Source organism: Oryctolagus cuniculus, chromosome 2, assembly GCF_051225735.1.
Source record: "Oryctolagus cuniculus isolate XC-2025 breed Fujian yellow rabbit chromosome 2, ASM5122573v1, whole genome shotgun sequence".
Lineage (NCBI taxonomy): Eukaryota > Metazoa > Chordata > Mammalia > Lagomorpha > Leporidae > Oryctolagus > Oryctolagus cuniculus.
Genome location: NC_142868.1, coordinates 94,153,837 through 94,222,701, shown reverse-complemented (window position 1 = coordinate 94,222,701; position 68,865 = coordinate 94,153,837). Strand labels below are relative to the sequence as shown.

The 68,865-nt window shown below is 57.4% G+C and overlaps 1 protein-coding gene across 2 annotated transcripts; it reads left to right on the top strand.

Annotated features, from left to right (window-relative positions):
- Window positions 1–22,969: 22,969 nt before the first annotated feature.
- On the top strand, window positions 22,970–56,455 carry SFRP1 (secreted frizzled related protein 1). 2 transcript variants are annotated; one of them, XM_089327367.1, is made up of 3 exons: window positions 22,970–23,844; window positions 27,915–28,055; window positions 53,402–56,455. In XM_089327367.1, exons 1-3 carry the CDS (start codon window positions 23,319–23,321, stop codon window positions 53,722–53,724), a joined length of 990 nt encoding a protein of 329 aa, XP_089183493.1. In that variant the 5' UTR covers window positions 22,970–23,318; the 3' UTR covers window positions 53,725–56,455. The 2 variants fall into 2 exon arrangements, with proteins under 2 accessions (XP_089183493.1, XP_008272148.3); XM_008273926.5 differs by having other exon boundaries at window positions 22,977–23,844; window positions 27,915–27,992.
- The last annotated feature ends 12,410 nt before the right edge of the window (window positions 56,456–68,865 follow it).

The window sequence follows — 68,865 nt, the reverse complement described above, 5'->3', positions numbered from 1 at the left end:
ATCCAAGTGTCCCATGTAGGTACAGGGGCCCTTGGGCCATCCTCTGCTGCTTTCCCATGTGTTTGAGCCAGCATTTGCTGTCTCCCAAGGGTCTCCGTTAGCAGGGGGCTGGACTCAGGAGTGTAGCCGGGATCCCCCGGCCCTCCCATGTGGGGCACAGGTGTACCAGCCACACGCAGTCACGTGTCTGGTGCTCTCCAGTTGTTTCTATGCTGGTCACTTTTCTGGGTCAAAATCCACTATGATCAGTCCAGAATTGGCCTTACGAAGAAAGTTACAACCCCTTGGGGTATTAAGAAGGGAGACCCTGAGTTTGAGGGGAGGAGAACAGAGGTAGCCTAGGGTCAGTGCTGTGGTGTAGTAGGGAAAGCCATCTCCTGTGGTGCCAGCATCCCACGTGGGCACCAGCTCGAGTCCTGGCTGCTCCACTTCCCATCCAGCTCCCTGCTAATGTGCCTGGGAAAGCAGTAGAAGACGGCCCAAGTACTTGGGCACCTGTCACTCATGTGGGAGAACTGGAAGAATCTCCTGGCTCCTGGCTTTGGATAAGCCCAGCTCCAGCCATTGCAGCCAGCGGATGAAGGATCTCTCTCTCTCTCTCTCTCTCTCCTCCTCCTCCTCCTCCTCCTCCTCCTTGTAATTTTGCCTTTCAAATAAATAAATAAATACATATTAAAAAGTGCTTTGAAGTACCAGGGAAAAGTCTCCATTTCTTCTCTCTGTTTACCAAAAGGGTGCTTTTCCTCACACACCAGGTCCTCAGCGCTCCTCGTGGCAGGAGTGCCTTGTCCCTTCTTCGTTTGGGGGATGGAGCACCAGCAGGTCTGAAGGGACGAGAGGATCGGGCATTCGTGGAGCGTGGGGTGGGGTGAGGAGCCTCTAAGGAGGTTTTTATGGGCAGAGCTCTGGGAGCGAAGCTGGAGACCCTGGCAGAAACCCAAGGTCACCAGGCAGACAAGCTGGGGACCCGGTGGCTCTGTCACTGGGCTTTGAATGGAACTGGCCCAACACAGAGCGAGATATGGGAACAAGGAAAGCCAGCAGCCTGCAGGGCCGTCCTCGTCTCGGGGTTCCAATCTCTAATGCCCAGTGGGCTGCATATTTCCTGTACTCTTTCCCGGCTGCTCCGTCCCATGGCATCCCATTGCGTAAACCTCCCATGCAACTCAGTGGCCTCTGGGGGACCGGTCACCTCGGCTCTTCCTCTTTTACTTTTGCAACTGGGCTCCCATGTGGAGCCCCTTATAAGTCGATTCTAGCAGGGACACAAACCACCCTCTCCCCACCCCCAGCCCAGGGACCTTGGCCCTGGTCTCTACTGGTGCATCTGAGGAGGGGTACTGCACACAACCCCACCCACCACTGAGCGTCTTTCTGGAAAGAAGAACCCAGAAACCATTGAGCAAACCATAGGAGAGACAGACTGGACAGGTAGGTGAGTCAGAGTGGCTTCCTTGCCTGAGATTGTCTGTGGCTGTTCACCGGTGCTTTTCAATACCATTAAGAAGATGGCCAAGGTGCTCCTTCCCTGGGCCTATTTATCTTGCAAAGTGAGGCACTTTTCTACCTTCTGAATTAAAACCAAACAGCAAGAGAAGTGAACAGACCAGGGTGTCTGCGTTCAATTCAGGTTATCGAGTCTTTTTAAAAGCCCGTGTGTGCCTAGGTGGGATGTGGCAATGAAGGGTTTGAAATGAACAGAGCAGTCTAGGGAAAGAGTCGTTTTTCAAGACAGTCACATGCTGATATGCGTTTTTTATTTAAAGATTAGTTATTTAAGAGTGAGGGATGGGGCTGGCGCTGTGATGCAGCAGGTTAAAGCCCTGGCCTGCAACTCCGGCATCCCGTATGAGCGCTGGTTCAAGTCCCGGCTGCTTCACTTCCGCTCCAGCTCTCTGCTGTGGCCTGGGATAGTAGTACAAGATGGCCCAAGTGCTTGGGCCCCTGCACCCATGTAGGAGACCCGGAAGAAGCTCCTGGTTTTGGATCGGCCCAGCTCTAGTTGTTGTGGCCATTTGGGGAGTAAACCAGCAGATGGAAGACCTCTCTCTCTCTCTCTCTGCCTCTGCTTCTCTGTAATTCTGACTTTCAAATAAATAAGTAAATCTTAAAAAAAAAAAAAAAAAGAGGGAGGGAGGCAGGGGGAGAGAGAAAGAGAGCAATGGTTGACAGAAAGAGAGAGTGCTCCTATCCAGTGGCTCCCTTTCCACAGGCCTGCAAGAGCCCCGGGGTGAGAGCTGGAACTGGGGCCTGAAGCCCGGAGCCAGGAACTGCGTTCAGGTCTCCTACATGGATGGCAGGGCCCAGTCACTTGAGCCATCCTTGTTGCCTCCAGGAGCTAATCCAGGTGGAGCTGGAGCAGGGAATGGAACCGGCTGTTCTGATGTGGTCTGCGGCATCTTACGGGGATCTTACCCCCTGGTGTCTTTTGTTTTTATATAAAGATTTATTTATTTATTTGAAAGTCAAAATTACACACAGAGAGACGGCGAGGCAGAGAGAGAGAGAGAGGTAGAGGTCTTCCATCTGCTGGTTCAGTCCCCAGATGGCCACAACGGCCCGAGATGCGCTGATACGAAGCCAGGAACCCGGAGCCTCCCAAGGACTTGGGCCATCTTCTACTGCTTTCTCGGGCCACAGCAGAGAGCTGGATAGGAAGTGGAGCAGCTGGGATTCGAACCGGCACCCATAAGGGATGCTGGCACTGCAGGCAGCTGCTTTACCTGCTATGCAATTGCGCCAGCCCCCAACCACTGGCGTCAATGCTCGCTGTAAATGCGTGTATTTGAAAAGAGCGGGAGACGACACAGACTTCTTTCTTCCTTTATCCCGCTCCACTTCCAGCTTCGTGGACCGATAGTTTGAGGTCTCAGGCGTGGAGATTGAGCTTTGCCAGATCATCCAGGGAAAAATGCCTAGAAACATCTAGAAACATCGAAGTGAAGGGTCTGCCCCAAACACAGCTGCTCCAGGGTAAATCATCATCAAACACATCAACCAAGATAGTCAAACTCCTCAGAAAACAAGCCAAACCAAAAGGAACCACCACCAACAAAAGCGAATGATCGAGAACAAACACTTTTGAAAGATGTGTTTATTTATTTGAAGGGCAGAGCTGGGGAGGCGGGGAGGACTTCTTCCAACGCCCATTTGCTGGTTCGCTCCCCAGAGGGCAACAACGGTCAGTGCTGGGCCAGTCTGAAGCCAGGAGCCAAGAGGTCCATTCAGGTCTCCCACGTGGGTGCAGGGGCCCAAGCACTTGGGCCATCTTCTACTGCTTTCCCAGGCACATTAGCAGGGAGCTGGATGGGAAGTGGAGCATCCAGGACTCGAACCAGCACCCATATGGGATGCCGGCGACACAGGTGAGGGCTTAATCACCACAGTCCAGGCCCCAAGAGAAGAAATTCTTACAGAGTTTCTGTGGAAGGAAGTCACAGCCCGAATGGAGCAGAATCAGAGTCTGATTCGATTTGCTTCAATCCAATGTAATAAATCTCTGTTGAGTGCCTACTGCATACGGCAGAGTGTTAGATGCTGAGGACGTGGGGTGAGTGGGAGATGGTCCCTGACCCCCAAGGCCACATTTGTAGCAGGGTCTGGCCTGGTTCAGACATTCACCAAGACCCTTTGCAAACTGGCTGGGGGTCACAGGTTCAGCACGGTGCCTTGTACATGGTGGCGAGGACTCTCGCCTTGCCTGGCCGTGGGAGGGTGGGCAGGGTGGCTGGGCAGGTACAGCCTTCTCCCCTAGACCTCTGTTGGGGCTGAGATTTCATTACCATTACGCTTTTTCCTCTCCACTGTGAGCCGGTTGCCCACTATGGAAGTAAAATCCAGGCAGTGAGCGAAACCCCACAGCCCCCCCTTGAGGGAGGTGGCCGAAGCTGGATAGGACCCATAATTCAAAACAGATGACAGCGCACAGCAAATCCTCCGGGCCGCCCGACCCTTGAAGCCTGCTGAAAGTTATCCTTGAGATTCCCCAGAACGCCCGGACTCACTTCTGTAAAAGGCTTATTTATCACAAAGCCATAAATAATATTTGCTAAGCCTTGGCTGCAGCTATTTAGAAAGTGAATGAGGCCTCCCCCGGCTGCAGGGCTGCAGGGGCTGGGGGTAGGGTGGGGAGGGGCTCCAGCTCTCTGCTGTCCCCCGCGTGGGGGTGGGGTGCCCTGAGGGGCTGCTCCCGGGAATCTGGCTCTGTGCTTTCTGCAGAGGTGAGTGCAGGCAGACAGCTGCCACGGAGCTTCCTCAGTGAGGCAGGTGAGGGGGGGGAGGGGAGGACAGGTGAGGCCTCCCCCAAGTGCCTCCCCCCCCCCCCAGCAGACCCTGGGATGCTGATGGGTGGGCGGGGCCCAGTGCAGGCTGGGGAAGGCTATGTGCTTCCCTTGTACTTTCCCTGCAAGGCCCGGCATCCCACATGAGAGAGCCCTAGGAGTCCCCGCTGCTCCACTTCCCATCAGCTCCCTGCTGACGTGCCTGGGGAAGCAGTGGAAGACGGTCTGTGTGCTTGGGTCCCTGCCACCTGCGTGGGAGACCCAGAAGGAGTTCTAGGGTCTTGGCTTGGTCCTGGCCAGGGGCCTTCCACCTGCCACTCCAGAAAACCAGCTCTGGACTGAGCCTCTCTCTACCCCCTGCCTGAAGACCTCTGATGTGCGGGGAGCGGTGGGTGGGGCCTGGGTGCCTGTGGGAGGCCCCTGGGGCCATCACTCACACCCTCTGATAGGCAGGGTCACCAGTGAGTCCTCCAGAGCTTGTTATGGCTTAGCTGCTTAGAATGAGGCTGCTTCCAAAGTTTGTGAAAATGATTGCAAAACAAATTTATATTGGTGGAAAAAAATGAAAATCCACACACACAAGGGGTCTTCAAAGAGTGCACGAAAAAATGCGTATTATGAAAAAAAATCTACGCATGGATTTCAAAGTATTTTGTACTAAACTAAATTTATCTTTTGATTCCATTTTCCACAACCTTTTGAATACCCTTGTGTTTGTTGGAGTGAAAAAGTGAGGAAGTTAATTACATTGTGATGAGAGAAGGAGTGAAGTTGGAGGATTTGGGCTTTTTTTTTTTTTTTTTTTTTTTTTACAGGCAGAGTTAGACAGTGAGAGAGAGAGAGAGACAGAGAGGAAGGTCTTCTTTCTGTTGGTTCCCCTGCCAAATGGCCGCTATGACTGGTGTACTGCGCTGATCTGAAGCCAGGAGCCAGAAGCTTCCTCCTGGTCTCCCATGCGGGTGCAGGGCCCAAGCACTTGGGCCATCCTCCACTGCCTTCCCCGGCCACAGCAGAGAGCTGGACTGGAAGAGGAGGAACTGGGACAGAATCTGGGACCCCAACCGGGACTAGAACCCGGGGTGCCTGCGCTGCAGGCAGAGGGTTAGCCAAGTGAGCTGCGGCGCCGGCTGAATTTAGGCTTTTAATTCCATTCAGTTTCTCTCACCATCCCATAAGCCTTTTCTCTCCAAATTTCATGCTCCTGAATGATCTTCCTTCCTTTTCTTTTAATATTGTGTTTATTTATTTGAAAATTTGAGTTACAGAGACAGAGGGGGACACACACACACACACACACACACACACAGAGAGAGAGAGAGAGAGAGAGAGAGGGAGCGCATCTATCCACTTGTTTATTCCCCTGATAGCCATAACAGGGCTGGGCCAGGGTGAAGCCAGGAAGCCAGAAGCTTCTTCCGGATCTCCCATGTGGGTGCAGGGGCCCAAGGACTTGGGCCATCTTCTCATGGCCAGGTCATTAGCAGACAGCTGGATCAGAAGTGGAGCAGCTGGGACTCAAACTGGTGCCCATAAGAGATGCTGGCACTGCAGGTGGCGACTTTACCCACTGCGCCATAGCACTGGGCCCAGATTTTTTTTAAGAGCCTTGTGTCTTTCGAACGCTTTGTCTTAAAAAAAAAAATCCCAGTATGTTCTCCTAGCTTGAGCATCTAATATTTTGTAGTTCCTTTGAGTGTTAGTCTACATCTACCCTCCCTCTGTCTCACTCACCCCCTATGCATCAACTCACTCCTGTCTCTTGTTGATTATGTTTTTGTGCATTAAAATAAATATGCATTGTTGTGGCATAGCAGGTAAAGCAGCCGTCTGCAATGCTAGCATCCCATGTAGGGACCAGTTCATGTTCTGGCTGCTTCACTTCCAATCTGGCTCCCTGCTGATGGCCTGGGAGCAGTAGCGGGGGATGACCTTGCACCCACATGGGAGACCCAGATGAGGCTCCTGGCTCCTGGTTTCGGCCTGCCTAGTCCTGGCTATTGCAGCCATCTGGGGAGTAAACCAGTGGACGGAAGATCTCTCTTTCTTTCTGTCTCTCCCTTTATATGTAGTTCTGAGTTTCAAATAAACAAATAAATCTTTTAAAAAATATGCATTGAATTGTTAGGTTCCTGCTACCCACATGGAGACCTGGATGAAGCTCCTGGCTCTCTAAGCTTTGGCCTGGCTCAGAGGCTCATGTAACCCTTGCAAAAGCGGCCACAGATCTGCTGCATCCTGGGTCCCGCGTCCTGGGACCCAGCTCTGGCCGCTGTGGTGCAAACAGGGGCAGAGAGCACCTGTGAGGGGGCTTGTTCTGGGTTCCCATGACTGCTACCAAGTGTAGGAGCCTTGGTGCTGTGTCCCAGCCACCTCTGTCACCCAGGCCGAGAGCGGAAATCTCTTGCAAGCCCAGTAGTCCCTGGAGCTCGCGGCACGGAGAATCTTGCAGGGGACAGCGGCAGCTCTGGTTGGTCAGGGCCACAGCTTTCCACAGCTTTCTGAAATCCGCTTTGCTCTCTTACAATCTCTGGGCGTCAAGCCCACCATAGGTACTGGAGGGTGCGCCCAGGCTCAGAGCAGCGAGATTTGGGATGTGAGTGGAGTCCTGAGTCTTACGGGTGGGGCCAGTGGACGCCGGAGGTCAGCACTCACGGGGGCTCCCCCGGGAAGCACAGGGCCTGCTGGAGTCTCTGTGACTCAGTGGGTTCCTGTATCCGTGCAGGAGAGAGCTGGAGGGGAGGGGAGGGGAGCTGACCTTGACCTTGGAGAATGGAGGGGCAGTGCTGACAAGGCAGTGTGGATGATAAATCATTATTGATAAGATGAGCTAGCTTTTCGCTCCTGAGGCACCTAGCCTTGTAAAGAGGAGATGACTGCCTCATAGCTTTGCAGCTTCAAGTCCACGATTGGGGCAGCCCCACTGGGTTGGAGCCTGGAGTGGGTGGGGGGCAGCAAGGGAGGGCACGAGGCCTCTGTGTGGATCCCCAGGGCACGTCCCCAGTTATCTAAGGACCTGCCATGGGGCTCACGTCCTAAACACCACAGCCCGATGAGGTTTTCCACTGTCTCGGGACCATTGGCTGAGGACTTCGGGGTTTAGATTCTGCCTGAGTTTGGGAACCAGGTCATGCTTGGACCACAGCCATATAGTTCCCATCCTGCAGGGATAGCTCCATCACCGGCAGCCACTGGTTGCACATGCATTTCGGCTAATGGCCCCTGCCGTCTGCAGCAGGCTAGCCCAGCTAAGGAGCTCCATTGGTTGATTGGCTGCTGACCTGTCAGTTGGCTCCTAAGCCCCGCCCCAGGGCCCTCCCCTAGGAGCTCCCCACCCCACCCTCAGGCTGGAGTCTGGCTTGGACCTGAGGGGTCTCATGACCTCTCAAAAACCACTTTGAGGTGATGCAGAGAAAGCGCAGGGGCCCCAAGGCGCAGGGGGAAGGGCCTGGGCTCTGGGGCTGGCGCCATGCCGTATTTGAAGTGGGACTGCGAGAAAGTTATTTTTGTGGCCCCCAAGTTTCCTTATCCACAGGGGACAGCGATAGCCCCTCCATCACGAGTTGGTAAGAGGATTAAGGGAGATATTTCAGGCATGTGTTGGGGCTGGCACTGACCCAGGGAGAGGCCAGGCGGCACTTGGGTGAGGGCGGGAGACTTTGCGGTCTGTCCCTGGCTGCTCCGTGCCTCCTAAGCCCTCCTGAGCCCCTTCTCTCCAAGGGGTGGCATCTGGTCCACACAGCCCCTCTCCCCACGATGGGGGTGTCAGCACCCTGCCTTGCAGATGGGGTACCTGGCTGCAGCCGCGTCTGCAAGGAGATGTTGGGATCCCCAGTCGGGGGTCTGTGTGCTGCAGCAGGAGGAGCAGGGGCCCTGCTGCGGCTTCAGCCGCTGTCCTAGGCACGGTTACCAGGGAGAGTAAAACATGCGATGGAGGTTGCTGAGTACCCGGGACTCTGCAGTGGAGTTTCGTGAACTGGGTCAGTGGATCATCAAAGGCAGGCAACCTCCAGGCTGTGGACAGAGGCCCCCTGGCCACCAGGGCATGAGCGAGAGTGCTACTGTGTCTGAGGGTCAGGGGCCGGACACTCACGCTATGTATGAGCTGATCATTGCTGGGATTCCAGATGCTAAGCCCTCATCTCTGCTTCTCCGATTCTCTCCTCTGCACCTCCGGCAGCTCCAGCAGTGCTAAGGCACGGCTTCCCCCACCCCCACCCTCCAACATCAGCCTGGTCTCTGGACCTGTCTCTCTTTCCTACTGCTGGCCTCTTGTGTGTCCATGCGGCACGGAGGCAGTGCCCTGGCCGAGGGGGATTTTGTGTGTCGCCTGCTGTGTGTGGTCACGGTCAGCTTCCGGGGTGTCGGGGCCTTGGGATAAAGGGCCCAGCAGGTTGAGCTGTCCCTCGCTGATTTCCTGTGGGGGCAGTGGCCCTTGAAGAAGAGGATTTCACGGAGCAGGGCCACCCCGATCTGCCTTTGTGTGTGTTTCCCTGTGTGACGAATTCTGCTGCAGGGGGGCCCTGGTGAGGGGCGGGCAGGGGGAGGCCGTTCAGAGATTCAGAGATGGGCCTGCTCTTTCATGTCCTGTCTGCGGCCAGCCAGGTCTCTCTGGTGCTAACTAGGAAGCTGGCAGAACCTTGCTGCAAAGTGTCTTTGGTCTACTCATTTATTCCTTGTTTATTGCTCCATTTCCTACTTCTCTCGTCCTTCCTTCCCTCCTTCCACCCACCCATCCATCCATCCATCCATTCACCCATCTCTCCATCATCATCCATCCATCCATCCATCATCCATCCATCCATCTCTCCATCTCTCCATCATCATCCACCCACCCATCCATCCATCCATCCATCCATCCTTCCCTCCATCCATCCATCCATCCCTTGTTCCCTCCATCCATTTATCCATCAGTCCACCTATTTATTGATCCATCACTCTCCTTCCTTCCACCCCTCCATCCATCTCTCCATTCATCCCTCTATTGATCCATCCATTTATTGGTCCATCATTTTCCCTCCTCCCTCCCTCCCTCCCTCCCTCCTTTCCTCCTAAAGCAGGAATTCTGGCAGGATAAGGCTGTGCATCTGGAAGAGGGGGAAGCAGGGTAGAACCTGGCAGGGTGGGTCAGGGGAGAGGCACAGCGGGGGGCTGAGGCTGCTCAGGGTTGGGGGATGGTGGTTTGTTGGATTTGGCCACGGAGGAGGCAGCAGTGGGCAGGTGGGGGAGGGCGAGTTGGGAGCCAAGTTGCCCAGCACCATGATGTCAGGATGTGGAGCATCCTGGAGTGGTGGGCGGTCAAGGCCCCTCTCAGCTTCTGGTGGTGTGTCTCGGCAGGGTTTTGGGATGCCCGTGCTGGCAGAGGCTGCGGCGACAGGAGGGACACCACCGGGCTGGTCCTGGGGCCCAGGGGGTGGGTCAGTGCCCGCTCTCACTCTGGCCTCTGGAAAGCTGCTGTCCTCACTGGTCAGTCCCCCTGCCCCCTCAACCATGCACCTGGGGTGGCAGCCGCTCGGTGCACACACGTTAAGGAGGCAATCTGGTGAGCGAGCAGCCCCCAGCACGGCCTGCGGGCTAGTGATGGAGCATCGTCAGGGAAGGCAGACATCACCCAGGAGGTCTTGCAGCCTGCGATTATTGGTCTCCTCTGTCCCCGCGTCTTCAGTGGCTTCTGTTAACTATCCTTTCAGTTTGCACACGACAAAGCCTCCTGCATGCAAATGTATCTACTTTGAGTACCCTTGAGCCCTCCTCTCTTGGTGCAAATGGGTTCCTGAGGCTACCAGCTCCTGCGAGATCAGCACTCACCACTGGATGGACACGGAGACTCTACCAAGCACCTCCCAAAGGAGGAGCCGTGCCGTGTGCAAAGATCTGAGCTGCGCGCAGAGGAGGAGCCTCGGTGGCTGCTGTCCAGCATCGCCGCCGCAGCTGGCCAGTGGTTTGCACGGGATGAGCCTTGTTTGTTGAGCGTCGCTAAGCTTCTCAATGCTCGATTCCTTCCAGCGCCCGAGTCCCTCCTCGTAAGACAGCTACCGGGGTTATCTCATGCAAACGTGTACGGTAAATAGTGTTGAGTCAAGTGCAGGAGGATTTAGGGACTGGGCAGGTGTTGGAGAGGGGGCCCCATATCCGTAACTGTGGGGTTACAGCGGGGTGGGACCATGTTGCAACCGGACCCCAAGGCAGGAGATCCAGGCAGATGGGAATGGGGGCACACCCTGGGCGTGGGGTCAGAGCAGAGTGGACGGCCGTGGGAGGGAGGCACTGCATCCCTTCCCCCCAGCACCCATGTCCAGCCTGGTGCCATGTGCACGGTGGTCACTCAACATGGTTGCTAAATTTGTGCTTCTTCACTCATCGGTTAAGTCAGGGGCCAGGACCACAGGATGCTTTTGGAAACCTACGGAATCCACAGGGTTAAGTCAACCACACTCAAGCTGGGTCCCCTCCCGATGGCACCTGCCAGCTCCAGGATACAATACAAGTTCAACTTCAACCCTCCTCCCAGGGCCACTAAATGGAATCCTCCCCCCCGGGTGGGTCCTGTGCTGGTTTGTGTGCATGCGTGTGTGTGTGTGTGTGTGCGCACACACAGGCTCCCGGCAACCGAGCTCCCCCACTCCCCTGCCAACGTGGACGTCTTGCCCTGGAAGGCCCAGGGACAGCGGGCCTCCCATTCACAATCAGAGAAAGGACATTCATCTTCTTGACGTGGTAGTGGTGGGGGAGGGGCCCGGGGGCTGGAATCCATCACGCTGGGCCATCTCCGTGAGCCGAGAGGCCTTTGTCTTAACTGGTTGTGTGGGTAAGCTTTAGTCTAGAAGCCCAGGGCCCTAAATGACTCAGGTGGACTTAAAGGAGCCAGGTGGCGTCATCAGCATCCAACGCCAATGCTGTGCGTCTCCCTTTCCGTTGGGTTTGTTGGGTTCTTGCTCTGGGGGGCGGGGATCCTGAGAATGGGCACCCAGGGATGGCAGGGGTGGCAGGGCTGGTGGGGTGAGGGCAGGGCTGGCAGGGCTGGTGGGGTGAGGGCAGGGCTGGTGGGGTGAGGGGCAGCTCACGCTGCAGAGAAGGTGAACTTGGCCAGGTTTGCCCTTGGGGCCTCACGGGGGCTGCTTTGCCTGGACCTTCCTGCCTGCCTCGGTCCCTCTGTTGACCTGGGTCTTACAGGTACCGTGCAGAAAGCCAGGTGAACACGGGGTTCTTCCTGCCCCCCTGCCCCCCACTGCCCCGTCACTGGAATGGCAACAGAGGGGAGAGCTGCAGAGGGCGTGGCAGGGCCCGGTTGCATCCATGAGAGACACAGAGGACAAGCAGGTGTCACCCCCGAGCCTAGCCCTGGGCAGGCCACTTTCTCCTGCCCCTTGCCTAGGTCTAGCCTTTGGCCTGCTGGAAACACCCAGCAGCCTCCTCTTTGGCCAGCTCTGATGCAGCCAGTCTCAGACCCTGCCTGCCTCCTCCTCCGGCCTCCAGCCAAGCATGCCAAGTGTCCATTGCACAAACCTTGGTGCTGTGCGGTCCCCAGCGGCTCCGTGCACGGGCATCCCGGTCCTCGAGGGCACTGTCCCATCCGCCCTGTTCCTGTCTCCCAGTTGAAAGTCACTTCTTCAGGGAGGCCCTCCAGGTGTGCCCACCCAGCTGGGCTCCTCTCCTTCCATCTTCTTCTTCCTCTTTATGGGGCCTGGTTTCCCTTGCCTCCCTCTATCAGAAAGCCCATCCCGAAAGAGAAGTCTCCCTTGCCTCCTGCTGTGGCCCCAGGGCCAGATACAGCACTTAGCACATGCTGGACTCTCACAAATACCATGGCCCATGCAAAATAGAATTAAAAGGTACGTTGAAGGGTGGCACATCCCACATCAGAGTGCCTGGGTTTGAGTCCTGGCTCTGATTCCGGCCTCCTGATTTTTTTTAGAAGATTTATTCATTTATTTGAAAGTCAGAATTACACAGAGAGAGGAGAGGCAGAGAGAGAAAGAGAGAGAGAGAGAGAGAGAGGTCTTCCATCCACTGGTTCACTCCCCAATTGGCCGCAACAGCCTGAGCTGTGCCAATCCGAAGCCAGGAGCTTCTTCTGGGTCTCCCACGTGGATGCAGAGGCCCAAGCACTTGGGCCATCTTCTACTGCTTTCCCAGGCCATAGAAGAGAGCTGGATTGGAAGTGGAGCAGCCAGGACTCGAACTGGTGCCCACACGGGATGCTGGTGCTGCAGGTGGTGGCCTAACCAGCTATGCCTCAGTGCTGGCCCCTAATATTTTTTTTAAGACTGCTTATTTATTTGAAAATCAGAACTGCAGAGAGAGAGAGGTCTTCATCTGCTGGTTCACTCCCCAAATGGCTGCAATGTCCAGGCCAAAGCCAGGTGCCAGGAGCTCCTTCTGGGTCTCCCACGTGGGTGGTGTCAGGGTGTCCAAAAACTTGGGCCATCTTGGTTGTTCTCCCAGGCCATAGCAAGGAGCTGGAACAGAAGTGGAGCAGCCGGGATTCGAACCAGCTCCCATATGGGATGCTGGGATCATAAGCAGTGCCTTTACCTGCTGTGCCACAGCGCCGCCCCCTAAGCTCATCTTTTGATTCCATTTGCTGTGAACTTTTAGAAGCGCTCCCATACATGTTTCAAACAAAGGGATGAACAGGGAATCCTCCGTCCCCTGCACGCGGTCAGGGTGGGTTTGCTCAGGGGCTGGTTACATAGCTCCCAGGCAGCCCAGCGAGGAGAGGGAAGGGTGGGCTGTGGAGGGGGCCCAGGAGCAGATCTGGGACAGGATTTGGGATTCTCCTCTCCACCTGCTGGTTGACCTTGGGCAGGTGCTTCAGCCTTGACCCCTAAGGATGCTTGCAACCATCTCTGGTCATTTCCGGCTCTTTCTCCCACACAGCTCGGAGCCTGGAGGGGAGGATGCTGCGACGTCCCCCTAGGCAGGTGCTCTGGCTGGACCGGCTACTCAGAGTGCGGATGAGGGGCTCCGGCTGGCCCCGGGTCTGCGCTGCTCTTTGTGGGGCCACTGGAGCAGGCATCGTCAGTGAGAAGCGAGAGGGGGACAAAAAAGACCCTTCCCAGTTAATAAGACTGGAGCCCCATCCATCTTAGCGAGACAGGGCAAAGAAAGCCAGCGGCCGGGCAACCCGCACACAGTAGGGCACAGTGGAGACCTCGCCTTCGTTCTACAAAGCAGGAAAGAAGCGACAGAGCTGAGCTCAATTCCAAACGCCCACCTCTTCCCCCGCCCGAGGTGCAGCCGCAGCCCTGTGGGACACGCCCAGGGCTGCCCTGCCTCTCCGCTGGCCAGGTGTGGCTGCCTGCCGCAGGCCAAGGGTGTTGCAGCTGCAGCCACCCCAGCCGGGGCCTTTGCTTGCTGGGTGCGTGGAGGCTCATCGGCCTGTGCAATCCTCTTGCTTGGCGCTGGTGCAGGGCCTGAGACATCAGCTTGGGAGCCCGGAAAGGGTGGGTGCCTTTGGCTTAGCGGTGAGTCCCGGCTTTCTCCCGTCTCTCTCTGTGCAGCCTGCTCAGTGCCCACCCTCAGGTCCCCATTGCACCTGCCGAGACCATGTCTCTGCCGTCCCCATGCATGTAGGAAGGGCTGGAGGCAGAGTAGCTATTCTGCAAACTTTCCTGGCTCCTTCCTCAGCCCAAGGATGGCCAACGAGCACCCCTCTGGGTTTGCTTCACTCCGCTGCACCCAGCTGCAGAAATGCTGGCAGGAGAATGACTTTATAATCGTGTTGGCCACTTCCCTGAAGTTGGCCATCGTCCTCCCTTCTGGAGGCCCTGCCCGGGCTTCTTCCCTGCCCAAGGCCCAGCTGGGAGCCCCCGCCATGCCACCTGCTGTCTGGCTCCTGGCTGCCCATGTCCTCCACCTGCAGGGGAGGATACACAGGCAGGAATGGAAGAGACGTGGCACACTTGAAGGGAAGTCTCCCAATCAGAGCCACAAGGGCCGGTGCCAGAGCCCAGAGCTGCAAGGCTGCGAAGCACCCTGTGAGTTTCCAGAGGGTCGTGCTGGAGGGGCTGTCACGAGTGTTTGCCACATCACTGGGCAGGTGCTGGTGAGGGTGCGCCGGTGCCTGGGCCGAGCCAAGCTCCCAGGAAGACTCCCTGTAGCTCCCGAGCTGAGAGCCCACGTACACGTGTAAACCCTGGGGCTGTCTGCCTCTCCCTCTTTCCCCACCATCATCCTAGAACACAGGGCCCCTGGGGCTTCTGCATGGATCCCAGCCTCTCCCCACCCCTCCGGGCCTGGGACAGGGTCGTGCTCCAGTGGGAAAGGCTGTGCTCTGCACGTGCAGATTTCTGCAGAATGGATTCCTGCAGCCGGCAAAGGGCACTTGCCTTGTGCGCTCCTGGATGACAGGTCCAGATTGTCTGTGACCTTGCCAGGCTACTTCCTGGCAGGGCCGCCTGGTGGGAAGGAGTCCAGAGGGGCTCCCCCTCCCTGGGGTCCACCCTGACCTCAAACTGGCTTCTGAGCCCCGCCCCAAGCCCCCCGGGGCAGCCCTCCTTCACGTCCCTGTCCCATGAAGAACCTTGGAACTTCTTCTCTGGAGGGGGCCACGTTGTTCAATGAATGGAGGCCAGGAAGGAGGGTGGGAGGCCTTGGGGGGAAGCCAACTAGGTTGATGGTGAGAGGTGTGAGGACAGGGAGGGAAGGCACAGTGTGTCCACAAGCCTGCACACAGTAGTGGCTCCTCTGGTGTTTGTTGATTGACACTTGGCCAGAGAGCTCCCACTCACTGCCGCCTTCCCTTCTGTGTGATCTGGGAGAAATAAGTAAAATAAGCGAACAGAATCCATAGTGTGTTGGAAGATGCTAAGAAGCACGTCCGGAAATCCAGCAGGAGGTAGGGAGGAACAGGGCACGGTGCAGAGGGCAGGTGCAAGTTTAAACAGGAAAGTTCTCCCTGAGCGGCGAGTCTGAGTCAGCCCGGGCTGGGCAGTTTCTCTCCTAAGATCCTCCGTTCTCTACATCACATCCTTGTCTTCTGCCAGTGTCTTTCCTCTGTGGGAAATTCTCCTGCCCGTGAGCTGCCAGAAACGTACAAGGAGAGCGCGTGAAGCTGGCGCCCGCGACCTGGGTGAGCAGAAGCAGAGCCGAGAACCAGCGAGCGAGCGCCGGGAGAAGCCGCAGGCACCTGCTCGCCAGCTCAGCGACACTTGCCTCCGGTGAGTGTCTGCGATGAAAAGATCCACAGTCAGTGCTGGCATCGCTCTTCGCCAGAGGTCCTGAGGGTCCCTCGCGTACGCTTGGGGCTGTGTAGTCTCGCGAGTCATTTTTCTGAGTTCCTAGCGCCGTGTGGGAGGGTGCAGGCAGTACGGCCAGACTTTGCTTAGAGCAAAGAGCTTTGGAGTTTGGAGCATCCAGCTCAATCTCCCACCTGGTAAATGCCCAACGAGCATTTGGAAGCGATGGCGAAGGCGGCAGGCTGTAAGATGAGGCCCCAGAGCAGGTGCCTCCTCCTGCTGACACTGGGTCAGCCTGCTTGCCTGATCCTGCCAGAGCTCCCAACAGCACAGAATCTTCTGGACTCCACCATAGGGGGGTGGGCGCCAAGGCTCCTCCCCAGCCCCAGGACTGGCCTGGGGGTCTGCTGTCAGCTCCCAGGGCTGCTTTCGCCACACCCCTCTGAAGCCTTCCTGTGTGCACTGGGGGTGGCGGGCTCCCCTCTGCCCCGAGTGGACGGCAGCCAGTCGTTTGGCAAAAGTCAGCTCAGTGGCTGCCATTGTTCTCAAGGAGGCAGAGCTGAATGGGCTGCGGGCTAATGTATTCCGTCCTGGCTCTGGCGTGGTAGGGGAGGGCCGCATTCCACTCCTCCCCCAGCCCCCTCCAGCCCAGCACTCTGCTCTCCAGCCCTGGCCCAGCCCCTAGGGGCGCAGCTCAGGGGGAGCCCAGTGAGAATGGGGGTGGCTCCAGGACATTGCTGTGGGAAGGGGGCCCCACCTGGAGCCCCTGCGGGGGGGCAGACAAGGAGTCCAGGAGGTGGCTGGTGGCGTCCGTGGGACAGGCACCTGGCCTCTCCTCTGCCGTCCTTTTCTCGGCAGGGACATTCCTGCTCCACGGGACCCAGGTTCACCGGATTTGTCTTTTTCCTTAAAGATTTCTTTATTTATTTGAAAGGAAGAGAGAGCGAGAGCAAGAGAATCTTCCATCCCTTGGTTCACTCCCCAAATGGTCATGATGGCCAGGGCTAAGCCATGCCAAAGCCAGGAGTCAGGAGCTCCATTAGGGTCTCCCACATGGGTGCAGGGGCCCAAGGACTTGGCCATCTTCCACTGCTTTCCCAGGCCACAGCAGAGAGCTGGATCGGAAGAGGAGCAGCCGGGGGTGGGGGGTGGGGCGGGGACTCATGTGGGCAGCAGCTTAACTCTCAGCACCACAGCACCAGCGTCCAAGTACTTTTTTTCTTTTAGATTTATTTATTTTATTTGAAAGGTAGAGTTAGAGAGAGAGAGAGAGAGAGAGAGAGAAAGTCTTCCATCCGCTGGTTCACTCCTCAATTGGCCGCAATGATCAGAGCTGCCCCGATCTGGTCTCTGGATTCCAGGAACTGCGCCGATCCGAAGCCAGGAACCAGGAGCTTCCTCCAGGTCTCCCATGTGGGTGCAGGGGCCCAAACACGTGGGCCGTCCTCCACTGCTGTCCCAGGCCACAGCAGAGCGCTGGATCAGAAGAGGAGCAGCCGGGACTCGAACCGTACCCATATGGGATGCCGGCACTGCAGACAGCGGCTTTATCCGCTACGCCACAGCACCAGCAAGGGACTTGTTTTATTTGAACAGCCTGCGGATCCCTCATCCGTGGGTCCATTCTGCCATGTGAGAGAACCCTCCCAACCCTTGGCTCTGCACGCGCTGCCTGCCCTGGGCCTCCTGGCTCTGCAGCTTTCCTCACCCTTTCCTGGCCCTGACCCAGCCATGGAGCAGGTGCACCATGGACACCCAGCACACACAACACCAAGATTCGCCAGCTCCTGGAATCCGGAGACCACAGCTCAGAGAGCGCATGCCAGAGGCCAAGGTCGCATCAGGAGGACAGAGAGGATGAAATCCACCTTAATCATTGCAAGGAGGCGACTTCCTGGGACTAGGCGGGTGGAAATGACCCCTCCCCCTCCCCCTGCCCTTCCCAGAGCCAGGGCTCCGGCCGGGTTAGAACTGTGCAGGATGTAGAGCAGGTCTCCAGTGGTAAGCACGTCAAGGCCCCTGTGGTCATGGCAATAAAAGGAAACACCTGACTCATGGCAGCGAGACTCACACACCGATTTAGGATGCGGCACGTTGGATGTTTATGTCCAGGACTTGGAGTGTGCTCCCAGGCCGAGCGGCTCTGCTGGGGACATTATTCATGGGGCTTTCTACTGTGTGTTTAGCAATCTGGTGGGCTAGACGACAGCTTTGACAAATAGAGAACGAAAGCCCGCCCAAGGAGGGGCGAATCCTGCTCTGCTGTCTTGTGATGCTGTGAGTCAGGAGCACCGGACAGCAGGCAATGCTCGGGGCGTGCCAGACATCGAACGCTACGGAGGAGACGGTTGGCGCCTCCAGGCGTCTCCAGATGCAGAGCAGCTGTGTGTGTGTGTGTGTGTGTGTGTGTGTGTTTGGGGGAGGGCTCCCGGGGGTGGGGCTAGCTGCTGGCCAAGGTGTGGCAGCAGCATGTCCACCTTGCTTTGGGACCCTGGCCCTGCCGTGCCACTTCCTGGAGGAGAGTTTCCTGGCCACGGTCGTGTTTACAGAGTTGTTGGGATGCTCTGAACTCGCGTGGTTGGTGGACCCCTCTGAACACTGGGGTCCAGGGGGAAACTTCCAGGCAGGTGCGGCACAGTGGGCCCTGGGGTAATGTGAGTGTGTGAGTGTGACAAAGCTGGTGATGGAAATAGGAATTGAGAGAGCAAGGAGAGAGAGAGAGAGAGAGAGAACTTCGATCCACTGGTTCACTCCCCCACAGCAGCCAGGGCTGGGAAGGATTGAAGCCAGGAGCCAGGAACTCCATCCAGGTCTGCCACGTGGGTGCAGGGGTCCAAGCACGTGGGCCGTCTTCTACTGCTTCCCCAGGAGCATCAGCAGGGAGCTGGATGGGAAGTGGAGCAGCCAGGACTCGAATGGGTGCATGGATACGAGATGCCGATTACTTAAACCTTTTTGCCACTAAGCTGGCCCGAGAATTTTGCTACTATGCAGATTCTGAGCGTGGGGCCTGAGATCCTGCTTCAGAGGTGCCCATGCTGCTGTTCCAGGGACAATACTTTGAGTCCCAAAGTCCTAGACACAGTAAAAGTAGAATAAAACAAAGCCTGCAGCCTTTGAGTTTCTTGCCAGCTACAAGAGTCCCTCCTTCCAAATCTGTGGCGGTTTAGGTTCGGCTGTGGCTGCCAAGAAGGGAAACCCCAAGTGACTTTGGATTTAAACAGACGAAGGAGAGGAATTGTAGGTCTCGCCTAACAGGAATTCTGGGATAAGCACTGTGGGCTGATGTAGTCATTCCTCACAACCCAGCCCTTTCTTTCTGGTCCCTGTGTTTGTGACTCATGGTTGCAAGATGGCTGCTGTAGCTCCTGGTATCACATCTGGATAAGTCCTGCTTTAGAAGGCTGCTTCTGGGCACCCAGGCCATGGTGGGACAGCTACACAGGACTCCTGGGCAGCCGCCTGTACACAGTACTGTGTGTACCTCCTACTGGAACTTGGGACAGAGCCAGGCATGCTGCCTTGTGGGAGTGTCGGGCTCTGCACCCCACTCTGCTTCCCAGGACATAAGCATCAGCCCGCAGGAAGAAGCGTGGTGGGGGGAGGAGGCCTGGTCCCCTGAGTGAGCACTGCCACAGCCACAAGGACCCCTGCGCGGGAAGGGGCGAGCAGCGGGGCCTGCCCCTCCCCCAGCCGGCATCCTGCTTGTTTCCCCGGTTGCTCTGCCTCTGAGCCCTTGGCCCTGGGCTGCCCGGGAGGATTAGGGAGGGAACCATAGGATCCATCGGGAAACGGGTCCCTGCCACCGCCTGTGGGAAGAGTGCCCATGTGAGATTTCCACAAAGTTCTGTTCATCGCCTGGAACTCCCCTCCCACAGGCCCTGCAGGGCGCAGGTTTGGGACAAAGCCCTGTGCATCCGGCGGCTCTGGGGTGGGGAGAGAGGCAACAGACACACGCTGCACTCTCTAGGGAGGGACCTGGTGGGCGGCCCAGCAATTCAGATCTGGAAAAAAATTTTTTTTTGTGCCTTTCCTCAAAGGAGGAGAGCTATGCGAGCGATCCGTGCTTACTTGCCTTAGCTCTCGGGAAACAGTGCAAAATCCATGCTCAATCCATACCTGCCTTGGGCTACGGTGTGTGCAGTCACTTCTGGAGGGGAGGGGCTTCCTGAGCACCTCCATGTAGAGGTGGCACCGTGCGGGGTGCGGGGTGCTAGGCGCTGGGTGTGAGCTGGCCTGGATGTAGGATTCGAGGCAGCCCAGAAACACACACTTAGAAAATGCAGGTATGACGTGTGGGCTCTCTGCCATGGGCGGAGAGCCTGGTCGGTGTGATGGGGTGCAGGAGGGAAGTGATGGAGGAGGAGGAGGCCATACTAGCCGGGTGAGAAGGTGGGTTTGCCAGATAAAATATAGGATGACCAGTCAAAGTGGCAAATCAGATACAATGTGTTGCTTGCAATAGTTGGGCTAATACATACTTATGCTAATATGTTTCTTTTGTTCAAACACAAATGACTAATTAAGTTGAGAGAGAGAGAGAGAGAGAGATGCTGGTTCACTCTCCCTAAATATCTGTAATAGTTTGGGGCTGGGAGCAAGAACTCATTCCAGGAACAAAGAACTCATTCTAGGACTCCCACAGGAGTGGCAGGGATCCAGTCACTTGGTCACTTGCACTGCCACCCCCTGCTGCCTCCGGGGAGTTCCATTAGCAGGAAGCTGGAATCGGAGTCAGAGCTGGGGCTGAAACCTCGACCCGGCTGTGCCAAGTGGCGTCTTAATTGCTCTCTTCTGAAACTCGTAGTAAAACCCAGCCTTTGATTTCTGGTCCCCTCTTTTCTTTTTTCTTTTCTTTCTTCCTTTTTTTTTTTTTTTCTGATAGGCAGAGTTAGACAGTGAGAGAGAGAGAGACAGAGAGAAAGGTCTTCCTTTTTCCGTTGGTTCACCCCCCAAGTGGCCGCTATGGCTGGCATGTTGCAGCCGGCTCACCGCACTGATCCGAAGCCAGGAGCCAGGTGCTTCCTCCTGGTCTCCCATGTGGGTGCAGGGCCCAAGGACCTGGGCCATCCTCCACTGCCTTCCAGGGCCACAGCAGAGAGCTGGACTGGAAGAGGAGCAACCGGGACTAGAACCCGGAGTGCCAGCGCCGCAAGGTGGAGGATTAGCCTGGTGAGCCCCTCTTTTCCAGATGGTGCTGTACGAACCCACAGTTCATGTGCTTCTGAGCACACTCACATAATCAGCAATGGATAGAACCTGCCAAGCCCAGCTCACAAAGCCACTCCTGGGCCATGGTGGTGGGGTGTGCGCGGGGGCAGGTAGTGTCCATCTGAGCAGAGGAACAGTGCTGTGGCCCCAGCTGCACCCCTCAGGGTCTGCCTGCTGCATTTTCCCGGGGTGACCGATGGGCAGGAGTTGGTGCCCGTGAGTGGAAATTACCCGGAGCAGAGTTTCTTCCAAGAAGGAAGAACATTCTAGAAGGAGGAAGAACATTCTAGTGGCGTGCCTGGACGTGGAGGCTGTGTCCCAGGGAAGGGAAGGGGGCCAGCGGGGGCAGCTGCCTTACCGAGGGACCCTCACTCTGACAAGATGCTGGACTAAAAGATGCCTCAACTCCAGGTCTGGAAGATTCTTCCCTGACATTTGCAAAGCCCAGGCGGCCTGTCTCCACACTGCCCAAATCTATTGCGCAGCCGCGGTGCTGTGTCCTGGCAGGGTGGAGCAGAACGGGGACTGGGAGTGTCCCCCTAGGGTCTCAGGAGCAGCCACAAGGGGTCTGGGGTCCTACTGTTACTATCACACCCTGTTGGATCTGAAGACAATCCAGCCTCCAGCCTGGGGCCAGGAAGATTCTATCTAAAGCTGGAAGGCCACTGAGAGTCCGGTGGTGGGAAGGGGGCAAGGGGTGGCCAAAATGGAGGTGCAGTGACCAGGCATAGGCTGGGTCCTCGGGGTGCAGGGGTGGGGTGGGAGGATGGATTTCTAGGGCTGCTGGAGGTGCGGGGCCCTGGACTAACTTCCTGAACTGCAGCTGCGATCTGACCAAAGTCCCACCTGTTCCTGGGGACAACAGCAGACTGGAGGCAGCAGCGGTTTGTCCTGAGTCGGAGGTGAGAGGAGGAAGTCACTTTCCAGTGGTGCACACACACACACACACACACACACTTGTGCTTGGAACGAAGAGCCTGGGATGACCAGAACGGGACCCCCCGCAGCAACATCTTCTCTAAGTATCCCTTGGATGGAGGCACCTTTGCCTCCTGGGGTTTACTGGGGTCTCTTTTCTGTAAGGAATGTCTCCCCTGGCTCCTGGGTCTGGACATCACGGCTTGTTTCAGATTTAGCCCCTGGCCAAAGTCCCGCTCTAGCTTCTCCGTCCCTCCCCACCCTGCTGCCCCATCCACGGTGCTTCCGGAGCGTGCGCCGGACGCGTCACTGCCGCGTGGGCTCGATGGCTTTAAGAACACGGCGTCAGTGGTCTGCCTTGGATGCCGTCCTTCAAAAGAAATAGGTGTGCCAGAGCGCGAAGCTTGCGGCCCCCGAGCGTCACGAACACGCGGTCCCCTGGCCACACAGCCACGGCACTGCGCCATGCAACACTGCTTTTCAGCATCTTGGCCTCGGTCCACACACACACTGCTGCCCCCTGCCCCTGGCATCAGTCCTGCTCACCCACTCCTCCTGACGCCCCGGGAGCTGGACCCCGGAAGGCTGAGCTGGCAGCTGCGTCCCTGCCACCATCATCCTGCCTGACCGGGACCCTCGCGGTGCCTGGAGCGGGTCTGACGGCAGCATCTGTGCCCGAGCCACCGCCTCGTAATTGACGCACTCCAGGCCCGTAAGTGCACACGTGTGCTTGGAATGCTTTGGCTTTCTGCGTTGCCAACACGTCCATGCCTACCCTCCTGCACACACAGACGCGCCGGCGGCTGGGCTGGGGCTTGAGCTGGGGTGCCTACTTATGCATTTAGTTAAGCGGACACCTCGGGGAAGCGTATTTCCAGCCAGCGGCCCTGCGCGTCGCTGCGGGCCACCTGTCCCGCTATCCGACCTGGGAGGCTGTTGCGTTCTGAACGCACCTCCTGCGCGCCCTGGCCAGGAGCCCAGCAGCCCCGCCGCGGGGCGGCCCTCGCAGGTCCCCCAAGCGGCCGGGACGAGGGCAGGCTCAGCCTTTGCGGGGAGCGCAGCGCGGGCTCTCGGAGCCAGGCCAGAAGTGTGGAGGGCAGGCAGGCCCGGCTCCTCCGCCCGCGCACGAGAGCGCGCCCCGCACGTCGCTCCCGCCCGCTGCGCCTCTGCTCCCCGGGGCGCGTCCCTTGCCGCTTCTCGCACTGGCAGGGCTCGATCGTGCAGGGGGGCGGAGAGGAGGGGGCTGCCCCGCGTCCGGTCCCTGCGAACCGAGCCCTCCGGCGAGGGCAGCCATTGGCCCCTCGCGCCGCCGAGCGGCGGGGCGAGGCGCGCGGCCCGCGGCAGCCGGGAGCTGATTGGCTGCGCGCGAGGCTCCGCGGGCCCGGCCGCAGGAGCGCGGCGCACTCGGGGCCCTGCAGCCGCGGGAGTCGGTGCCGCGCCCGCCGCCCGCCGCCCGCCGCCCGCCGCGCGCGCGCCTCGGAGCCCGCAGCGGCCTCGCGTCCCCGGCGCCGCCGACTCCCGCGCCAGCTCCCGGCCGCGGCAGGCCCAGCACCGGGGCCGCCCACCTCCCCAACCCCCCCCCCCCCCCCGCCAACCCCACGCCGCACGCCGGGGCCGGGCAGCTGCGCGCGCGGCCGCTGCGCCGCCGGGCAGGGTGGGCACGGCGCCTTTTGTCCCCCGGGGCCGCTTGCAAGTTTGCGGGCGCGGCCGCCCCGACGTGGCGGGAGGCGGCATGGGCGGCGGGGCCGCCCCGGGCGCGCTGCTGCTGGCGCTGGCCGCCGGGCTGCTGCTGGCCGCGGGCTCGGCCAGCGAGTATGACTACGTGAGCTTCCAGTCGGATGTCGGCCCGTACCCGAGCGGGCGCTTCTACAGCAAGCCGCCGCAGTGCGTGGACATCCCGGCGGACCTGCGGCTGTGCCACACCGTGGGCTACAAGAAGATGGTGTTGCCCAACCTGCTGGAGCACGAGACGATGGCCGAGGTGAAGCAGCAGGCCAGCAGCTGGGTGCCGCTGCTCAACAAGAACTGCCACATAGGCACGCAGGTCTTCCTGTGCGCCCTCTTCGCGCCCGTGTGCCTCGACCGGCCCGTGCACCCGTGCCGCTGGCTCTGCGAGGCCGTGCGCGACGCGTGCGAGCCGGTCATGCAGTTCTTCGGCTTCCACTGGCCCGAGATGCTGAGGTGCGACAAGTTCCCGGAGGGGGACGTCTGCATCGCCATGACGCCGCCCAACGCCACCGAGGCCGCCAAGCCGCAAGGTGAGGCCAGCGCGGCCGGGCTGGACCGGGCTGGGCTGGACTGGGCTCCAGCGGCGGCCCCTGGACCGGGCCGGGCTGGGCCGGGCGGAGCGCGCGCGCGCTTGCCAAGCGCCCCGCGGGGCTTGCGCGCCTTGGCTCTCGGCGGGACCCAGGGTCGCGTTTTTGCGCACCTGGAACAAAGCCCCGCGCTGGCGATCGAAGCGGAGAGCTCCTCTCCTCGCGTCTCGGGCACCCCCAACCCCTAGCCCACAACGAAGGTGGTGCGGTGCGGGGCAGGGAAGGGGGTGGGAAGCCGCCGGCCCGAGCTCGGTCGAGTAGATTCGGAGGCGAGTTTTGTTCGTGACTCCTGTCTTTTTCCCGCTGACGGGACCCTGCTCCCCTAGCCGGCCGTTCAGCTAGCGGCGCGGCCCCCCGGGCCCGCCGCGGACCCGGCAGAGCGCAGGGCGGAGAGCTGGCGGGTCGCAGCCCTGGATCGCCGGCGGGATGTAAGCGGGTCGGAAACTCGCTTCTCGGGTCCTCCCGCACGGCCGCACGTCTCGCTCATGTGCGCAAACCCGCAGGTCATTAGAAATATAAAAATGTCATTAGCCGCTGGAGTAAAACTTTGCAGGCTGCCAAGCTCCCGGCTCCCCAGCCTCTCCTGTTTAAAAAAGTCACTTTTTTCGCGAGAACAAGAAGAACAGAAATCTTGGGGAGGCAGAAGAGCAAAACCAAAACTAAAACCCAGCGTGAATTCAGCCAGCCCTGCAGTTCTTGGGGAGCAGCTTCGTGGGGAGCAGTGTGTAGGCTCAGAGGCTGGGCTGGGCCAGGCCAGACTTCCCCACCCCAGGCTGGGGATGGGTGACTGGGTGGGGCTTGCATGCTCAAGGGTGAGCGTCTTTCCCCTCGGCTGCTGGTGCCAAGAAGAGGGGGTGCACAGGCGCCCCGAAATTAGGTGTAGGGCAAGGGACGCCCTGAGCTTGGAAGGCTGTTGGCTCCAAGGTGGGTGGGAGAGGCAGAGGCTGCTGGATGGTGGTGGTGGGGTCCCGGGGTCCCAGCATCTCTACCTGAGAGCACTTTGTGTGCTGTTGTGAGGTGTAACCGACCACAGCAGTGCACCGAGTTGTGGAGCTGAGCTTTCGCTTCCTCTAGCGGCTGGGAACTAGCCTGGCCCTGCCCAGGGAGGTTGAGTGGCCGCTGCTCCTCCTGCCAGGTTGGGGGTGGACCAGACTCAGCGATCTCAGTGGGGACAGCTTGCAGGGGAAGTGGCCAGTCTGAGGGAAAGCGGGGGGGGGGGGGGACACGGCTCACCAGGGGGCATCACTCCCAGCCCAGCACCCCCACAGGATGGAGTTGGTGGTGGTGGGGCTCCACCATTGCCATCTCCTGGATGCAGCTTGTGCCTCTCCCTCGTCCCTCTTGTCCCTCTTGGTTCTTTGCTGAGCAAAGCCGAAGAAGCTATGCGTGGGACTTGGGGCTGGGTCTCCCCGTGGAGGAGCCCCCTTGGGGTCGGGAGCCCCATGTAACTTTGTCCGGGGCAGCTGAGCACTGTGTGTGTGTGTGTGCACGCGTGCAGGGGCAGGTGACACTCTGATCATGGAAACCCAGCGGGTGGTGGCTCCAGGATAGGTGCGGGCACTTTGGGGTGAGAATAATCGCACCCCCAGTCTTCTACTCGGTCATTCTTGCAGTGAAAACTTTATTTCCGGAGCAATGGCCCAGCTTTGCGTACTTCACTTGATGTCTTTCGGGTTCCTGCTCGCACACGGTTGGTGCTGGGGTATTGGCTAAGCCGTGTGCTATTAAGCAGAAACCTCATCATGAGAAATGAACCTTCCCTCCCACACCCTAAGGGGGTGTCTAAGCCACATGGGCTTCTGAGTGTGTGAGAGCGAGAGAGAGCGCGTGAGAGCGAGCACTGGTGTGTGTGTGGATTTTTAAAAGTTCACTTAATCCTGCTTGCAGCCAGCGTGCAAGCTTCCGTTCAACAGTAACAAAACAAAACCTTTTGGTTTTTCGCTCACTCGCTTTCAACCCTAAAGTAGTGATTTTGTTCTACCTTTCGGTTGGATGACTGGGGGGATTTGTCCTGCTGGGTAGCTGAGGGGCCCTGCTGACCCCCGGAGGAGGAGGAGGAGGAGGAGGAGGAGGAGGAGGAGGAGGAGGAGGAGGAGCAGGCGGAGGCAGGGATGACTATCGCATTATGCACTCCTTCTCGCCTCTCTGCAGCGAGCAAGCAGCTCTGCTGGCAGCCTGGAGTGGAGCTGGGATGGAGGGAGCCCTGTTGTGGACCTGCAGGGGCTGGGGCCACTCCGCCTGCAGAGGCGCTGAGGCCCAGATGGAACTGAAGTGAGTGCAGAGCGGGCTGCCCTGGATTCATCTCAGCTCCTAAAGGAGCCTGCGCAGAGCCGACTGGAGGAGCCCTGGCCTCTGGGTTCTTGGCTGCCTGGACCTTGCTACTTGTTGTACCAGGATTATAGTCTTAGGTCCTTGTAAGGGGGTGACTTCCACACTGTGTGTGTGTTTTAAAGATTGATGTATTTCTTTGAAAGGCAGAGTTACAGAGAGGCAGAAAGAGAGAGAGAGAAAGTCTTCCATCCACTGGTTTACTCTCTAAATGGCTGCAACAGCTGGAGCTGCGCTGATCCGAAGCCAGGATCCAAGAGCTTCCTCTGGGTCTCCTCCCACGTGGGTGCAGGGGCCCAAGCACTTAGGCCATCCTCTGCTGCTTTCCCAGGCGCATTAGCAGGGAGCTGGATGGCAAGTGGGGCAGCTGGGACTGCTGTGATGTGGGATGCTGGTGTCACGGGTGGCTACCTGGCCCCTGGCGTGTGGTTCTCACTGCTGTCAATATGGACAGTGTTTGGTGCTGGCTGCAGATACTGGAGCGTGTCAGTAAGATTCATGGAAAATCGGCTGAGGAGATATGCTCATTTTGGTGCCAGAACTTTTGCAGTCCATTCACAATTTTTATTTTATTCCCCGTGATAGATGCTTTCGACACCAGAGCCTGTGCATGCGCAGATCTCAGGAACGTGTGCACCACACACAAGCACCTTTCAGTTCTGTGTTCCCTGAACTTCCTGACATTCCAATGCAGACGGGACGGGGGTGTCTGTGGGCCACTCGGCACCCTGCGTGGAGCTGGGGAGAAGATGGGGAGGGGGGAGGGCCAGCGCCCTCCTGCTCTTCCACCGTGGAAGGCTTTGCTCAGTTCCCCGTCACCCGGCGGGGTGGGAGATGCTGCCGCAAGAGGCTGGGTAGGGGTGAGGGGTGAGGACTGAGAGCAGGGGGCGCTCAGTGTACCGACCGCCCCCCCACCCCCTTCTCAACTGCACCCTCCGGCTCCAGGCTGGTCTTCGGGGGCTTCAGCTGCAGTCCAGCGAAGGTGGGTGTGGAGCCCTTGGGTTCCGCCTGGTTGTTCTCTCACCTCTCAGCCTGATGCAGGGTGAGGATGGTGACGAGCTACCTCCGCCTTGGGCGGGTTCTACCCCACAGCCGCCTCCTGGAGGCCTGGACAGCACCCCGTGGCCTGGAGAAGCCTTCCAGGGGCTTGCCGCCCCAGCCCCCTCCCCGCCCCGCCGCTCCTCTTCAAAGTGCTTCACAGTTGCTCATGAAAGAGCCTTCGCGGAGCTGTCTCCATCCTGCTCGTCCTCCCATTTGGCTGGCACTTTCCCGCCCCTTTGCAGCTGCCCCGCCAGAGACCCTGCTGTAGCCCCTGCACGGGGGAGCGGGGGGGTGCTGGGGGCGACTGAGGGCTGCTCAGCTTGATCTGTCTTCTTGGGAGTTTGCAAGTTGGAAGGGGCAGGTCTCTGGGATACACGGTGGCGTCATTTCAAGGAGGGAGGAGAAGCAGCAGGAAAGGAACAGCCAGAATGCGGATCTTTTTGGAGGGTAACCAGCCTGCCGTGTCCCCAGGGACCCGTGGCACCCTGGCCAGCCACCACTTACAGAGACGGATGCTGGGTTTGTGGGTGCCTTCACAGCCGGGTCTCTGGGGGCCGTCCTCAGGAGCCCAGCAGAGGGGCTTCCCCCCCCCAGAGGTCCCCTCCCCCGCGTCTAATGCTCTCTGTGCCCGCTTCTCTCTCCAGGCACCACGGTGTGTCCTCCGTGTGACAACGAGTTGAAATCTGAGGCCATCATCGAACATCTGTGCGCCAGCGAGTTTGGTGAGAGAATGTTCCCGGCCGCCCCCCACCCCGGGGTGGGGACTCCACAGCCTGTCCTTCCTGGTCTGTGTTCCCAGATCCTGGGCTGCATCTGCTTGGGAGTCTTGGGACCCTGCCTCCGTCCTCTCCCAGTGGCCGAGAGAGGACATGGTGGGGTGCAGAACTGGGTGGTTGTTAACGCTTCCGCCCTTCTGCCCTTCCGCACAGGGCATCCACGTGGAGGGAGGTGGACTTAGGGGCCGGATGAGGGGAGAGCAGCAAGTCCCTGGGAGCCTCCAGGAGGGAGGGTCCTCTCTCCCCTGCTCCAGGGGGAGCTTGGGCTGGGCTCCTCCTGGTCCTGCCCTTTTGACATCCACCCCTAGGTGTCAGCGCTACTCTGCCCAGAATTTAAATGGCTGGTGCCTTGTTGCAGGGGTGGAGGTGGGGGTGGGGGGGTGGGGGGTGTTCAGAGGAGGGCCCCCTCTCCTGCAGAAAGCATGCATTCTCTCCCTTCTTGTCAAATCACTCGGAGGGGAAAAGAGAATTCTGGAATCAGCACTTAGAATGGCTGGGGAGTGGCACTTAGAATGGCAGAGGAGACCTAGACTAACCCCACCCCCGCCCCAGCCTGGAGCTGGGAGAGGAGACTGAGAGAGACGCAGCTCCTCGCCTCTCCCCTGCCTGTGCGGAGGGGCGAGTGGCTCAGGCCAGGCCCCCTGCGTACTGAACAGCATGCTGCTTGTAGCTCACACGTTGGATTTCTTGCCGGGGAAAAGCATGAAGGTAGGTGATGTGAGTCAGAACCGCTGCTCCGGGTTTGCATTCACGGGGCGCAGTCAGGTGCACGGGGGTGGGGGTGGGGGGCTATTGCTGCAGCAAAGGCCACTGCTGGGCGCGTGGTGCACCAAGCAAATTACGTGTTCCGGCTAAGGTGCAGTCCTAGGGTGTGACCTGCGCGGCGTGGGGGTACGCCACGGGTCTCAGACGCTCTGCTCGGCAGCTGGGATTCGAGTCACAGCCATTTTTGCTCCTTGCCATGTTTGATGAACTCAGATGCAGCTGCATAGGAGGGCGCGCGCAGACTCAGTAGCCCCGGCGGCGTCTTCCTAGGTGGCGGCTGTTTGCTTTCTGGATATGAGCGATCCGGCTTGGGCAGAGGTGCGCCCCCCCGACCTGGGGCTCCTAAAAAAAATCTGTGGGTGCGCGCCCCCCTCCCCCCACCACTGCCCGGCAGCCAGCTCTTCATCCGGGAATCAGGTTCCTTTGCAAACATGCCTTTGGACCTAAGGGGGGACGGGACGTGAAAGCGCCATCTCAGAAACCTTGACAAAAAGCCTTTTGTTGCGTGGCCAGGGGGGCGTGTGTGCTCAGATGTGCCTGCCATCCCACCGGACCTTGGGGGGGGGGGGTGAGGGGAGGAGCGGAGGGAGCTGCCTGAGTCGCGATACTCCCTGGGCACTTGAGCAAGTCCAGGGGCCCCCTTGGCGTGTATTCCCGCGCCACGGCGAGGAGCGATGGGAAACCCTGGGACTGGACGCGTGGAGGTGACGGGCAGGCGGGGCCTTCTTGTGCATGTGTGGGGAACTGAACTCACCACTCCTGGACACAGGCGCCCTGCACCTTCGGCATGCATTGCGCATGCATTGCGCACAAAGGCACAAAGTATAGCAGTGCGCTCTGCGATCCAGAAATCCCGACATGGAATACATTAACCCTGGGTTTCAGCGTGATGATTTCGCGGAGTCACGGCCTCATTTTCTAAGGCAGAGGCTTGCGGCCCGGGGGCCCAGGTGGACACCGAGGCACTGTAAGAAGCGCATTTAGGTCTGGACGCTCAGGCTCTTTGTTGGGAAGTCACCACCAGGCCTCCTCCCTGCTGTGACCCCGTGGCTGGGCCAGATTATGCTTCCTGACCGTATCTGTGGCAGCTGGTTAAACTGGAGGTGTGGCCTCGATGTAGGGAGCCCAGGTGCTTTAGCAAGGAGCTGGATCAGAAATGGAGCAGCCGGGACTCGAACCGGCACCCACATGGGATGCGGGCACTGCAGGCCGCAGCTTAGCCCACTATGCCCAGCGCCATGCCCAGTACTTATAGGTTTAGCAAGCCACCAGGTACTGCTTGCATATAGGAGAGGGGTCTCATGTTAATATCCAATCAGGCCTCAGTGAGTCTGAGAAATTAGCCAGTTGGGCCTGTGTCCCCTTAGCCTTGAGATGGTTTTCTTCCTTTCTTTTATTTCTCTAAGATTTATTTATTCATTTGAGAGCTAGAGTTAGAGAGAAAGAGAGATAGGTCTTCCATCCGCTGGTTCACTCCTCAAATGGCCACAGTGGCCGGAGCTGGGCTGATCCAAAGCCAGGATCCAGGAGCTTCCTCCGGGTTTCCCACAGGGGTGCAGGGGCCCAAGCACTTGGGCCATCCCTCACTGCTTTCCCAGGCCACAACAGAGAGCTGGATGGGAAGTGGAGCAGCTGGGACTCGAACCGGCGCCTCTGAAATGGAAAGTCAGCACAGCAGGCGGCATCTTAGCTTGTGCGATATGGTCTGATTTTCTTTTGGGGTTCACAGAGGTTTTGAGTTCCTCCTAAACCTCGGAGGACATCTTGTTTGGTAAGGAGGGATTCCGACTTTCCCGGCCAGGGCTGGACGCTTTTGCACGCCACCGTGCTGCCCACCTCCCCCAGGAGGTGACGGACAACCTGCAGGCTGCCTGGAGCTGCTCTGACTTCCTGGGCACAGACGCGGGCTGGGCCAGGCTTCCTTGATCTGAATGCAGGAGCGCCCTATTGGTGTTTTTTGTTTTGTTTTTTTTTTTTTTTGGTAATGTTCTTAGAACACAGTAAATGGGATTTTTTTCCTGCTGTCCTCTCTCTCTGCAGGGGCTGAGCTTAACTCTGCCCTTCCTCGCACTCTGCAGAATGCAGCCTTGTTGAGAAACTTGTTTCCTAGCTCAGTTCACTTCAAGTAAGTGAGGCAGTCAGCCACGCTGATGGGATTCCGCTCGGAAACAAAGCCGCGCCACAATGCGGGCTGACATGCCACGGAGAAGAAAAGGCACGTTTGACTCCCCTACTCCAGGGATCAAACTTCGCATTCACTGGGCCTGACATCCCTGGTGGGAAGACATCGCGCTGCTTCTGGGCGCTCTGTGAGCTCCAGGGATAAGGGGTGCATTCCTTCCGGGTCAGCAGGCACGCTCGGCTCCTGCAGTGCCCCTGGGAGCTGGGCAGGGTTAGCGCTCGGCTCTGCACCCTCGGCCTCCTGCTGGTGCAGCCCTGGACCACGAAACCGATGCAGGAAACCAGAAGTTAGCTGGCACGGTGTCCCGACTCAGCACGGCGCCCAGCCTGCCTGCCACACCTGAGTGAGGATGCGGTGGTCCGCTCTGGCTGCCCTGGCCTGAGGAATCAGGCCCGCATCCTCTCGGCAGCTGCCCCACTACCAGTCTTATTGGTAACACCAGTGCCTGCAGCCCCCTTCGACCCCCCCCCCCCCAACCTCCCTCTCTGGACACTTCATCCATTCTCCAGCTTCCTCTCTGTATCTGTAAAATCCTTAAGCTCCTCTGGCATATATTTGCATGACAATATATGTGCGCTTCACAAAGTTCCTGGAAAAGGGAATTAACCTGTAAGTAAGTTCATTTTGGAGCCGAAAATTTCGAAACCTGAGAGACTTTGAGCAAAGCCTCCAGGAAGATCTTGGAGGATGCATATTAGAGATAAAAACAGGAAACGGTGCAGTGGAGGTCAAAGTTTTTTTTTTTTTTTTTTTTTTTTTTTTTTGCAACAAAGTAAACTTAACTGTTTCATTTCACAATTTCATTCCCTTTTGCCGGGAGTTTGTTGCAGTCCCCTGGGTTTGGGCTTCCTCAGCGGGTTGGGAGGTTCCTTTCCTTTTGTGCTTGCTGGTGTCCTGTGTTCCTGGTGAGATGAGCTGTTCCCATGTATGCACCTGACAAAGCGGGCAGAGTCCGTGCTGAGCTGTGTCTCAGAACACACGTCCAAGGCCCACTTGTACTCCATTGGCTCCGCGGGGTGGGGACAGCGGCTCCCACGTGGCAGGTGTAAAATACCAGCGAGTCAGGTGAGCGTGCGTGTGACAAGGGCTGGCTCCGTGGGCTCCTTGTTGATCCGGGAGGAAGCTCCTTTCTACCAGTGTGGGCAGCTTGTTTAGTAAGTTCGAGAAAAAGTGCGTGCCCTGTTTTGCGTGACCGAATGTACCCCTTAAAATATAAAATTGCCATAACATCCAGGAACCTCGTGGGGTCTCAGCTGCAGCCCTGGTCTCCTTCCGGTCTCTGCCTCTACCTGATGCCTGGGGTGGGTGGGTTGTGTGTGATGTCACCTGCTCCTCCACCCGCTGGGATTGGGGACCCCCGAGTGCTGCTAAACCCGTCCCCAGGAATTTGGGCTGAGGTTAGATGTGGAGGAAGCGTGAGGACGTGATGTTGTGAGCAAGGAGCAGCCTACCTCCATCGCTGATTCTCTGCTGGCTACACCTGCGGCCGGCTGGCGGGCCGAGACTCACGTAAAGCATACTGCCTTGGGAATCTCCTTTGCAAGCAGTGAAAGTGAGCTGAAGATTGAGGAAGGAAGCAGAAGCCAGGGTGGGGGCATTGCCTTCCAGTCCTTGATCGCCCACTGCAGGGGTGCCGGGCAGCCCCGGGTACAGCTCGAAATAGTTCTGCTCGGTGAGATGGCAGACGGTACCAGGTGCAGGTGTCGGTGTGGAGTGGTGGAATGGTGTCAGCAAGGAAGGCAGGCCCGGGCCCCCCCTGTGGGCATCCTTGGTGGGTGCTCGGCGTGGAGCTCTTTCCAGGGGTCCTCAGACGCCCTGCTGTCCTCTGCATGTGCCTGATATCTTTCCCATACCGGCTTCCCTGTCCCTTGCATCCTGCTGGTGTGGCTTAGGTCTGGTCATGATTGGGTCAGGATTGCCTGACACCTGACATCCCCCATGTGGGTGCAGGAGCCCAGGCACTTGGGCCATCCTCTGCTGCTTTCCTGGGCGCATTAGCAGGGAGCTGGATTGGAAGTGGAGCAGCTGGGACTTCAGCTGGTGCTCATAGGGAACTGATGTGTCTCAGGTGGTGGGTTACCCTGCTGCACTGCCCTTCCTTATCAATGTTTTAAAAGCTTGAAGTAATATATGTGAGGTGCCTTCGAAAAGTTCATGGAAAGTGCTTCTTACGAAAACCATGCATGGATTGAAAATCTCTGCACCTGAATAAATTTGTCTTAGCATTGCATTTTTCTAGTGACTTTTTGAAGACTCCATGTATGCATACCCTTTACCATCTTTTAAAAAGATTTATTTACTTATTTGAGAGGTAGAGTTGGGGGGGGGTCTTTAATTTGCTCATTCATTCCCCAAATGGCTGCAACGGCAGGAACTGAGCCGATCAGGAAGCCAGGAGCCAGGATCTTCTTCTGGGTCTATCACTCGGGTGCAGGGGCCCAAGCACTTGGGCCATCCTCCACTGCTTTCCCAGGTGCATCAGCAGGGAGCTGGATTGGAAGTGGAGCAGCCGGGATGTGAACTGGCGCCCCTATGGGATGCTGGTGATGCAGGCAGAGGCGGGCCCTAACCTTTACCATTTTAACCCTTTCTAAGTGTTCAGCCAGTGGCACGAATGACATCCACGTGGCCATGCGACCGTCCCCACCATGCATCTCTGGATTTCTCATCATCCAAACTGAAAATGTCTGCAGTTTAAATGTTCTCCCCACCCCGACCCTCCTGTCTGTGAACTTGGCTCCCCAGGGAGCTAGCAGAGTTTTCCTCTCTGTGTCTGGCTGGATTTACTCAGCACCCTGCCCTCCTTATCTGTGGCATGCGTAAACCCTTGGGGAGGAGGGAAGCAGGGCGAGGAGGCACCTGCTTTCTGGTTCGCCTTTATTGTGGTTAGTCCTTGTATAGACCAGGACTGCTCCCCTTGGAAATGGCGCTTTCCTTCCTGCCAGCGAGTCCCAGCCCAGAGCTCATAGCCTCGCTCGCTCTTGTCCATCTTGTGCTCTGCGCATTCCCGTGCAGGAGGCGCTCCCTGGGCTGTGGCGGTGAGGTGCGCCTTTACTCCCTCTGTGGGGTGGGACTGGGCCAGTGTCTGTGCCCAGCACACAGGAGTCAGCGATTGCTGGCTTCCTTCCTGGAGCGGCGCTCACCCTGAGCCTGGCTCCTCCTTTACCAAGTAGGGCTGGTGATGTGTATGCAATATGCGGTTTCAAGGTGCCATAGTTAACAAAAGTGAGCAAGAACGTTGGCGGGTCTAGCAGTCCGGAGAGCTGAGTTTTAGTTTCGGATGTTGTTCGAGACTGCGGGGTACACAGAGCTGGGACGTCCCACCAGAGCGCTCACTCCTCTCCCCCCCTCCCGTGTGTGTGTGTGTGTGTGTGTGTGTATGCTTTTTAGAAACGGTGCACTTACTGTGTGGTGCACATCATTTATTGAGGTTTGCCCAAGAGAGAATCAGTAGCTCTTTGGCTTTTTGGTCCAGCGGGCACTTGGCTTTTTCCTTTCCAAATAGCCTCCTTGTGATATTCCGCTCCCTTTAACCAAAAAAAACAGGGCTGATGCAGAAGCAAAGCTGTATTTAAATGTGGGTAGATTTCATCCAGTTGGGCAGAAACGAGCCAGAAGCTGCAATCTCTATTTTTTTCCCCTTAAAGGAGAACAAATGGCCAAAGAAATGTCAGACCCTTGTCCTGCCCCAGCCTGCTTAGTGCAGCCAATTAAACCTGCATTAGCGTTGGAAGGCGTCTCAAAGGCCGGTAGATCCTGCTTGCAACCTTTGTTTACTCCCTTAGGGACACTGTCGCACGGATGATTTATCAAAGCAAGTGTTTATCTGGCAGGAAAATAAACCCTGGGCCCGTTCTGATGGAGAGTGCCTGTGCGTTTCTACCAAGGTTATACACGGGTAGCTGGTAGGTTGCAAATCCCATGTGAAAGCCAGACGCACACGATAAATATTCAAATGACAGCATGGCTGCGAAAGAGACCCAGCCCGGGTGCTAGTGCTGTCCACTCACGTGCTGTGCCTGGGAGGACCTGGTTCCGAGTGGCTGGGTGACCCCGAGGAAGGACTGGGACTTGGAGCGTTGGGTTTGCGGGACCTGCCAGAGCCGGCTGCTGGGTTTCCTGGGAACCAGTTGACTCAAACAGGCAGGGGGCTGGGGCCAGGGCAGAGGGGAAGGCGAGCAGGGTTGAAGTTACCTTGTGGCTTGTACTGATTTTGAATTATTCAGGGGAGTGCTGGTGGGGGGACGCTGCCTGGGGCTTCCCTTGACCCTTGGCCAAGAGAGCTCCCACTAGGGAAGGCAGAGGAGGTGCTCACGACAGGTGCAAGGCATGGAGTGAGTGGCCATGGAGTGCAGGGCCTTCTAGATCTTTCCAGGGGAGATTCCGTGCTGGTGGTGAGAGCGGCTTTCCTGGGAGGGACGGCTGAGCTGGCACCTGCACCCCCTCACCCGGCCCCCACGCCCGGTGCTCTCGCTCTGACCTCCTGGGCTTGGGGGCCGGGCTCCTGTTGGATCTTGCTTTAGGACGGGGCTGAAGCGAGGCTGTGCCTGTTAGCTCGGGGGCAGGCCGGTGGTGGGGAAGCATCCTCCCACTCGGGTGGGGCCGGGGGCTCTCTCCCTCCGGTTCTCTCTGCCTGGCCGTCAGCTCTCCTGCAGGAAGCTCCCTTTAGGGAACACCTCCGACGCCTCCTCCTTTGTTGGCTGTTTGGACATAAACCTGGGTGTGTGTTTGTGTCTGGTGTGTGTTTGTGTTTGGTGTGTGTGCATGTCGGAGGTGTGTGTTTATGTGTGTCTGGAGTTTATGTGTATGTGTGGGGTGTGTGTGCATGTGTGGGGTGTGTGTGTATAGTATATGTGTGTGTGTGGTGTGTGTGTATGAGGGCACATTTGGTATGAGTGTGTAGTGCATATGTGCATGTCTGGGGTGTGTGTATGTGTGTGCATGTCTGGTATGTGTGTACAGTCTGTGTGCATGTCTGGTATGTGTGTACAGTCTGTGTGTGTGCATGTCTGGTGTGTGTGGTCTGTGTGTGTAGTGTATGTGTGTGCAAGTCTGAGCTGTGTGTGTGGTGTGTATATGTGTGCTCATCTGGTATGTGTGTGTAGTCTGTGTGTGTGCATGTGTGTGTGTGTGGTCTGTGTGTAGTGTATGTGTGTGCAAGTCTGGGGTGTGTGGTGTATGTGTGCACATCTGGTGTGTTTGTGGTGTGTGTGTGTGCACGTCTGGGGTGTGCGTGTGGTGTGTGGTATGTGTGATATGTGTGTGTATGTGTGTGCACATCTGGGGGGGTGTGTGTGTGCACCCATCTGGGGTGTGTGTATGTGTGCACATCTGGGGGGTGTGTGGTGTGTGTGTATGTGGGCACATTTGGTATGAGTGTGTAGTGCATATGTGCATGTCTGGGGTGTGTGTGTAGTGTGTGTATGTGTGTGCATGTCTGGTATGTGTGTATAGTCTGTGTGTGTGCATGTCTGGTGTGTGTGTGTGTGGTCTGTGTGTAGTATATGTGTGTGCAAGTCTGGGGTGTGTGGTGTGTGTGTGCACATCTGGTGTGTTTGTGGTGTGTGTGTATGTGCATGTCTGGGGTGTGCGTGTGGTGTGTGGTATGTGTGATATGTGTGTGTATGTGTGTGCACATCTGGGGTGTGTGTGTGCACCCATCTGGGGTGTGTGTGTGTGCACATCTGGGGGGTGTGTGTGGTGTGTGTATGTTTGCATGTCTGGTGTGTGTGGTGTGTGTGTGTGGGGGTGGTGTGTGTGTGTGTGTGTGTGGTATCCTCCCTTCACGGCAGGTCGTCCATGGAGGGGAAGCCGCGGCGTGTGCTTCTGTGGCTGGTGGCTGCACCCGAGAGAGGCCTGGCTGAGTTCTAGAAACCTCCCGGAGCATGTCCCGCCTCCTCAGCACCCAGCCCTGCACCTGGGCCTGGCTGAAGCTTTGGGGGTCCCGGCTCATCTCAAATGTGCCGGACGGTGCCCGCTCTCAGGCCTGAGGGAGGGTCGGCTCTTCCGTGGGGGCTGGGGAGAGTGTCCAGGCTCCAGGGTCAAGAAAGGCGGGAAAGGGGAGGCAAGACCCAAACCAGGAGGAGCAGTTCTTAAAGTGACAGCACCTGGCTCAGGTACGTAGGTACGAACAGACTTGAAAAAGCTCACAGAAGCCGGCGCCGTGGCTCACTAGGCTAATCCTCCGCCTGGCGGCGCCGGCACACCGGGTTCTAGTCCCGGTCGGGGCGCTGGATTCTGTCCCGGTTGCCCCTCTTCCAGGCCAGCCCTCTGCTGTGGCCCGGGAGTGCAGTGGAGGATGGCCCAGGTGCTTGGGCCCTGCACCCCATGGGAGACCAGGAAAAGCACCTGGCTCCTGGCTCCTCCCATCGGATCAGCGCGGTGCGCCGGCCGCAGCGCGCCGGCCGCGGCGGCCATTGGAGGGTGAACCAACGGCAAAGGAAGACCTTTCTCTCTGTCTCTCTCTCTCTCACTGTCCACTCTGCCTGTCAAAAAAAAAAAAAAAAAAAAAAAAAAAAAAAAATTAGAAAAAGCTCACAGAAGATAGAATCGCAGATGAGTTTGGGAACAAAAGAATTAGAAACTTGTGCGTGGTTCTTTTTTTCTTAATAGGTGCTGTCCAGGAAGTTTTGGAAAATCCTTTATTTATATGCACAAATTTCAAAGATGTTTTTCAGCAAAAGGAATTTATTTATTTTTTAAAATAAGATTTATTTGAAAGGCAGAGAGAGACAGAAACAGAGACAGAGACAGAAAAAGATCTTCCATTCACTATTTCACTCCCCAAATGGCCCCAGTGACCCAGGGCTGGCCCAAACCCAAGTGAAATTCCATCTGGGTCTCCCACATGGGTGCAGGGGCCCAAGCACTTAGGCCATCCTCTGCTGCTTTTCCAGGCCATAGCAGAGAGCTGGATCGGAAGTGTGGCAGCCGGGACTCGAACTGGGGCTCTGATATGGAATGCCCTCTGCACGACCTTATCTTTGCATTCCATTTTATGTGAACTTTTTAAAGTCCCCTTGTACAGATAAAGACGTCTGCCATTTGTTGGGCATTTGTCTCTGGTAGCAGCAGCCAAGGCCTGGGGCCTTGCAGGCTGATTTGCGGTGTGGCAGAAGGGAGTGGAGCTTTGGGGTCCCCTCTGTGCCCCCAGTTGTGGCACGGCAGTTGAGGTGAACAGGTGTGTTCATTCCACTGGGGGCTGAGTCTGCAGCCACTGCTCCCCAGGGGGACTGCACTGGCCGGGGAGCCTCCTGACTGTTGTGTGTGTGTGTGTGTGTGTGTGTGTGTGTGTGAGAGACGCTGGCCATGCATGGCAGGTGTACACTCCTGTAGACTGCATTCAGCAGAGAGTTCTTGGGCTTCCGCTGAGCCCTGAGTCCTGCTTGGTCCCCACAAGGCAGAGACTGACTCTGGAGTTATCCTCCTGCGAGGTTTGAGCTGCAGGCAGGGGGTTTGAAGCTTTTCTTCCCTGGGCCTGGCACGAGAGGCTGTCTATAGGAAAAGCCCAGCAAAGCAGCCAAGAAGGGGCTTTTGCTTCAGAGTTCCGCGGCCGAGCCCCTCGGCCACCTGCTGTTGGCCAGAAGGTAGCTCTGTGCTAACTTAGAGGCAGGAGGGAGAGTGTGGCTCAGGGCAGAGCTGGCTGGGGCTGGGCCAACTCAGGGCCACCCACTGGGAGCAGCCCTCGGCTTGATGAAGTTGGCTTGGCCTGGCCGTCCCAGTGGGCCGGGGGAGGGACCATGTGGTGTGGTCAGTGCCCCCAGGAAACCTCCTTCTGGGTGTGCTGAATGGGAGCCAGGGGCCTGTAATTTGCTCATGCCTGGGTCACCGCAGAGCTGGTCATTACTGAGAGCAGTCGTCATTAGCAGCTGTCATAAACGGCCCCGGCGTTTCTCCCCAGACCTCGTTAGCGGCCCAGGCGGGCAGCAGATGCTGTGCTGGTGGAGCCGGGCTGGTGATCGTGAGACTGGGAGTGAGGGCCCAGGGCAGGGGCGGCTGGGAGGGGGCGGCTGTGCAGCCACAGTCAGGGGCAAGGGGCAGGGCAGGCAGGGGGGTGCCCGTGTGTGTTTGCACCACTGTGTGTGTGTGTGTGTGTGTCTGCGAGACCACTGTGTGAGACCCGGGGCCATGTGTGTGTGCACCTCTGTGGGCATGGCAGGTGTGGGAGGCACAGGTGTAGACACGTCTGTGTGAGTCCGTGTGTTTGTGTGTGCACAATGCGTCGTCACGGTGAGCCTGGCCAGGCCGGTCTGAGCTGAGATTCCACGGCAGTTAGCAGGGACTGTCAGCCAAGGGCAGAGCCCAGGGCAGAGCATGGCTAGGCACTGCCTTGCTCCCCATGCACGGCCGCCGGGTGCACTTGGCCTTCCTCTTAGGCAGTGTAGAAGAGGCTGGAACAGAGGGGCAGTGAGTTGACGCCGTAGGTGAAGTGGAGTGGGGGTCTTTGGGACCACGGCACAGGGTGGTGAATTGTGTAGCTCCATGTGCTCCAGACCCAGAGCTGGTGGCTGCCGGATGTCCTGCCTCAGCCCCCTTCCCCTGGGCTGCTCTCCATCTCTGTCCCCCCCGGGCTGCTCTGGACTTGATCAGAAATGCAGAGGTGGACGGTGTGCAGCAGCCCCTGGCCATGGGTGAGGCAAGAGGCTGGGCGGTGTGGAGCAGGTCCTTTCTTTTATTTTTTATTTTTGACAGGCAGAGTGGACAGTGAGAGAGAGAGACAGAGAGAAAGGTCTTCCTTTTGCCGTTGGTTCACCCTCCAATGGCCGCTGCGGCCGGAGCACCGCACTGATCCGAAGCCAGGAGCCAGGTGCTTCTCCTGGTCTCCCATGGGGTGCAGGGCCCAAGCACTTGGGCCGTCCTCCACTGCACTCCCTGGCCACAGCAGAGAGCTGGCCTGGAAGAAGGGCAACCGGGACAGAATCCGGTGCCCCGACCGGGACTAGAACCTGGTGTGCCGGCGCCGCTAGGTGGAGGATTAGTCTATTGAGCCGCGGCGCCGGCTGCAGGTCCTCTCTAAGCAACTGCTTTCTCAGACTCGGAGCGGGTCTGCGTGCCTGTCCCCCAGTGACGTGCCAGCCACCTGGCTTTGCACAGGAGCAGGGCTCAGAGGCACGGTTTTCTCGCGCACCAAGCAGGGCGAGCCGTGCAGGCTCCGCAGGGCAGCTGTGTGGATCCTGTGACAGGGCGGCCAGGAGTCCTGGAGTCTGCAAGTATTCGCACCCCACGTGTCACTCCCCTGCGACACCAGTCCCGAGTGCCGGCCACCAGCTCTGCACCAAGTCCCCCAGGGAGGGCTTCTCGTTCAAGCAGGGGTGCGAGGAAGAACGCAGGGGGAGCACCTGAGGGATACACGGAGTCTGCAGCGTTGATGGTGGTGCCGAAGGGAAGGAGTCCTAGGGGTTCTGACAATGCAGGCCCACCTGGCCCACCCCAGCCATCTCTGTGGCCTCACAAGGGGAGTGAGTACGAACCGGAGACTCCACGGGGGAAGCAGCCCTGCCACACACACACACACACACACACACACACACACACACAGGACAGCAGGGCAGAGTGGGGTCCCCTGGCCATGCAGGAGCCTCACCCTGCAGATGTGGTTACCTGGCAATGAAAACCAGAGGCCTTGGAGCACTGGTGACCACAGCCAGGAGGGGCCCCAGGGGAACCTGGATCCAGGCCCCCCTCCCCTGCCCTGCTCCCAGCTCCCTCCGCTGGGCAAAAGCTCCCCCAACCCCCACCCCATTCTGCCTGCACAGTTGTGTGCGAGTGGTGGGGGGAGAGAAGCTGCCCTGGGTGGAATCAATAGACTGTGTTGGCTCTCCTCGGTGAGTGACAGCGCTTGGCCCTGCGCCGGCCTTTCTTGCAGACTTAATGTATCCTCTGGCAGGTTTCCTGCCTTTGAGTGATGGCCCAGGGCCCCCCGAAGCAGGCAGGCGGAGGAAAGCACCAGGCGCCGCCTTCCTTTGCCTCCCGCTGCACCCCACCCCCAACCCTACGCCCGCCCACTGTCCCTGCTCTTTGGGGGGTAGGGTGGAGGGAGGTGTCTAGCCTGGCCCTGCTGCAAACTCTGCCTTCCCCCCCACCCCGTCCTCTTGCCTTCCGGGTTCCTTTGGATGCAAAACCTGGGCAGAGGAAGGCTCAGCTTGCAAGTGCTCCACCCCCACAACCCTGGCACAGGAGGGGCAGCTTCTGAGGCCGCCACGAGGGGTCCCTGGTTTCCCCCTGGGCCTTCCTGCTGCAGGGTTTGAGCCCGCAATGCTCACAAAGGAGAGGTGGCCAGGGACTCCCAGGGCCAGGCCCCGGGCAAGGGGCGCTCAGCAATGGACAGGCAGGGAGGCTGTGCCGACCCAGGGCCTGGGCTGCAGGTGGGGCGTGGTTTTCTGCAGGGTTGGTGTTGTGTTCTGGCACTGGAGTTAGGAGGGCGCAGAAGGGCAGGCGGGGTGGCGTGGGGGGAGCCCGGGGGTCACCCTCTGACACTGTCCCCTCTGCAAGCAGAGAAAGCAACATTTGGGGAGTTGGCCACGGGCTCCTGGCTGTCGGTCCTGCCTCTGCACCGGGGCACGGGGCCAGGCTCCTCCTGGTCTCTCCTGCAGCTCCAGGTCCATGCTCAGTGCCTCTGGGTGTGCCTGCACTCATTGACCGTCTTCGCCAGGAGACCCTTCTGCGCACGCGGAGCCGGTCAGTCGGCCACAGGTGGCGGGCAGGGAGGAGGCTGCCCACCTGCTCCTAGCACGTGCACACAGGACGCCGTGTGGGTGGCAGGGCGCTGGTGGAGCCGGGGAGCGAGCTCCAGTCCACTCTGCGTGTTCGCTGAGTGCATCGGCACACACAAGCGAATCAGAGGAATGGCCCTTTTTTTTTTTAAACTTCTACAAAAAGTCATATTGGACTGGCTCAGCTACTGATTGAGCGAGGTGCCTCTGCGAGGCCTCCCGGGTGTCTTTGGGTAAATCTTGGCGATGGCTGAGAACAGCAGTCTGGTGCCTACTGTCGTCTTAACGAGGAGTGTCCCCATCCGATCTCAAAGGGAGGGTCTGTGAGCTTTGCAGGGCAGCGTGGAGAAGGAGGGGGAGAAGGGGGGGGGAGGAGAAGGAAAAGGGGAGGGGGGAGAAGGCAAGAGGACAGGGAGGGGGAGGGGAGGAGAGGACTATTGCTTTGTGTAGCAAAGATGTGACTGTATCCTCATGTTCTGCGCATAAAGATCCTGAGTTCTCCTTACTAGGAGGAAAGGGAGGACTAGGGTGGGGAGGGAACGTTACCCCAGGCCAGCGTCTACACCAAGTGGTGCTTCCCTTTGCGAGAACTGGGGTCTGGAACACCAAGTGGTGCTTCCCTTTGCGAGAGCCGGAGTCTGGAGTCTCGCCCCTGGGAGTGGGATGATAGGGGAAGGAGACCGTTTGTAGAGAGCATCTTGAGAAACGAGGGGGAAGTGGATCCAGATGTCTACACACACACAGAGAGAGAGAGAGAGAGAGGGAGAGAGACAGGGGCGAGGGGAAGAAGCACTCCACACAGAGAGACATCTCCCATCTGCTGGTTTACTCCCCGGATGTCGGCCGTGACCCGCTGGAGCCCTAACTGAAGCCAGGAGCCAGGAACTCCATCCAGGTCTCCTGCGTGGGTGGCAGGGAGTCACCTACTTGAGCCCTCACCCGCTGTTTCCCTGGTCAGGGCTGGGCCAGATTGAAGCCAGGAGCCAGGAGCCTCATCTGGGTCTCCCACGCGGGTGCAGGGGCCCAAGCACTTGGGCGATCTCATGTTTTCCCCGGGCGCATTAGCAGGGAGCTGGATTGGAAGCAGAGCAGCCAGGACTCAGGCTGGCGCTCAGATCTCGGATGCTGGTGCTGCAGCTTAGCTCTCCACAGCACAACGCTGGTCTGGACCCCACCATAATTTAATTGATTCTATCTGCAAAAGGCCCTGTTTCCAAATGGTCCTACTCTGAGGTTCCAAGTGCATACTTTTTTTTTTTTTTTTTTTTTTTTTTTTTTTTAAAGGAGCAGTGTTGAGCTTATCCCAGGTCTCAGATTGAATCCTGCCTCTGTCTCTTGCTAGCTGCTGTCTCGGGGAGACATGCCTAGATCCAGCAGTTGTAAAAGCTTGGGAGGTGGTAGTGCCTGCTTAACCTAGTCGTGAGGGTGAAATGGGGCAGGGCCTCAGTGGTGGGGGTCCCAGGGGCAGCCTGGGCCAGTGTGGGCAGGGGCTGGTGATCTCCCGGGGCGGGGTGGTGAGCTCTCTGCTGTTCACACAGCCAGCACGTGGCCACGCCGCTGGTGGCCAATGAGGGAAGCACGTATGGTCCCGAGTGGTGACCCCAGGATGCTGCTGTGGTCAGCTGCTGCTGGGAGCCGAGAACCGCTCTGCACTTAGCCAGTGTCTCTACTGCTGTTTAGCTGGAGACTGGGGTGTTGCTTTGGGGATGCAGCCATGAGATACCTGTGTCCCAGTAGTCGGGACAAGGTGGTATCTGCCGTGCCCCCAAGCTGGGCAATAGTGATGGACAGATGCCCAGGTGGGAGCCAGGCTGTACCGGGGACCCCCCTCTGTGCACCTGACACTGTGTGCCGTGAGGGGCTCCAGCGCTCTGGGATTGCCCCTGCCGTTCATTTTAAGCTCTTGAGACAGATACAGGCCCTCTGACAGCTGTGTATTTGTTACCAACAGGTTAAATAGGTGTCTTCCTGAGGGGCCCTTGGTGGGGGTCACAGCCAGCGAAGATTAGCACCACAGAGCAGGCAGCAGGCCCAAGAAGGGAGCTTGGATCGGGAAGGTTGGATGTTTCCCAGGGAGCTGCCCGTGGTGGGTTCCCCTGGACCCTGTGCATATAGGAGTCACAGTGTTCCACGGCGCGTGTGGCATGGGAAGGGTGGTCTCCAGACCCCACACTCTGTGGCCGATGGGCGTGTGTATCTACAGATGTGTTACCCAGTGCCTGCCACCGGTGCATGCGTCATGTGGGCCTTTGTTGGTGCCTCACAGAGCTCAGTGGGAGTGAAATTCATTGTCCTTCTTCCACCTGGCCGTGCCCCATTGAGAAAGTGGGGGTCCCTCTGGCAGATCCCTGTGGGGTCTCCGGCTTTGTAGCATGGTGAGACTCGCTTGCTGAGGCTGCAGGGGTGTGGTGTGGTGAGCCCCCCAGGGCGCTGGAGAGGACAGTAGGGAAGGGACCCCTCATGTGTTGCACCAGGGAGAAGCCCAGGAATGAGAGGTAGGCGCACTGCATGAGGAGGGAAAGGGGCTCAGGGTGGGACAGGGAGCTCCGAGGGCCAGCTGCACGCATCTGTGATGGGTGCACCTGCTGGGGGAGATGGGGGCTCATGGGACTGTCCTGTGAGACCCGCCGCCATGCCCCCCACACCCGGCCCAACGCTGGGACTTCGTGTGCTCTCAGTAGGAAGAGAAGCCGTGCAGATGGAGAGGTTCATGATGCATTAACAGAGAAGCTGTGAGTGTGGAGCCAGGAGCTGGAAAATATCCCCCAGCCTGCACCTGTCTTGGGAGTGGTGGAGTGGGGGGCTGGGGCCTGCGCAGGTGCCTCTGGGTGTGGGCTGCACACCTGTGCTGTCCGCTTGGTGACTCCCAGGACTTCCCTTGTGGTCCACCCGACTCTAGGAGGGTCTCCTTGGCAACCCCCCGCCACAGGGAGTGTATCCCACGCTTGCTTCTTTCTAAGACGTGGCTTCCCAAGGAGGCCGGGTGTGAGTGCTCCATCTGTGTGATGGACATTGGATTCCAGCTGGCAGTGGCGTGCCCCGTGAGGCTTTATTGGTCTCAGGCCCCAGAAGGGCTGCAGAGTAAGTCCAGGTGTGGAGGTAGGGTCAGGACTGCAAATGCGTGCGAGGATCCTGAGGGTGTGGCTGTGACCCCCACCCTGCTGTTGCTGCTGCTGCTGCCCTGGGGAGAGCCTGGGCGGTGGATCCAGTGCAGGATATGGGCAGGGGCATTTGTGCTCCCTACCCTGCATGCTTTTATGCCCAGTGTGTCCTTGAGAGGGAGGGAACTGGCTGAGAATCTTCTCTGACCCCAGCCTGCCAAACAGCCTGTCCGGGGCATCAGAAGGGCCTCCCAGGACACCGGCTGCTGCTGGCCTGGGTCTCCCACCATGAGCCACAGGGACCCAATAGGGGATTTTCATGCAAAGCCATCGGTCAGCCAGGGTCAGCCAGGAGAGTCCGGGGAGGCTTGCGGGGGCGGGGGTGAGGTGGGGAGATACAGCCATACCAAGCCACGCCCACCTGTGGTCCCCAGCTGCCAGGCAGTATCAGCCTGCTTGGGCAGTTGTTAGAGGTACACATTCCTGAGCCTACCCTGGCCCTGTTGCTACTGAGTCACAACCTCTCTGGCCGGGGGTGGGGGGGTTTGGGGGGTTTGGGGGGAGGAGGGGTGGGGGGGTGGAGTCAGCAGCCTCTGCACTGCCAGCCTTTGAGAACTGAGCTCTAGATAAATATCTCAGATCCGGGGCGGGCTCAGGGCTGCTCCAGTCTGTGGCTTTAGAAGCTCAACCCCTACCCCCAATCCCTTCCTCCCCTCCCATCTTTTTGCTTCCAAGAGACCACTGCACACTCCAGCCTGCCATTGGGGTGAACACTGGTGGGTAATGGAGAGGAGCTGGGGGCCAGGGAGCCCGTGCTGGGAGCAGCTGTTGGCCTTGGCAGGTTTGCCGGAGCTGGAAGCCAAGCTCCAGTCTCTGCTGCGATTGACTTTAGGAAGTGATTCTGCTGTTCTCACTGCCTCCTGCGGGGTTGTGAACAGCTGGCCGAGGGGGCGAAGGCAGGGGACTGGCCACAGCAATTCTCTGCCTTCCTCTGAGACCCAGGGCGCTGGCTGCCAGAGCCGCCCACGCACGCACGCCTTCGCCCCGCTGCGGTCAAACTCCAGCAGGCCGTGCTGTGCTTGCAAAGTTCATCTCGCACCATCAGCTTCAGTCAGTGGGGGTTGAACACAATCCATGAAACCAAGCAATTAGCGGGATGCCGCCTGAGTGGCATGGATGTTGCTGGTGTGTGCGTTTGTATGCACGCGTGTGTGCATGAGAGAGAGTGGGCAAGCATGAGCGAGCTGGGCAGGTGCCCCTAATGTTGCAAACTCTCCTCCTTTGCCCGTGTCTGGGGTTTGGAATGCAGGTCAAGGTCAGTGTGACCATTTGCTGCAGATGCAATGCTGCGGTCTTCTGCACACGTAACTTTCTGTAGGCGAGGGGGCCAGCTGCTTCCCGCCCCGCTTGTGGAGTGCCTTTCTCCTGTGTGTGCTGCCTGCCGTCTGTGGTTTTGTGCTCCAGAGAGTCTTGAGTTTCTGTGACAAAGCATAAGCGCTTTTCTTTGCTAAGTGAGTTAACGATGCCCAAACACCGGCTCCTGCTGGGAACAGAGCGGTTGTAAAGCGGCCACTGCCAGGCCTTTGTTGGAGAGCACTCAGCCAGCTCCCCAGGGCGCCCAGGCTTCTGAGAGTGCTGGACAGAGGCCGCCATCTCTCCAAGCCAAGGGCCCGGAGCTGCCAGGGTCACCGTCTCCTTTGCACGGCTGGATCTGGACCTGGAGCTTCCTGCCCACTCGAGGGAGTGAGGGAAGTGGGAAGATGATCCCTGTCTTGGACTTCTGGGGGCCTCATCACCCAAAGACTCCTCCCCCCACCCTCCCACCCCCGCCCCCAGGCAGAGGAGGGGCCACGGCCTGATGTGCTGCCCTGGCCGGCTCAGAGTGGCTGGATGAAGCCGGCTGGCAGTGGACCAACTCCAACACTTTCTGAAAGAGTCATTGAGGAAAAGCTGCCACCTGTGGCCCTGGCATCCCATATGGGCACCAGTTTGAGTCTTGGCTGCTCCACTTCTAATCCAGTTCCCTGCTAATGCACCTGGGAAAGCAGTAGAAGATGGCTGAAGTCCTTGGGCCCCTGCATCCATGTGGGGGACCCGAAAGAAGCTCCTGGCTGGCTCCTGGCTTCTGACCGGCTCAGCCCCTACTGTTGTACCCACTGGAGAAGTGAACCAGCAGATGGAAGATCTCTCTCGGTCTTTCACTCTCTCTCTCTGTAAATAAATAAATAAATCATTTAAAAGAGTGAAAGCAATAAAAGAACTTTAACAAAAAACTTTCAATGCCCTGGTCCGTGCCTTCCCGCTCCTAATTTCTACCACCCACTAAAAGTGATTTTCAATGTTTTCGGCTTTTTCTCGTGATACTTGCAAACTTGTGATACTTGTAACTTGGCGTCTTAATTTTGATGCTTAGATATTATTTATCGACATTCTGTTATGGAAGTTAAAAGGTCTCTCACACTGTCTTTCTCATCTGAGTATACTTTAAAGTTTGTGAAAATTGCAATGAAAAGATAAATTTATTTCCGTACCAAAGAAATAAAGCCCAGCCATAATTTTTTTTCACAAGCTTTTTGAAGCTTTTTCAGATGCATGGGTTTAGATATTATTTCTAAATCAACTTTTCTTTCCGTTCCCCACAAACTTTTTGAGGTGCCCTTGTATCTTTATATCACACTTTTATTTTAATATTCAATTAAAAATATATTTATTTGAAAGGTAGAATGACAGAGAGAACAAGACAGGGAAAAAGATCTTCCATCCACTGGCTCATCCACCAAATGGCCAACTCGGGGCCAAACTGAAGCCAGGAGCCAGGAGCTTCTTCCGGGTCTCCCATACAGGTGCAGGAGCCCAAGAACTTGGGCCATCTTCCACTGCTTTCCCAGACCATAGCAGAGAGCTGGATCAGAAGTGGAGCAGCTGGGACTTGAACCGGTGCCCATATGGGATGCTGGTGCTGCAGACCGGGGCTTTACCCACTACACCACAGCGCCGGCCCCTAAAACGTTTTCTTCCGTTCCCTGCGCTGTCTCTATTATCTCTGATTTGTGAGTATTTTCTGCTTGTTTTATGTGGTTTGGCTTCTGTCATTCATATGTGGAGACTTTCCTGAAAGCCTGCCAACGCTTCGAGTGTCCACTTGAATTGCGGAGAGGCACGGCCTGGGGAGCCCGTGTACTCGGGCAGCACTCTGGCTTGTCGGAGCTCATGTTTGAGTCGCTGGGGGCTCACTGCTCTGGTCCTTGGAGCTGCTGTCTTTGTAGGCAGAAACCACCGGGCCCTGTGACCAGAGCTGGTAAAAGGAGTTGGAGACCCCCGGGGGGCTCGCTCTGAGAACCCTCATGTCTGCGGCCCCTCCCCAAGCTGTTGCCCGTGCAGCCGGGGCACCCCCAGAGAGGCGTCTCGGTTGCCGCTGGTGGTGTCACAAGGGTTTGTGGCGGGGGGAGTGGATCTGAGCGTCACTGTGCGGACTTCACACCAATCCCCACACCTGATAGCACCCGGACAGTGGGCTTCGGGGGGCGTGGCTGGGTCCTGCGGTGTGGCTCGACCTGTGTCTTCCTGGGGTCCCCGTCTGCCAGCAGCCTGCTCAACCTCTCCTTTTGGTCAAATCAGCTTCCGCCAGCCACCTGCTTCCTGCTGGGCTCTTGTTTCCTTTGGGTGTCTGCGGCCTGTGTTCGTCCTGTGTCTGAGAACTGGTATTTCCCCAGGGGGCGGGGGGAGGGGGCGCCCATGCTGGATGCCTGTGTTGTGGGTGGTACCTTAACCTGCTGCGCCACACAGCGCCCGCACCCAGGAATGGATGGTTTCCAAGACAGTTTGGATTCACCATTGTAGTCTCATTTCAGCCTCAAAAATAAGGCTTTGCAGGAGGCGCCAAGGAGTGTCGTTTGTGAGCAGAAAAAATAAGGTTTGGGTGGCTGTCATGGAGCGAAACTGTACTAACACGCTCGTCGACTGTGGGGGATTATTTAAGATTGCTGAGAGAGACCGAGACGGCCCCCAGTTGCTGCCTCAGGTTTCTGATTGGTCAGAGATCCCGGGTCTCCGAATTCTTGGTGGTGGTGATGCAGAGTGGAGAGAAATGGCCCGCCCTTGCTGCTCAAAGAAAGGCTTCTGTTTCAGTTCAGGGCCAGAGTGGGGAGCTGAGCTGTCTCTTTGTCCCCCTCAACCCCCAGCTGGGGTGGGGGAAGCCAGTCTGGGGGCTGGATGAGTCCCTGGAGCATCGGGCCGGCCCTGCCAAGGCAGCTGCGGGGGGTCTCGGGATTCCGTGCACCTGCATCAGGCTGATTTTTGAATTGATCATTTGGTGTGGTCGCCGGATGATGTCCTAATGGATGTCCACTTGGCCCTGGGCAGAGGAAGCTTCTCCGGATCTGCCGCAGGGTAAGTGGGAGCGGGGAGCGTGGTGGGGCGGGAGGGGGGCCCTCATGCCTCCAAAGGACTCAGCGGGCCCCTGGTCAGCCGGGTGTGGCCCCAGGCTGGCGCTCAGATGCCCTGTACACTCCGTACGTAGCACCCTGCGGCCTGGGACTTCCGAAGCCAGGATTCGAGGTCACACAGTTGGGTGCCAGGACCTGGTGCTCCGTGCAGCTCCTGCCCCAGCTGCTGCACTGCGGACTCAGCCCATGGTGGGGGAAACACTGGGGTCCTGGCCCTTGCCGAGGGCGAATCAGGAACAAAGTGGTCAGTTCCAGGCTGTTCCTGGGCCAGGCTGTTCCACAGGCCCTGGGTGAAGCATTGCACACACATCCTGAAGGCACGGGAAGTCAGCCTGACCAAGCCTTGCTGGGGTCTGCATCCCCAAATAGAGCTTTGAAAGGCAGAGCGAGTGTTCCCCAGCTCAGGAAAGAGCGAGGAAGAGAGAGTCTAATGCAGAACACGTTTTTCCCTCCCCGGATCTCCCTCCCCCACCCCATCCATGTTCGTCGCATTCCTTATACACGGTCATGGGAAAGAGCAGTGAGTTGTGATTCGAGTTGTGATTAAAAGCTACACAATCAGAAGAGTGAAGTAATTTCCACTGAAGCAAGATCATGTTTTCTTTAAAAAAGATTCACTTGTTTATTTGAAAGGCACACTTACAGACAGAGAAAGGGAGGGGGAGAAGAGGGAAGGGGAGGGGGAGAGGGGAGGAGAGGAGGAGGGGGAGGAGGATGGGGAGAGGGAGGGAGAGGAGGATGGGGGAGGGAATCTTCCATCTATTGGTTCACTCCCCAGATGGCCACAACAGCCAGAGCTGGGCCGGGTTGAAGCCAGGAGCGAAGAGCCTCATCCGGGTCTCCCACGTGGGTGCAGGGAGCCAAGCACTTGGGCCATCTTCTGCTTTCCCAGGTGCATTAGCAGGGAGCTGGATTGGAAGTGGAGCAGCCGGGACTTGAACCTGCGCCCATGAGGGATGCTGGTGTTGCAGGCGGAGGCTTTACCTGCTATGCCACCACCGTGGTCCCAGCCATGTCTTTTTAAACTGAGTCATGGTGTGGGTGAGAGAGCATGGTGTCTGGGGTTAGGTGTGGGTTCTAATCCCAATTCTCTTGTGCTGTTCTTACTTACCCTGAGTCCTTCTACTGACCCGGAATAGAATGATGGTGGCTTGTTTTCAGAACATTTTTCAGAGTTTATTTTTGTGTGTTTATGAGAGAGACAGTGGGAGAGCGCCCATCCACTGGTTCACTCCTCAAATGCCCACAATGGCCAGAGCAGGGCCAGGCCAAAGCTTGGATCCTGGAATTTAACCCAGGTCTCCCACATGAGTAGTAGGGACCCAAGTACTTGGGCCATCATCTGCTGCCTCTCAGAGTGCACAGCAGAGCTGGGGATTGGATCGGGGCCTTCCAGCAGGGGGTGGGGGCATCCTAGCCAGCGCCCAAACTGCCAGGCTAAACACCTGCCCCGCGATGCCTTCTGAACAGGACTGCTGTGGGCAGCAGCCAGGGAGGCACCAATGGAGCAGCTCTCCCAGCTGCTGTCGGTGGGGGCCCGCGTCCCTGCAGGAGAGACGTAGCCATCCGACAGCAGGGAGGACTCCCGGCCTGAGCCTTTGAGACTTAGTGCACAAGCCAAGGCTACCCCTTGGAGGTCCTCACTCCTTTGCCTGTGGCCTGCTTGTGACAAGTGCTTTCTCCCACTCCCATGTGTGTGTTTTGCAAGGGGCAGGCAGGGAGCAGACGCTTAATGAGCTGTGCAGTGGAGCAGGTGTGATCGTGACCCCCCACTGAACAGCTGGGTACACCATAGACGTGGAACCCGTGGCTGTGCCTGTCCAGCAGCGGACTCTGCTGTGTTGCGTTCACTGCACGTGCACCTGCTGGCCTCACCGTGCCCCAGTGCAATGTGAGGGGAGAGTCAAGTGCACCCAGAAGCAGGGGCCAGTGCACGCGTAGGGTAGGGGAAAGAGTTTGAAGGAAGGAACTCGCTGGGCAGCTTGAGCCAGCCTGGGGGCCAGGGCTGATCCCGGGGTGCCTGGAGCCTTCTGGTCAGTAGGGCCCAGCTCTCTTCTGCCCCAGGTGGGGGTGAGGCCTGTCTCAGGCCGAGGGTGGAACTGGGGGTCTGAGTTAAGGAGGCGCCAGGGTCTGGAGCGCTGTAAGAAAAAGCAGGCAGTGAGAGAGTCTTTCACTGGCTGATGTTGATGCTTTCGTTAGAGGTTTGTTCTGAGCGCTTCCTCCTGGTTATTCATGGATTAGCCAAGGCTGTGCTTCTCCAGTCAACTAAATAGCAAATAATAAAGTCTTCTTGGGGCTGGGTTGTGGTGCAATGGATTAAGCCACCGTCTGTGAGGCCGACATCCTGTATAGGCACCAGTTCCTGTCCTGGCTGCTCCACTTCTGATCCAGCTCCCTGCTAATGCGCCTGGAAAGCAGCGGAGGATGGCCTAAGTGCTTGGCCCCTGCACCCACATGGGAGACCTGGATGGAGTTCCAGGCTCCTGGCTTTAGTCTGGCCATGCCTGAACCACTGTGGCCTATTTAGGGAGTGAACTGTTGGGTGGAAGAGTCTCTCAGTGTCTATGACACTCTGTCTTTCAAATCTTTTAACAAATATTTATTTATTTATTTGAAAGGCAGAGTTACACAGAGAGGAAAGGCAGAGAAAGAGAGAGAGAGGTCTTCCATCCACTGGTTCACTCCCCAATTGGCCGCAATGGTCAGAGCTGTGCTGACCCGAAGCCAGAAGCCAGGAGCTTCTTCCAGGTCTCCCATGTAGGTGCAGGGGCCCAAGGACTTGGGCCATCTTCTACTGCTTTCCCAGGCCGTAGCAGAGAGCTGGATCAGAAGTGGAGTTGCTGGGTCTCGAACTGGCACCCATATGGGATGCTGGCGCTTCAGGCCAGGGTGTTAACCCACTGCTGCACAGCGCTGGCCCCCGGGGAAGTAATTCTGATAATAAATTAGAAGCATCCACTAGCTGTAGCTGAAGCATTTCACAATCCCTATACTGGACTCAGAACATCAATAGACCTCATTTTAATCTGAAAAAGGAAACAATAAAAAGAGACAAATACAAGGGGGCATCAAAAACGTGGGTGGAGAAGTGTGATGAAGAGATCGCAGGCATTGTCTGTGCGTATGCGTGTGGAAGCCCCCTGTGTGAGTCGATTTTGGGAAGCAGAGAATCTCACAGCTGCCTCCAGCAAGGATTGAGACAGCACTCAGCACCACAAACTCGGGGCAGGACCAGGAGCAGGGTTCGCCCCTGGGGAAAAGCCTTGGACTTCACACAGGAAGTACCTTCTGTCACTGGATTTTTGCCTTTTCATTTTACCCTCTCATGCTGCCACATGGTTGGGTTGTTGTCTTAGAATGCTCGGTGCACAGGTTGTGCTGAGGTTGTAGCTGAGATGCTGGGTACACAGGTTGGGCTGTAGTTGTAGCTGAGGTGCTGGGTGCACAGGTTGGGCTGTAGTTGTAGCTGAGATGCTGGGTGCACAGGTTGGGCTGTAGTTGTAGCTGAGATGCTGGGTGCACGGTTGGGCTGAGGTTGTAGCTGAGGTACCAGATGCACAGGTTGGGCTGTGGTTCTAGCTGAGATGCTGGGGGCATGAGTTGAGCTGAGGTTGTAGTTGGGTGCACAGGTTGGGCTGAGGTTGTAGCTGAGGTGCTGGGTGCACAGGTTGGGCTGTAGTTGTAGCTGAGGTGCTGGGTGCATGGGTTAGGCTGTAGTTCTGGCTGAGACATTGGGTGCATGGGTTGGGCTGATGTTGTAGCTGAGGTGCTGGGTACACAGGTTGTCCTGATGTTGTAGTTGAGGTGCTGGGTACACAGGTTGGGCTGATGTTGTAGTTGAGGTGCCAGGTGCACAGGTTGGGCTGATTTTGTGGTTGAGGTGCTGGGTGCATGGGTTGGGCTGTGGTTGTAGTTGAGGTTCAGGGTACACAGGTTGGGCTGATGTGGTAGCTGAGGTTCTGAGTGCATGGGTTGGGCTGTGGTTGTGGCTGAGGTGCCAGGCACACGGGTTGGGCTGTGGTTGTAATTGAGACACTGGGGTACACAGGTTGTGTGATGTGGTTCAGGTTCTGGGTGCATGGGTTGGGCTGTGGCTGTGGCTGATGTTCTGGGTCCTAACGTCTCCTCTCCCTGTCCCGCTCCTGTCTAGCACTGAGGATGAAAATCAAGGAGGTGAAGAAAGAAAACGGCGACAAGAAGATCGTCCCCAAGAAGAAGAAGCCGCTGAAGCTGGGCCCCATCAAGAAGAAGGAACTGAAGAAGCTGGTCCTGTACCTGAAGAACGGGGCGGACTGCCCCTGCCACCAGCTGGACAACCTGAGCCACCACTTCCTCATCATGGGCCGCAAGGTGAAGAGCCAGTACCTGCTCACCGCCATTCACAAGTGGGACAAGAGGAACAAGGAGTTCAAGAACTTCATGAAGCGCATGAAAAACCACGAGTGCCCCACTTTTCAGTCGGTCTTCAAGTGACGCTCGCGGGGCGGGCTGGGGCGCGGCCGGCCCAGGATGCTGGGGTGGGAGGTTCTCTCACTGAGCCCTGAAACCCAGCTGGCTTTGTTCTTGCTGCCTCCTCGCTCCCTGCCCCCACAGTAGCCAGGCTCACACCCCCTAGTCCAGCCACGTCCAGGTCGAGTGAGTGCCCTTTAGACTAGGAAAGGCCCTCAGACCCGCACAAGGGAACAGCAGTCCCCGTGCATAACCAGAGACGCATGGAGTCCCTAAGAGAAATTTCTTTTTTGGCCAGTTCGCAAAGGGGTTTGGGGAAGACAAACACAAAAAAGAGCGAGGGCTGGCATCGGAGACGAAATGCTGTGCCTTTCTTGGTGTCGTCACAAATCGCGTGTGGCTCTGCTGGCCGATCTGTGCCTTTGGGACTAGAACATTCTATCGGCAAGTCACGTCGCTTTCCCTTCCAGAGCGGTTTCCCTGTCTGCCCACTCCGGACAGAAGGGGACTCACCCCACGCTGAGGAGTCGAGCCCCGTTGCGGGATGTAGTCACGAGTGCAGGATGGAAGAAGGTACATGCACAAGATGTAATGGGGGAAGCCGAGGGCCCCACCTGCTCTGCCCTCAGCTTTCTGCACATGGCCATCTTCTGCTCTGACTCAGCCAGTCTCAGAGGCCTGGGGGACACAGTGGAGGAGGCACGGCCCTGCCTCAGACCCGTGGAGGGACCCCAGAACCTGCCCTTGCGCAGGGAGACGAGAAAGGCGGCAGGGGCGAAGGAGATGGGGCTGCTCAGGCCGAGAAGGCAGTGAAGAGTGATTTTCCAAAAAGACAGGCTGGGTGGTGAGCCTGGGTGTGCGGCTTCGTTGTCTTATCTCATCTGTTTGCTCGTGTCTCGGCATCCCTCCCACCAGCTCCCAAAGCCCACTTCCTCATCAAGGTTCCGGGAAAAGCCGACACTCAGCATCTGAAAGGTGTCCAGGGCCCCAACGGGAGGGAGGGCACCCAGGTGTGGTCAGCTGTGCTGCTCCCTCCTCGGGTCTTCCTGGTTGGGTGCTTTCCTTTCCTGCCAGGAAGAAATGGACTCCTTTCAATTCCACTGTCTACGGCTCAAAGGGATTTCCTGCCTCCTGCCCTTCTCTCTCTCTCTCTCTCTCTCTCTCTCTCTCTCTCTCTCTCCCTCCCCCTCTCTCTCCGTCTCTCTCCCTCCCTCTCTCTCATTTCTGCAGTGGGAAAGCTGGCACCAGTCCCCATCCGAGGAGACAGCATCAAAGGCCAAGCCTTCCCCAGGTACCCTAAGATGCTCCCCAGAGCTCCCTGATTAGTGGGCGGGGCAGGTGACTAGCTCACTTAGGTTCGCTGCTCTTGGCCGGTGCAAACCAGGAACGTTTGTCACCTGATTCTTCAGTGACCGTCCCCAGTACGTTTGCCCCCGAGACACGGATCACAGCAGGGGCGCTGCCAGGTATCACCCGGGAGCTCCCCCTCCCGCCCGGCCCCAGGCCCACACAGAACGTGGGCGATGTTTCCAATCACTCCCAGAGACTGCAGTCCGAACACCAGCACAGCAGCTCGGTCACCTGCCCTCAGGCCATCCTGATGTGGTGACCGGCTCGCAGGCACTGGCAGCCTTGTCTAGTTCTTTGACCTTGGATCAGACAGCGTCGGGGGTGGGGATGCCTGGTTGGCCTGTGGGTTCAGGTGTGTGCGTGCGTGTATATACGTATTAGCTAAGTAGACATTTTCTCCTCTTCTCTGATCGGTCTCACAGGTGCCTGGGGCCGGGCTGGCAGGGAGGGGGGTGGTGAGTGCAGAGATCAGGGGGCCGGGGCTGCCTGCTCCTTCTGCCAAAGTGCCTTGGGCAGCCGCAGGCCCCGCCCTCCCCAGAGTGAGCCTTAGGGGAGGGGTCGTCCAGGCTGCTAGCAGTCTCCGGGGTGAGGGGACACCAGCTCTCTCTGTCTCACGTCAGCCAGTTCAGGACCCAAAGGGAGGCTGCCGTCGGGCCCAAAGCTGCGCCATGAGCCCCTGTTTCTCCCAACAAAGGATGTAAGAGAACCAGCGTGCAGGCTTGTTGGCGCCGCCGCCATCGGTTTCCAAACGCGGACGGAGGTTGTTACAGCTCGCTGGGATTTGCAACACGTGGCTCAGGCTGTGGGGGATGCTGGTAGTCTGTTTAGAAGGCAGAAGGTGAGGTGAGGATTCCAAGGACATTTCGCTACTGAAGTAGCCCGTGTGGCCCTTGGCTCTTGTGTCTGAGGGTGAGCACACGGAGCACCGCTCCCCAAGGCAGGTTCTGACCAGAGCGCCCGTTCTCACTCGGGTCCACCAGTCGTATGGCTACAGCCACCCCAACCCCTGAACCTCGAATCCGGTCTTCTCATCATGCCCAGAGCTGGAGGGCTCGCACGGTCTGTTTTCAAAGTGCCCCCGTGGCGACTCCTGCGGGTGCCCAGGACGCGGGTGGAGTGCCCGCTCCGTCCGGTTCCCTCCCGGTCACCCTCCCTCCCCTTTGGGAGCCCCGACCTTGTTAGGAAAGCTTTGAATACTGTGAAAAGGTTTGCCATTCCATCTCATTTGCGGTGTTTTCTCTTAAACTGCACGCCCCCAGATGTTCTGCTTGGTATCGCTTATGTTAATAGCCATTCCCGAACGTGTGCATTTTATCCTCATGCTTTTGTTGTTGTTGTTGTTGTTTTTTTTGTTTCCTGCCATGTATCAGTATCACATGACTAAAATCACTCAGTTAATCAACAACCATGTGGGTGGTGATTTATTTCCCCTCTGCCTCCTCCCGTGGCCACACAGCTCCGTCCCGGGTGTCCTCTGTGGTGCCTTCTCATCTGAGTTCCGCAGCTTCTAGATGGCGTCTGGGCATGGGTGGGCCACAGGAGAGCCTGGTGGGCACCGCGGGCCGCCCTCCCCCCACCAGCCCCTTGGCCGTTACCATCTGCTCCCCAAGAGGAATTACACCTGCCTGAGAACTTCCGACCGCGCCCACCCCTTCGACTGGCAAGTGAAGACTCTAGGGTGTGATGTGGCCAGGGGTTTGGGAATGCGGGGCTCCCGAGTCTCCCTTGTGTGGGTCTCATGCCTGAGTGACACCTGTTGAAGCTCCGCCCAGCCCGAGCTGGTTCCTGCTAGGTTCTCAGCTTCTTGCCTGAGGAGTGCTTCTGCCTGACTTTGAACTCTAAGCAATTATGGGGGGATGATTTCAACTGATGTAGGTCCCTGGTTAATAAGTCACCTCCAAGCACAAGGCAGAAATGTGCAAATATTCCTGCTACCTCCAAACCACACCCAGCCACAGAGACACCATTTAAAACACTGATTAAGGCCCAGAGACCGAGGGAGACCAAAGAGACGGGGCTCCCAGCTGCTAGTTCACTCCCAAATGCCTGCAACAGCCAGAGCTGGGGGCCAGGAACTCCTGATCTCTCTTCACCGCTGCCTCCCTGTCGGGTGCATTAGCAGGAAGCCGGGGCCAGAAGCCAGGGCTGGGTGTGGAACCCAGGTGCTCCCCACGTAGGTCAAGGGCGTCTTCACCCGTGTCTTATCTGCCAGGCCCAGCACTGGTCCTGGGAGCTGCATTTCGTCTCCAGCTTCCTCCTAGGACCCTGGGTTGCAGCCATCTCCAAACCCCAGCCCTGGACCGGCTGGGGCTTGCTGCATAGTTAACCAACTGGTGGAACTGCCCGATGGCTGAGGAATTCCGGGGATTTGATGGCAGAATTGGGACTTGCATGCTCCATTGGCTCCCCATCTGGACGGTTTGAAACTCGGGTTATGGGCAGAGCCACAGAGGCCCCACCCACCAGGGAGTCTGGCCCAACTCCCTGTCAACCATACATGGGGTGAGGGTGGGGGCATGCTGCCTCACTCTCCCGTGACCCTTAGGGAGATCTGGATAATTCTGTCTCTAACAAGGAGGCCCACGATCTGAAGGAGTGAAGGCCCGGGGCATCGTGTCCAAGGGTGGGTGGCATAGGGTCAGCACCCCTGCCCCCGAGGCTGGCAGCTGGCCATGATAGTTAAATCAGGCCGTGTGTTGGGCCAGGTTTGGGGAAGGCCCCAAGGCTCCTGCAGAGAAGGAGGAGGAGGGGTGGGAGGAGGTGGCAGGAAGCCAGGAGCTAGAGAGGACCTGAGCACCATGGTAGTTAATGGCAGCGTGTGTGTCCCCGAGCGCAGACCGCACGCAGATCCTGCGTCCTCTCCAAGCGCACTGCTGCCTCCTGTTTGGGTGCCTGCCCTCGCACTGCCAGACTGGCAGCTGTTCCTGCCACAGAGGCTGGAGATAGGGGACGGAGGCGTTCCCCTGATGGAGTCGGAGGAGGGACAGGTTAGGTGTCCCCTGGACCCAGAGACGCGCTTCTGTGCAGTCAGCTGGCCACAGGGAAAGCACCCACTCTGCGCTGGCTTGGCTGGGCCCTCACAGGAAGCAAAGTGACAGCTGGTGTGTTCTGCCCACTTGGGCTCCTAGCGAAACCTCCCCTTCCTCCACCTCTTCCTGGTGACCCTGCCTCTGCCCCAAGCTGGGCAGCACAGCTCCGGGGCAGCACAGTTCCAGAACACCCCCGACCCCTCGCTGAGTCCATGGTCCAGAGAAAAGCCTCTCTTTCCTGAAGCATGCTTCCTCACCACCAGGCAATCATTTTTATTTAGAAGTGGTTTCGGTAGCCGGCGCCGTGGCTCACTAGGCTAATCCTCCACCTTGCGGCGCCGGCACACCAGGTTCTAGTCCCGGTCGGGGCGCCGGATTCTGTCCCGGTTGCCCCTCTTCCAGGCCAGCTCTCTGCTGTGGCCAGGGAGTGCAGTGGAGGATGGCCCAAGTGCTTGACCCCTGCACCCCATGGGAGACCAGGAGAAGCACCTGGCTCCTGCTATCGGATCAGCACAGTGGGCAGGCCGCGGAGGCCATTGGAGGATGAACCAACGACAAAGGAAGACCTTTCTCTCTGTCCACTCCGCCTGTAAAAAAAAAAAAAAAAGAGGTGGTTTCGGGGCCCACGCTGTGGCGTAGCAGATAAAGCCACTGCCTGCAGTGCTGGCATCCCACATGGGCATCCGTCCCTGTTCCAGCTGCTCCACTTCCGATCCAGCTCCTTGCTAATGCACCTGGGAAAAGCAGCAGAAGATGGCCAAGCCCTTGCATCCCTGCAGCCATGTAGGAGACTCGGAAGAAGATCCTGGCTCCTGGCTTTGGCCTAGCCCAGCACTAGCTATTGCAGCCATCTGGGGGAGTGAACCAAGAGATGAGATCTCTCTCTCTCTCCCCCTCCTTCCCTGTTTGCCTGTAGATAATTTTTTTAAAGGAAATGGCTTCAACTGCAGGAGAAAGTTATCAACTTCTTCATCTTTTTTTAAAAGAGTTATTTTATTTATTTGAAAATCAGAGTTATACAGAGAGAGAAGGAGAGGCAGAGAGAGAGAGAGAGGTCTTCCATCTGCTGGTTCACTCCCCCATTGGCCACAACGGCTGGAGCTGCGCCGATCCGAAGTCAGGAGCCAGGAGCTTCTTCTAGGTCTCCCACACGGGTGCAGGGGTCCAAGGACTTGGGCCATCTTCTACTGCTATCCCAGGCCATAGCAGAGAGCTGGATCAGAAGTGGATCAGCCAGGACTCAAACCAGTGCCCATATGGGATGCCGGCACTGCAGGCGGTGGCTTTACCCGCTATGCTACAGCGGCCGGCCCCGAGATCAACTTCTAAATCAAGGCAAAAAAAAAAAAAAAAAAAATTCACGGTGCCTTAAAAGGGAGAACGCACACGTGCCCGGCACAGGGTCACCCCTGTGCCCAGGGAGCACAGTGCTCCGGGTCTTTGTTGCTGTCGTTTTATCATCCCTGTTGTGTGCTCAGATGGCTGTGAGAGGTGTTTGGGAGTGTAATGGCCAGTGTCTTCCTGACTTTTTCCATGGCAGACCCTTTCGTGGTGCGCGCACTGTCACCTGCCTCCATTTCTGCCTGGCCCTTGGATGTCCCTGTCCTGTCTCCACAGGCGTTCAGGGCCCTGTGTTGCATGTGCTTGTCCCTCACAGGCTGAAGCCCTTGAGTGTGTGTATGTGTGCGGGGAGGGGGCAGGGAACTGGCCCAGCTGCTGGACCAAACATCAAGACAGACAAGCACCTGGCAGCCCTCCTGATTTGGGATTAGGCCAAAATCAGAGTGCGTTCTGCACTCCCACCCCCAAGTATGTCGGGGGAAATGTGACCCTTGTCTTTCTGATTCCTGTGCACTTAACTCATTAAAATGTTGATCTACAAAGCATGCAGGCTGGCCAACCCAATCTCTGGGGCTCTATCCCAAGCCAAACTTTTTTCTCTTTTTTTCTTTCTCTCTCTCTCTTTTTTTTTTTTTTCTTGACGACTCTTTTTGGGGAGGGTAGGTGGAGAGCCGGAATCAAAGGATTCATCTTGGAACTGGCTAGTTAGGTCTCGTGGGGAGGGACGCTTGGCACCAGCAGGCAAGGACAGGGACCCAGAGCTTGGGGGAGGATTGGACGAGTCTGATGCTTCCAGACCTAATCAGAACCACCTGGGCTGCCTCAAGCCCGGTTACTGTCCAGGCTGCACGAAGCATTTGACCTTGACCTGTGCTGAGAATGAGCCAGGACACATGAAAGGAAGACCAGAATCCACGGACAGCAATCAGTGTGTGTGCACAGAGCTCTGGAGGAGCCTGCAGCTCATGGGCCACGTCTGGCTCCTCTCCACACGAAATTCTAGAACCTGCCTCCCATGAATGCTAACTTACTCCTCTTCAAAAAAAATCCATCCCAGGGCCCATGTCGTTTGGTAGCGGGTGAAGCCGCCGGCTGCAACACTGCTGCTTACCATGGCAGCATCCTATTTGGTCACCGGTTCAAGTCCCGGCTGCTCCTCTTCTGATCCGCTTCCCTGCTAATGGCCTGGGGAAAGTAGCAGAAGATGGCCCAAGTCCTTGGGGGCCCAGCCACCTATGTGGGAGACCTGGAGGAAGCTCCTTGCTTTGGCTTGGCCTGGCCCTGGCCATTACTGAGATTTGGGGAATGAACCAGTGGATGGAAGCTCTGTCTCTCCCTCTCTCTCTGTAGCTCTGATTTTCAAATAAATAAATAAATCTTAAACAAATGTTTTGAAGTTTGACCTGGCTTTCCAGGTGATATGTGTCAGCTGTTGCCACTGCAGTGACATTAGGGGAGAATTGGTTTCCAATATTCCTTCCTTCCTTCCTTCCTTCCTTCCTTCCTTCCTTCCTTCCTTCCTTCCTTCCTTCCTTCCTTCCTTCCTTCCTTTTGATTTTTTTTTATTTTTTTGACAGGCAGAGTGAACAGTGAGAGAGAGAGACAGAGAGAAAGGTCTTCCTTTGCTGTTGGTTCACCTCCCAATGGCCGCCGCGGGCGTTGCACTGAGGCCGGTGCATTGCGCTGATCTGAAGCCAGGAGCCAGGTGCTTCTCCTGGTCTCCCATGGGGTGCAGGGCCCAAGCACCTGGGCCATCCTCCACTGCACTCCCGGGCCACAGCAGAGAGCTGGCCTGGAAGAGGGGCAACCGGGACAGAATCTGGCGCCCCAGCTGGGACTAGAACCTGGTGTGCCGGCACCACAGGCGGAGGATTAGCCTAGTGAGCCACGGCGCCAGCCCCTTCCTCTCTATATCTATCATCTATCTATCTATCTATCTATCTATATCTATCTATCTATCTATCTATCTATCTATCTATCTTTTTTAAGATTTACTTATTTGTTTGAAAGGCAGAGTTAGAGAGAGAATCTTCCATCTGCTGGTTCACTCCCTAAGTGGCTGCAATGGCTAGAGCTGGGACGACCCAAAGCCAGGAGCCAGGAGCCTCCTCCAGGTCTCCCATGCAGGTGCAGGGATCCAAGTACTTGGACCCTCTTCTGCTGCTTTCCCAGGCACATCAGTTGGGAGCTGGATCGGAAGTGGAGCAGCCGGGACTTGAACCGGCGTCCATAAGGGATGCCGGCACTGCAGGCAGCGGCTTTACCCACTACACCACAGCACCTGGCCCTCCAGCATGGCTTTGTCAGAGGCTTCAGGGGTGAACTCTGGATCGGAATCAGGGCTCCTAAAGCGCAGAGCCAGGGTCTGGAATGCCGAGTCCCTTCCTGCAGGATGTTTTCATCCCCTCATCTTCCAGGCCAGTTTAGTGCCTGCGCTCGGCACCCCTCCCCCCATGCAGGGAGCCAAGACACCAGCTGGCTTGCATCTCTGAAACATTTCCTTGGGGGCCTTTTATGTGAAGTGAATCCTTCAAGGTTCCTCGCAGTAGGGCCTGAAAAGCCAGATTCAGAAAGCAGGAGGAAAACGCCCCCAGCGTCAGAGCAACACGGCCAAGGGGTGCAGCCCCTGTGTGGCATGGGGGCCAGACAGAAAGGCTTCCGGATGGCTTCAGGCACAAACTCTGGAGAGAAGGAAGCTGGGTGCAAGGGTGGCTCCAAGGCTGGTCAGTGCCTGCTCCCCTGGGGTTGCTCCGAATCCCCAGGGCACACACGGTCCATGATTTTGTCTCGCTCTTTCTCTCGCCGAGTGGCATCCTGAGAAGAGTTATTCTACTGGAGTTGGCTTCAGACACGGTTCCTGCCGCGGGTACTTGGCCTAATGGTTAAGAAGTCCACGTCCCATGCTGGAGCACAAGGGTCTGATTCCCAGCTCCTGCTACGACTTCCAGCTTCCTGCTTATTCAGACCCTGGAGGTAACAGTGATGGCCCAACTGGTTGGGCCCCTGCCACTCTCTTGGGAGACCTGGATTGCGTTCCTGGCTCCCGCGTTTTGCCTCATCCAGCCCTGGCTACTGCTCGCATTTGGGGAGTGACCCAACTGATGGCAGCTCTCTTTCTCTGTTTATCTCTCTCTCTCTCTCTCTAATGAATAAATAAAAATTAAAGGAATGAAATACTGACACATGAAAAAAACGAAATACTGATAATTTGGTTATGTCAGCATTCAAAGTTCCTGTTCAACCATCAGAACACAAAGGTGACCCATAGAATGGGAGAAAATACTCTCAAATCAGGGCCAGCGCTATGGCACAACAGGTTAAGGCCCCAGTCTGCAGCACTGGCATCCCGTATGGGTGCCGGTTCAAGTCCCAGCTGCTCCTCTTCCAATCCAGCTCTCTGCTATGCTCTGGGAAAGCAGTGGAAGATGGCCCAAGTCTTTGGGTCCCTGTACCCGTGTGGGAGACCTGGAGGAAGCTCCTGGCTTCTGGCTTCGGATGAGCTCAGCTCTGGCCATTTCGGTCATTTGAGGAGTGAACCAGCGGAATGGAAGTGTGCGCGCGCTCTCTCTCTCTCTCCCCCTCTCCTTCTCTCTTGTGTAACTCTGACTTTCAAATAAATAAAATAATTATTTAAAAAATACTTGCAAATCATGTATCTGACAATGGATTAATATGCAGAATACATACAGAGAGATGGAGAGCTCCGAACCATGTGGCCCACTGGTCCGCGCCCCAGGTGCCTGCAACCCACTGGTGGAATCCGATCCTTTGAGCTATCACCTTGCCTCTCAGGGTGTGTGCTAGCAGGAAGCTGGAGTCAGGAGTCAGAGTAGGGATCACACCTAGGGACTCCAAAGCGGGGTGCAGGTGTCTTAACCAGTGTCGTGAGCACTGTGCCACTGTCTGTCCCTGCAGGGAAAGGCCGCCATCTCTTCCTGCTGCTTCCTCGGGCTCTCCCCTGCTTGCAGCCTCAGCCTTCTCTTTCCTCTCGCTCCAGCCTTCCTAGCATTGAGGGGTGGCAGGCTGGGGTCCCCTGGCCCTGCCCTGGAAGGAAGGGCAACCTCCTACCCAAAGGCTCCTTTAGACTGTCAGGCTCCTCTGATCTACAATAGGGCGGTTCAGGCTGAATCCCAGGCAGAGAGGTGGGAGGGAGCCCCGCCTGGCTCCTGTAGGGATACAATGTGGCTTCTTGGGCCTGCTGGCTGCCACCACTCCTGTGTGTTCTCAGATGCAGGAACCAAAGGAAGCCCCAATCACTCTCCTGCTGGGCATAGCATTCTCTCCCCAGCCCAGGGCTCTGCAGTCACGCCTTTGTGCCCCATGCACCAGGGGGCTTGCACCAAAGGGGTCTCCAGTCCGTCTTCCATCTGTCAAGTCTGTTTCCTGGTTTTTGGCACAGCTGACACTGGGCTCAGACACCCTGTGGGCTGGAAGGATCTGTCCTACAGGACTGGGACAGGAGACAGCTGGTGTCCCTGTTTCCTGGAGAGCTTGGCGAGGCATGGGGTCCTTTCCAAAGTGCCCACTTAGCAACCACCCCTGCCCCCCAATACTGATGGGGTTCCCTGGATCCTGGAGCTTTAGGCACTGGAGGGAAGAGGAATAGACGAGCCTGCTCCATCCAGCCCATAGCACAGTTGGTTATGTCACAGGTCGCAGAAAGGAGAGCGGTTGCCAAAGCAAGTTTCGTGGGTTCTTTGCTTCAGCTTAGTATAGAGATAAGAAGCCGGGAAACACTTTGCAAAAAAGGAAGCAAAAACTTTATCTTGATTTGCAAAGCAATACTGAAGCATCCAGTCTGAGAGGAGACCAGATGGAGAGCCCAGATCGGGACTCTGGCTTTGAGGAAGTGCCCGGGGTTTTTAAGGCATTGCTGTCTTTTCATTGGGTCGTTCTGTGGGGGTGCCCTTTGGACAGGGAGCGGGGTTGAATACGCTATATTACATACGCTTGGAGACAGCTGGGGGTCTCTTGGAGACAGCCCCGACTCCCCTTAGGGGCTCAGCCCCTTCCTCTGCTGGCTCTGGGTGGAAGATTGCAACTTGGTTGAAGCTGTGGTTAGCTCACTAGGCTAATCCTCCACTTTGTGGCGCCGGCACACCGGGTTCTAGTCCTGGTCGGGGCACTGGATTCTGTCCCGGATGCCCCTCTTCCAGGCCAGCTCTCTGCTGTGGCCAGGGAGTGCAGTGGAGGATGGCCCAAGTGCTTGGGCCCTGCACCCCATGGGAGACCAGGAGAAGCACCTGGCTCCTGCCATCGGATCAGCGTGGTGTGCTGGCCACAGCGCGCCGGCCATGGCGGGCATTGGAGGGTGAACCAATAGCAAAGGAAGACCTTTCTCTCTGTCTCTCTCTCTCACTGTCCACTCTGCCTGTCACACACACACACACACACACACACACAAACAAGCTCACACATACCGAAGAGGAGGCTGTAGTGGGGGGACGCCGGCCGGCCGGCCTGGATAAAAGCTTCCCAGCCATAGTTTGCAACCTGCTTGTGCGGGGACATCCCAGCTCCGTCTGTGGGGCCCACAAACCCCTAGCCCCACAGACGGCCTCAAGTTATTGGTAAAGTCAGGCTGACAGCCATTGCCCCAGCTGCTGCAAAGGAGGTAAAGATAAGAGGAAAGTGAGCCCTGCCCCCAGGTGTCCCACAGTCTCCTAGGAAGGTCAGCCCCCATGGCGGGTGGGGCATGGAAGGTATGGTAGGAGCGGTGTGGGGCCCTCTGCAGCAGGAGGCACGGCTGCAGGGCCTGGGGACCTGTTTCCCCAGTCATCGCGGTAACCAGACACCAGACAACAGTGACTTGGGAAGGAAAGAGGTTGGTTTGAGCTCATGACCTTGTAGGTTCCTGGGCCAGATTCGGCGGGCCCCATTGCTGACAGCCTGGTGTGGACGGGTCTCCCGTGGTGAGGAGGAGAGAGAGCACAGGGCTGGCCCTGGCAAGGCGCTGCCTCCCAAGGGCACGCCCCCAGGGTCTTAAGGTCCACCTCTGACACCATGTAGTAGGACTGCATTTCCACCCTCTTAGTGCCATTAGTGTTAAGACTTGGGATTTAAACTTTATTCTTAATTTTATTTTTTAAAAAGATTTATTTATTTGAGAGGCAGAGTTACAGAGAGAGGGAGAGACAGAGAGAGAGGGAGAGAGAAAGATGAGAGAGAGGGAGAGAGAGAGAGAGACAGAGAGAGAGATCTTCCAAATGCTGATTCACTCCTCAAATGGCTGCAAGGACCGGAGCTGGGTCAATCTGAAGCCAGGGCCCTGGAACTCCATCCTGTGGGTGCAGGGGCCCAGGGACTTGGGCCATCTTCTGCTGCTTTCGCAGGTGCATTAGCAGAGAGCTGTATGGGAAGTGGAGCAGCTTGGACTCAAACCAGTGCCTATATGGGATGCCAGTGCCAAGGGCAGAGGCTTAACCTACTATGCCACAGTGCCAGCCCTGAAACTTTTCTTTTTAAAAAGATGTACTTTATGTATTTGAATGGCAGAGTAACAGAAAGAGAGGGAGAGATATACAGAGAAAGCGATCTTCCATTTACTGGGTCACTTCCCAAATATGGGCCCAATGGCCCTGGGCTGGTCCAGGTCCAAGCCAGGAGCTCCACTGGGTCTCTCACATAAGGAACAGGGCCCAGGCACCTGGGCCATCTTCCACTGCTTTCCCAGGTGCCTTAGCAGGGAGCCGGATCAGAAGTGGAGCAGCTGGGACTCGAACAGGCGCCCATATGGGATATGGGTGTCACAGAAAGTGCCTTAACCTGCTGCGCCAAAGCACCAGCCCAGGCCCTGGGGTTTCAGCTATAAGTGCGTGTGTGAGCTTGGGGCCAAGTGCTTTCCAGACAGCAGCACTGTGCCACTGCTGGGAGAGCGTACCGCAGGCAGAGGGAGCAGGGAGTGTCCGGGCTGGGAGCCGACGTGGGGGAACCACTGCCTCAGCAGAAGTGCTTCCCGGGGACTGGGAGGCCGGCAGGGAGCAGCAGAAAGGCTGGGCACAATCAGCGGAGCGTCCTGCCAGTTTAGTGACAGGTGCCTGGAAGTGCAGTGGCCGCGCGTGGCTGCTGCAAGCCTCCCCGGCTATGTGAGCGCTGCTCATGGTGTGGTCACTGGGCTGCTCATCACCTGTCCTCCGAGGAGTAAGTGCGGAAATTGCCATTTGATTTTATGTCTGTCCCATCTACTCACGCGGATTTTGAGCGTGTGGTCTGTAGGCTTTATTTATCTTCAATTATTTCTAATTTTCATTATTTAATTGTTAAAACCATTTTTTATTTATTTGAGGCAGAGAAACAGTGGTGAGGAGAAGAGATAGAAAGAGAAAGAGGTGATGGAGATATGGCTACACCTATACAACTATATCTGTAGATATATTTATATCTAAGGAGATATCTATGTAGATGTGGAGTCAAAACAGAGAGAGAGAGAGAGAGAGAGAGAAAGAGAGAGAATGGTTACTCCTGCAAATGCCCATAATGAACAAAGCTGCACCAGGTGGAGACCAGGAGCTGGAAACTCAATTCGGGTCCCCCACGTGGGTGGCAGGGACCCTGTCATTTGGGCCATCGTCACTGCCTCCCAGCGTCTGAATTCTCAGGAGGCTTGCGTCAGGACCCAGAATCAGGACTCGAACCCAGGCACTCCTGCATGGGAAGCAGGTGTGTTAACCACTCGGCCGAATGCCGGTTCCCTAGTCACTTCGCTTCAATCGCTCTTTTACAAAACCCAGAGCTGTGGCAGGTTGGAAAGTGAAACGTAGTACCTGGTCTTTCACACCAGGCAGTTTGAGAAGCCGTTCCGCCTGGGCCAGCCTCCAGCCACACAGCATCGGTGACGTCGGGAAGTTCCCTCTCCAGAAGGAGCATGCATGGCTCAGGCTACCTCTGCACACCTGTGTCGGGGTCCCGGGTGTGGGGCAGGGGTGGCAGTCTCCAGGTAGCTGTGAGAACAGGGTCTGGCATCATGAGGACACCTCCGGTGTGGAGGAGGGTGATGGGGGACCCCAGGCCTGCCTTAAGCCTGCAGGAAAGCCACGCACTGTGGGGGCTCCGGCCAGACCAAGCTGCAGCCTGCTCTCTGTCTGTGACCTCTGGGGTCCCGTCAGCTTCTCTGAACGCTGTTTGGACGCTGTAAATGGCGTGCTGGATGAACTACACTTGGGCTGTGACTAGGGAAACGACCCGGTGTCTGTGTCCCACCTCGTCACCTTCGCTGCTTGTCGGCTGATCCCAGGACCCGGGGGCCTCATTTAGACCCCAGAAGCTGGGCAAGCAGACACGGCTCAGGAGGGAGACCCGTGTGCCGGAGGCCGAGCTGGCAAGGGTTAGGAGGCAGAGCACTGGAGATGGAGGCGCTGTGCAAGGAAGGGACCCACAAAGGCGCGCAGGGCTCCCCTCGGGGCTTTGGCTAATCAAGAAGACGGCAATACTGGGCAAAGACGAGGGGCCGTGGAGAGAACACCTGCTGAGGAGCCACTGGACAAACCGTTCCAGGAGTTCACAAAAGGACCCAGCAATCATTCAAGCTGTTGCACAAGCTGTTCCCAGAGCCCACACAGGAGCAGGGGCTTTGGATTCCAGCCGCATGGAGAAACCCTGGTCACTACACTGAAGGCCAGAAGGTACAGCCCTTAGCACTGGAACTGAATTAGCCCAGGAGAAACTTCTCTAGACGTCTTCAAAGACAAAACAACAGTCCCAAGGATTGAACTGAGGTGCAAGTAACCTACCTGGATGACAGAAGGAAGTCCGATGCTATTTAGAGAAATGTATACTGCGGGCCGGCGCTGTGGCATAGCAGGTAAAGCCACCGCCTGCAGTGCCGGCATCCCATGTGGGTGCTGGTTCGAGTCCCGGCTGCTCCACTTCCACTCCAGCTCTCTGCTATGGCCTGGGAAAGCAGTAGAAGATGGCCCAAGTCCTTGGGCCCCTGCACCCACTTTGGAGACCCAGAAGAAGCTCCTGGCTCCTGGCTTCAGATCAGCGCAGCTCTGGCCGTTGCAGCCAGTTGGGGAGTGAACCAGCGGATGGAAGACCTCTCTCTCTCTCTCTCTCTCTGCCTCTCCCTCTCTATGTAACTCTGACTTTCAAATAAAATAAATAAGTCTTTATAAAAAAGAAATGGATCACAATTGCATTTCAAGAATGCAAAATTCACAACTATAGATTTGCACCAGGAGAATAAAGATTACAGCAACAAAACATACCCAGAAATAGCAGACGTGATGGGATTAGCTGAGAGGTTTTTTTTGAACAAAATTTGTTTTATTTTTGAAAGGCAAAATGACACACAGAGGAGACACAGAAAGAGATCTTCCATCCTCTGGTTCACAACCCAAATGGCTACAGTTTCCATGGCTGGTCCAGTCTTTTTTTTTTTTTTTTTTTTTTTTTTTTTTTTTTTGACAGGCAGAGTTAGACAGTGAGAGAGAGACAGAGAGAAAGG

Bases quoted from the DNA above. Each gene is read 5' to 3' on its own strand.
- SFRP1 (XM_089327367.1), top strand. From the start codon at position 23,319: ATGGGCGGCGGGGCCGCCCCGGGCGCGCTGCTGCTGGCGCTGGCCGCC. The intron at 23,845-27,914 runs GTGAGGCCAGCG...TTCTCTCTCCAG, and splicing joins CGAGGCCGCCAAGCCGCAAG to GCACCACGGTGTGTCCTCCG. The intron at 28,056-53,401 runs GTCTGTGTTCCC...GCTCCTGTCTAG, and splicing joins TCCACAGCCTGTCCTTCCTG to CACTGAGGATGAAAATCAAG.